Source organism: Dendropsophus ebraccatus, chromosome 7 (assembly GCF_027789765.1).
Source record: "Dendropsophus ebraccatus isolate aDenEbr1 chromosome 7, aDenEbr1.pat, whole genome shotgun sequence".
Lineage (NCBI taxonomy): Eukaryota > Metazoa > Chordata > Amphibia > Anura > Hylidae > Dendropsophus > Dendropsophus ebraccatus.
The window spans coordinates 129941790-130013878 of NC_091460.1; the positions used below are offsets into that span (position 1 = coordinate 129941790).

The window sequence follows — 72089 nt, forward strand, 5'->3', positions numbered from 1 at the left end:
AGCATTAGTCAGGGGCACAGCATGTGGCTGCATGATGTACAGGGGGCACAGAGTAATGCTGCCACATGTGCCCCCTGTATATCATGCTGCCACAGCTGTGCCTCCCATGATTCCCCCGCACTCCCGCTACTGATTCCCCTGCCGGTGATTCCCCCGCACTCCCGCTCCTTATTCCCCCCTAGCTCTACCCCGGAACCTGCACCTGTTGTGGGAGAAGATGGCGCGGAGGACAGTTTCTGGTGTGGGTGTGTCGGCACATGCGTAGCGCCGCAGCGGACGGCCGCTGCGGCGTACGCAATCAATAAGCTGGAGTGACAGGGGATGCGGCCTATCGCACGGTGGCCTTGTGCCCGCCCACCTCCACACCGCGCTCCCTGACTGCTTAGGAGCGCGGTGAAGAAGTCAGCAGGGACATTTTACTGTTAGACGGGGGGCCGGGGGCCGGGGGCCGGATCGAAGGACCTTGCGGGCCGGATCCGGCCCGCGGGCCGGACGTTCCCCACCCCTGCTCTAAATAATGGACCCAATTTTGGACTCAAAATGACGGACATCATTTTAAAAATTAAAAACGGAAAAAGAAAAATGGTCGTGGGAACATAGCCTTGCAATGATCTCCAGTTAAATTATATAAAACAAATAAAGAAGCAGAAAAAAATTATATTAAGAAAAACTGGCAGTTGTGACGAATCATAAAATAAATAAATTGTTGCAGTTTCCTTTTAGTCTATATTACTCTTTTCTATTCATTTACTATCTAATCTGTGTTCTTTTTCTAGATCCATTGTGATTTGCAGAAGAAAAAAAGTGCAAATTGCAAAAATACTTAATCAGACACTTGAACAGATGCCTTGTAATACAGTAAATCAGTGATCCATTCCTTCTCTGCTGAGAGGTAAACAAGACCTGGCCTTTGTAGATCTTCTCTGGACAGCAAGGCATTAGAGGCATTAATTCCCATTTGCCCCATCATCAAATCCAGAGTCTGTGAAAGCTCCATAACGTCACATTTTACTGGTATGACTGAGCCACACAGGATTAACTGCAAAATAACAATGAGTGAGGAGGATTATCTGAATAAGAGGACTAGAGGATGAAATAATCTCCACTATCTATAACTCTTCCTTGACTTGTGTTCTACTCAAGCCTCTGCACTAAGCCTGTAGTGTTTTTAGGAAATTTTTCCTTACCATAGTAATCGAATAAAAAAATTCAATAAGTTAGGTTAAACATGCTATTAAAGTTTGCAGCTTGTGATACTATACCTTACATTATAACATGAACTACGTTAATCGACCCTATAATCGAACATACGGATGTGGTCAACATTATTGGCACCCTTGAATATTAATTGCCCTATGCATAATATTTGTAGTGTTCCTTCATGAAGGTCTCTGTCTGTCAGGAATGTGCAGTAGCCTGGTGTGAACTGGGCCTGCTGTTTGCTTTTGTGTGCCACACCCGATTGCTTCTCAGCTTCTGGCTATGCAGGAGTTGACTTGAGAAGCTGCTGAACTTGATAATGCACCTGTGTTGTCTGTGTGATTGACGGATTTCTCTGCTTGTCTGCAACCTGGAAGATCAGATCACTGGTCCAATGGGGATCCGGACCGGGCTCTTGGTCAGCATAAAACAAAGCTGAGACAGAGTCCCAGCGCTGGCTATTAGATTAACACCCTGATCCCAGCTCCCCCTTGTCTATTCCCGCGCTCCCTGTCCTAACTCCCTCTGCTTGCTCGTCTTTCTTACCTGACCTCTGGCTTTGAGTTTTGACTATCCGATTGCTACTTGTTTTGTACTGCGCTGCCTGTTTGGTTTTGACCCTGCCTGTTTGACTATCCTATATTGTGTTTGTCCGTCTGTCTTGTTCTGTGTTTCACATACTCTGTATAGGGAACGTCTTCGTGGTTGTCCACTGCCCCCCTAGGGCCGATTGAGGTGAGTAGGTAGGGACAGTTGGTGCGTTCAGTGGCAGGGCTCACTGTCTTGTCTTGTCCCTACCTGCCCTGTCCTGACACTGTCAATGCGGTCTCCAGACCAACATCTCCAGACCACCCATCGCTGAAGAGAATAGACCTCCATTCCAGCTTCCATTGTAGTCTTGCTCTGTACTATACTCTTTTGGCTTTTCCTACTATGTATTTCTATTTCAATGTTGAGGGCGAAACGTTACACTGGTCTTACTACCGGGATTATGGTGTGGGATGGCGTGATGTCGGACTCCTCTAGTCTTCATTCAAGATACACTAACATCTCTGTTTTACATCGGTATGGTCATGGGACAAGAGGTACAGCAATTTCATCAAAGTGGCCCAGAAGCTGGTTTGCAACATTACAACCACCAGGCCACATATTGCTCAGGCTACTGGGATAAGCCTACTTCACCTAAATGAAGTAGGCTACCATGGTCTTCAGTATTCCTGGACTTTTTCCCATCTAGCACCTCCTTGGTTTGCAATTGCAAAGGCAACTGCCAGCAGCAGAGCCTGATGATTCCCACATGCATTCAGCATCGCCAATGGCCTACAAAACTGTACCAATGGTTGGTCACTATAATGACAGGCACCAAAAATGCAAATTAACGGACATCGTTTTGAGTAAAAACCTACAGAAAAAAAATTGTGTGTGAACCTAGTCTTAGCTTGCTAAGCAGAAATCAGTTGAAAATGCCATATAAAAATAATATGATGGCCATCATCCTCATGTTAACACACGGTAGCTTATCATGAAAAGTCACCATAAGATTTAGGTGTCTATCCATTGATAATGATGGCAGCATATAATGATCATGATCATTCTGTTCCCATAGTGGAATCATAGACTTAACATGTAATTTACACCATATGGTGAAAAAAATTATCCCCTCACAAAATAGCTCAATTGCATTATTTCACTCCACACATAATTGCCAATAAAAAGTAGAACTTGACCTGAGAAAAAAAGTAAGAAAAAATGCTGCAGCGAGAAGGATTTAAGAATATTGCCTTTGTCTGCAATATTTCATATTAACGATGGAGATGCATAATACTAAACCTTTGAATTTATAGTGAGATTAATGCAAAATGTATTTATATATATATATATATATATATATATATATATATATATATATTGGTACCTTGGTTTAAGAATTGGATTGAGAGTGTTTTGCAAGAAGAGCTCAGGGTTTTTTGAAATTGTAACTTGGTTTAAGAGCATTGCTTTGGTTTCAGAGCTCCCTGTACTGGGTGAGAGGGGGAGGGGCATGGTCTGCATAGGTTGTCTACAGCCCCATACTGTGACCCAGGAAGTCTCCCACACCTTCCAAATCATGTGTTTCCCATCCTCTCCATTTCTGCTGTAATCTGGCTGTACCTACACTCAGCCATTCACACTGCTGTATAGAAAAGTCTCTGTCACTGTCCTACTGCACAGCTCTGTGATTCTCACTTCCTTATTGGTCCATGCTGAACACACACCCCTTCCCTATTGCTGTCATGTGACCACACAGACCTCTGACAGCAGCCTTGCTTCTCTGTTCTAGCCTGTTGTACTACGCTACTGCATTATTGGGATCTCCAGTTCCATCCTGTATCTACAAACTGCTGCTGTTTTTCCAGGTTTATGCACTTACTATACATAATACTCCACATGCTGATGGCTATACTGTACAGTAACTCGAAATATGACATAATCAGCTGTTTCTAAATGTTTGTTTCAATTGTTTTACATGTTATTTAGAATAGAAAATCATTATTTTAGGATGTGGAACCACTTGTCTGCATTTCAATTATTTTTTATGGGAAAATTTGCTATGATTTAAGAGTGGATTTGTATTACAAGCACGATTCAGGAACGAATAATGCTCGTAATTCAAGGCACCACTATACATACAGTATATATATATATATATATATATATATATATATATATATATATATATATACTGTATATATAATATTATCCTGCTGGCATATACAGGACTTAAATGCTGCTTGTGTCTCCTTCACATTCAATATAGCATACAAACAAGTGGGTGTATTTGCATAGAAATTATAGAATCACTTGGTAAACAGAACACTGCAATTGATCGTCTAAGGAAATATTTGATGAGAGAAAATCAAATGATTTTGTTTGCGTACATTTTATCCCTTCGGAATGTATATAATGCCACTGGGACAAAAGTAATGCAGAACTCAATAAATTTCAAATGAGTTAGCTATTGGACAAAGTAAAATCTTTTCACTCTCTCTCAAGAAAGTAAATAACAACGCTGTGTTTAGAATCACTCCTGGGAGAAGACTTTATTAAACAGTGATACATGTTTCAAATAATGTAATGGAGGTGCATTATGTCATACAAATTTTAATGCTACCAATTTAATATGAGAAATCAAAGCTAACATTTGGATATTTTAGTATTAGGTAAAGATGTTAAATGCCCCCAGTAATTTTTTTCTAAATAAAATTTCAACAAATGAACCTTTACAATAGGCAATATAATTATATAAATATATATTGCAAATGCAGAATACAAAGAAATTGTGTAATTTTATTTTATTTTTTATTTTACTTTTTTTCTCTCCTATAAGACTATGTTTTAAACATACCAGTTTTGCATGCTTGGCATATATGCTCAGAAAATCTATTTTAAAGTTTAAAATTTCCCACGCACTTTAATAGCTTAACGGGCATTGTCAAAAAACATTGTGTGAACATAGCTTAAAGGAGAAGTCCGGTGAAATTTTTTATTAAAGTATTGTATTGCTCCCCAAAAGTTATACAATTCATCAATATACGCTTATAATGAGAAATGCACATAAAGCACTTTTTTCCCTGCACTTCCTACTCCATCAAGGCTTCACTTCCTGGATAACATGGTGATGTCACTTCCTGGATAACATGGTGAAGTCACTTCCTGGATCAAATGGTGATGTCACAACCCGACTCCCAGAGCTGTGTGGGCTGTGGCTGCTGGAGAGGATGATGGCAGGGGGATGCTCAGTGTCCCTCCAGTGCCCTGTGTCCCTCAGTGTCCCCCTGCCATCATCCTCTCCAGCAGCCACAGCCCGCACAGCTTTAGGAGTCGGGTCATGACATCACCATTTTATCCAGAAAGAGACATCACCATTTTATCCAGAAAGTGACGTCACCATGTTATCCAGGAAGTGAAGCCTTGATGCAGTAGTAAGTGCAGGAAAAAAAACACTTTATGTGCATTTCCCGTAATAAGTGTATATTGGTGATTTGTATAACTTTTGGGGGGCAATACAATACTTAAATAAAAATTTTCACTGGAGGCAGGTGAGAGACCTCCGGCGGTCCGTTTTAACGATCGGGGGACTCCCCCTGTCACTTACACTTAAACTTAAACTCCCCCTGTCACTTACACTTTGAGTTAATGTCACGCTGCAGCGTGTCATTAACGGTGAGGTGTCGGCTGCTGAAGCGCGCTCCGCTCCAGAGCGCGCTTCATAGCTCAGGACGTACCGGTACGTCCAGGGTTGTCTGGGCACAGTCTTCCTGGACGTACCGGTACGTCATAGGTCGTCTAGGGGTTAATTTGCAGTTTTAAGACCATGTTTACATGTCACTGAACAGCCGGTGTCAGAGAAGATCCTCCCGGCTGTTACTGCAGTATCGGGCGGATAATCTTCACTGCTGCTGAATTCGGATGCGGGCACCAGAGCCACATGCTCAGTTGTGTGCACTGACAGGTTTTCTGGGCCTCTATTCAATGAATAGCAGCCACAGAAAACTGACATGATCCCGGCTAGTGATCCCGGCCAGAGTGTATACTAAGTGTATACACTCTGACCATGATTTCATAGAGAGAAGCACAAAGTAAGTGTCATATTAATCACGGCCAGTGTTGCAAATCAGCAACAATGGCCGTGAATAATATGACACTTACGTTGTGTGAACATAACCTAAAACTTTATACTGATCTCTGAAATGCTATGGCATTGCATAGATCATTGAGATCAGTGGTCTGCTATTAAAGGGGTACTCCGGTGAATTTTTTTTTACCTGCAATAGAAGAGTTAAAGGACAACTCCCGCGGGACCCCCCCAAAAAAAAAACACAGACACACACAGACACCATACTCACCATCTCTCCGGTGACGATCGCCACACGATTCGCCCGCCGTCCGCCTCTCCGTCGCCGCCGTCCGCCATCCAGCGATGTCTCCGACTTCCGGGTCCAGGGGATGGAAAAGGCTGCCAGTGCGCTTGCGCACCGGCAGCCTTTTCATTGGCTGGAGCGCATCACATGGCTTCCAGCAAGCTCAGCCAATCAGGGCTGAGCAAGCTGGAAGCCATGTGATGCGCTCCAGCCAATGAAAAGGCTGCTGGTGCGCATGTGCACCAGCAGCCTTTTCATCCCCATTCACTTTGCATGAAGACGCCGAGGAGGAAGAAGACCCGGACCGCCCCTCGGCTCTGACGTCGTCGTCACCAGATGCCGCCCCGGAGAAGAGGACCGTGACGATCGTAATAGGTAATGTATACATTCTTTAACTTCCGGGGTGGGGGGTCGGGGGTCCGAAAGTGGGGGAAGGGGGCCAGGCTGGGTATTTAACCACATTACAAAGTTATATAACTTTGTAATGTGTGTTAAATGAGCGAAAAAAAATTTTTGTGGAGGAAGTTGTACACCTGAAGTCCTCCACTTGACTGTCGACACCCGTTTTCGGCCGCCATTTTGTGACAAAACGTCACTAACGAACTTCTCTGTCTCTTCCCATATGCCAATCATCTTCCTGGTCACCAGGTCTTCCTGGTTTCCTCTGATTGGTCAGAATCAGCCAATCAGCACCGTCCCTGTGCACAGGCTCACTGTTCTGGTGATCATAGAAGTGCAGGGAACACCCACCAGCAGGGGGCGGCATCACAGAGAGAGATAGGGAGATAAAGCATGGCTACAGCATCTCCCTCCGTCCTGCCTGGAGACTCCTCTCCTCCTGCAACAGCTGTCAGCTGTCAGCTGCCTGCACAAAGGAGCATCCTGTGAGGTTGGATGACCTCTGACCCCTTGCCCTCTCCTGCCGGGACCTTGCACAGGGACAGCGACAGCTCCTTCCTCCTTCTGTAAGTGTCACTGATAAGGTGTGTGTGGGGGAGGGGGGTTGTATGCTCCCTGCTAGCTTACAAAGAAGCATGAGTCCCACACAGTTTTATTCCTACAGGAGCTGTGACATTATAGGACTACAACTCCCAATGTGGTCTGTCTGCTGCCCCCCCCCCAAAGGCACAGACAGACCACACTGGGAGTTGTAGTCTCACACTGTCTATATAGTAAAGTACCCTGTGACTGCAGCTCCTGTAGGACTGAAAAAACTCATGTGTAATAGTCACCCTGCATACAGTATACAGTCATAGAATTACTACTAGTGTCCCATTTTACCTTGCAGTGCCAGGCTGAATATATATGTATACATATATGCACTGTCAGACTGGATATATATATATATATATATATATATATATATATATATATATATATTTATATATATATATATATATATATATATATATATATATATATATATAGTAAGTGCTGTAGCAGGCTGGATGTATATACAGTATATGTGTGTGTATGTATGGCTTCCGACCCCTTCACTCCACCGAAACTGCTCTCACCAAGGTGTCAAACGATCTGCTGAAGGCCAAGTCACAAGGAAACTACTCCTTGCTGATTCTCCTGGATCTCTCAGCAGCGTTTGACACTGTGGACCAGTGGCGTCGCTAGGCAGTTTTATCCGGGGCTCCTGCCCCGGATAAAATGCCTGCTGCCCCGAATGTTTTCTCCCCCTGCATCTCCTATAGACTGTCAGTGAGTGAGTGCACTCACACTGACTCTGACTGTCCCGTGCAGTCAGAGTCAGTGTGTGCCGGTGCAAGCTGTTATCTGACTGGGCCCTGGTTCAGGCACTTACCCAGTCAGATGCCAGCCAGTGCGGGCACGCTGCACACTGAATGTGACTGTCCTGGCCCTGCAGCAGGATGTGCAGCAGTCAGTGAGTGCAAGCTGTCATCTGATGGGGCTCTTACCTTACCCACTCAGATGACAGCCAGTGCTGGCCCCTGCTCCTGGAGAGGCCCAGTAGGCTGCCTCATGCTGCAGTCTGGGATCCTGCTCCCTCCACATAATATGTTTCCTGCTGTCCTCTGCTGTCGGGAGGACACAGGAGAGCCGGGACCATGAGGAAGAGGGTGGCTGGACAGGAGCTGAGGACAAAAGTAAGTGTCTATGTGAGTGTGTGTGTGCCTGCCTGCCTGTCCGTGTATGAGAACTGTGGATGTCTCTATGCAGTGTGCAAGTGTATGTGTGTAAAGTGTGCTTATGTATGTAAGGTGCACAGTGTGTGTAGTAAACGTGTAAAGGATGTATGAATGCATGTACAGTATATGATATATGAGCAGTAAGTGTATGCATGTACAGTATATAAGTGTATGCATGTACAGTATACGATATATGAGCAGTAAGTGTATGCATGTACAGTATATGATATATGAGCAGTAAGTGTATGCATGTACAGTATATAATATATGAGCAGTAAGTGTATGCATGTACAGTATACGATATATGAGCAGTAAGTGTATGCATGTACAGTATACGATATATGAGCAGTAAGTGTATGCATGTACAGTGTGTGCAAATGGTGTATGCATATGTTTCCAGTATGTGTATATATGTGCAGTATGTGTATATGATGTATGTATATGGTGTATGTGTCTATATGATGTATAGAGTGTATGCATGTACAGTGTTGGTGTATATGATATATGTATATGGTTTATGCATGTATTGTATGTGATGTATGTGCAGTGTGTTTAGGGTGTGTGTGTATGCATATGGGGTATATATGATGTATACACAGGGGGACTAACAGCAGGGGATATTAAACCACCTTTGATGGCGGCTGGGGGGTGTGGTGGGGTGGGGGGTGGGTTTGATGGGGGGCGGGGGTGGCCGCTAGGTGAGGTAATGTGTATGTGTGGAGGATGGCTGCCAGATGAGGTAGTGTGTGTGTGTATGGGTCAGGTAGGGTAGTGTGTGTGTATGGGTCAGGTGGGGTAGTGTGTGTGTGTGTGTATGGGTCAGGTGGGAGTAGTGTGTGTGTGTATGGGTCAGGTGGGAGTAGTGTGTGTGTATGGGTTAGGTGGGAGTAGTGTGTGTGTGTGTGGGGGGGGGGGGTTTACTGCAGGCAGAGAGGGGGAAATGTATTACTATGGTGGATACAGCAGATGCATTATTACTATATAGGGGGAAAAGCAGGGGACATACTTCTTAGAAATGCTTTTACTTGGCAATTTTTCACCACTGGGGTGTACTGCTACTGGTGACAGTGACCCTGACAGGAGCCCAGGCCAGGTGGCTGCCTCTTTCTGCTTAGCCACAGTTGTTATGAGTGGCAGCAATAGAGCAGGGCTAATAGAGCGGTCATTGAGGTTACTAACTTCTGCACTGGGCTCCTTCGCTAACCATTTATGACGACACTCAGAGGGCCCGGGCCCCGGATGTTTTAAGACCCTAGCAACGCCCCTGCTGTGGACCACCAGCTTCTCCTCTCCATGCTCAGCTCTCTTGGTCTTAAGGACTCTGTTCTCTCTTGGTTCTCTTCCTACCTCTCTGACCGCTCCTTCAGTGTGACCTTCTCTGGCTCTGCTTCTTCTCCCTTACTTCTTACTGTTGGGGTTCCCTAGGGATCAGTCCTGGGTCCCCTCCTCTTCTCCCTCTATACAGCCCCCATCGGACAGACCATCAGCAGGTTTGGCCTGCAATACCATCTCTATGCCAATGACACCCAGCTATATACCTCCTCCCGTAACATCACTCCTGCCTTCCTGCAAAATACAAGTGACTGCCTATCTGCTTTCTCAAACACTATGACCTCTCTGTTCCTCAAACTTAATCTCTCTAAAACTGAACTTCTCGTATTCCCTCCCTCTAACAAACCTAAACCCGACATCTCCCTCTCAGTCTGTAGTACTAGCATCACTCCTGTGCATCAAGCTCGATGTCTGGGGGTCATGCTAGACCCTGACCTATCCTTCACTCCCTATATCCAAGCTCTTTCACGCTCCTGTCATCTTCATCTCAAAAACATCTCCAGAATCCGCCCATTCCTCACCACTGACACTGCTCAGACTCTGACTGTCACCCTGATCCACTCCCGTCTTGACTACTGTAACTCCCTACTAATCGGTCTTCCTCTGTCTAAGCTCTCCCCTCTCCAGTCTATCCTGAACGCAGCAGCCAGGCTCATCTTCCTCTCCAGCCGCTATACCGACGTTTCCCTTCTGTGCCAGTCACTGCACTGGTTACCCATTAAATATAGAACACAGTTCAAAACTCCTCACCCTCACCCATAAAGCTCTCCACAACTCTACCCCTCCATACATCTCCTCCCTCATCTCCACCTACCATCCTTCCCGTGTTCTGCGTTCTGCTAATGATCTTACACTAACCTCTTCTTTAATCAGAACTTCTCATTCCCGCCTCCAAGACTTCTCTCGTGCTGCACCAGTTCTCTGGAACTCCCTATCCAAAGACCTCAGACTTATTTCCAACATCCCCAGTTTCAAGCGTGCCCTGAAGACCCATTTCTTCAGGCGTGCTTATAACATTTCGTAATCTCGTCTCCCTTTGCTATCCCCTCTCTATAACTTCTTTGGTGCTAGTTACACTGTCCTTGTTATCTGAGCTTAGAAAATGGCTTGTGCCTGGCTTGCCCAGTCACCTATAGGCTCTTAGAGATTCCATGTACAATGACTGGAACATTGACAAATAAGCACTTGTTGCCTCTCGTGTTACTCCCAGTCATCCTAGCCTGTAAGCTCTTGAGAGCAGGTCACTAATTTGTTATTGTAATTTATTCATTGTATAATTTAATATATAACCTGTAATGTATTTATATATTTAAATAAGCGCTGCGGAATCTGTTGGCGCTATACAAATATATATATATATATATATATATATATATATATATATATATATATATATACAGTACATATACACACAGTACTGTATGTGCAGTAGCAGGCTGGAGATATATATATATATATATATATATATATATATATACAGTAAGTGCAGGTAGCAGGCTGGATATATGTACAGTATATGGCAGTATTTGTCAGGTCTGGTATGGCAGTGTTATCCAGTCTCAGAATGGCGGTATTGGTCAGGTCTGGTATGGCAGTGTTACCAAGTCACAGTATGGCGTATTGGTCAGGTCTGGTATGGTGGTGTTATCCAGTCACAGTATGGCAGTATTGGTCAGGTCTGGTATGGCGGTGTTATCCAGTCACAGTATGGCGGTATTGGTCAGGTCTGGTATAGCAGTGTTATCCAGTCACAGTATGACAGTATTGGTCAGGTCTGGTATGGCGGTGTTATCCAGTCACAGTATGGCGGTATTGGTCAGGTCTCGTATGGAGGTGTTATCCAGTCACAGTATGGCAGTATTGGTCAGGTCTGGTATGGCGGTGTTATCCAGTTACAGTATGGCGGTATTGGTCAGGTCTGGTATGGCGGTGTTATCCAGTCACAGTATGGCGGTATTGGTCAGGTCTGGTATAGCAGTGTTATCCAGTCACAGTATGGCAGTGTTGGTCAGGTCTGGTATGGCGGTGTTATCCAGTCACAGTACGGCGGTATAGTTTAGGTCTGGTATGTCTGTGTGCTTTAAATGTGCATTGTCTGAAGCTGTTGCCTACCAATCCTGTGAGGAAAATCGCTACAGACACCTTGCAGATCATTTAATGTGCAACCTTGTTTATATTTTAAGGCTACAAACACACATGCCGTATCTGCAGCGAGTTTCTCACTGCCGATCCCGGCCCTGTGCTCTCAATGGCAGAGAGCACAGGGCTGCGAGTTTGTCCGCAGCCCGCCCCGTTAACCCCCGGCCGCTGCGGGGCAGCGCACTGATTAGCGGAGCGGGACGTACTGGGAACCGCCGAAGCAAGCAGGAGTGGGGACCCGGTAATGTATAGTCTTCAGCGGCCGGGGGGTTAACGGGGCGGGCTGCGGATGCACATCCCTGCTGCGAGTTTATCTGCCATTGAGAGCACAGGGCCGGGATCTGTAGCGAGTCTCACTGCATATTCGCAGTGAGAAACTCGCTGCAGATACGATATGTGTGTTTGTAGCCTAAGAAGTTAAAAAACATGTAGAAAAAATCCAGACAATGCATGTAGCCAAAACCATGTGTCCATTTCTTCCCCAGTAGCCGGGAGGGGGGGCCCCATTGGAAAGTTTGCTATGGGGCTCAGCCATTTCTAGTTACGCCCCTGTGTATGTTTGTGTGAATGATGCTGCAGTGTGTATACAGATAATGTGTGGGGGTGCATAGTGTGTATATATATATGTATTTGTGTGACTGAATTTTTAGTGTTTGTGTATAGATGTAGTGTGGGGACCTGTATATATATAAAACATAAAGAGACATGTCATATAGAGACACCGGCACTGCACCAATAAAAGACACCGACACTGCACCAATATAGAAAAATGAGAATGCTATTGTACTACTCCAATCAATATGTATACAACACAGCAAGGTAGTGCTGGTCTATAAAAGTATATACGTATCATGCAGCCTACAGACATAAAGATGTCAGAGTGCAAAAACAAGCCGGGGGAGAGAGCAAAGTATGTATATCACCAGTAACATGGAGCCCGGGATCCAATGAGCCCCAACCTAGACTGCATGTTACTGGTGATATACATACTGTACTTTGCCCTCTTCCCCGGCTTGTTTTTGCACTCTGACATCTTTATGTCTGTAGGCTGCATGATACATATATACTTATATAGGAGAGCACTACCTTGCTGTATATACTTATATAGGAGAGCACTACTTGCTGTGTTGTTTACACATTAATTGGAGTAGTACTATAGCATTCTCATTTTTGTATATTGGGTCCTGTTCATACTTTGGTCAGATGGACTGGTGGGAAGTTTGTTACATCATGGTCTCCTGGTATGTATCATGTTTTTAAAGGGAACCAATCACGCCAAAAACGGCCATAAAGCTAAGGAAACGTGCTGGTACATCACCCAGCATGCTTCCTAAACATACCCCTGTACCCTGCGTACCATGTACATATAAACCGCAAGTCAGTTTAATTATCTCCCGCGCTGTATGTGAATTACCTACCGAGTAGTCATGGTGGGCGGGTGGCTTTTTCAAGTAGTCATGGTGGGCGGGTGGCTTGTTCAAGTAGTCATGACTACTTGAACAAGCCACCCGCCCACCATGACTACTTGAACAAGCAACCCACCCACCATGACTACTTGAACAAGCCACCCGCCCACCATGACTACTTGGCAGGTAATTCACATACACCGCGGGAGATAATTAAACTGACTTTGCGGTTTATATGTACATGGTATGCAGGGTACAGGGGTATGTTTGGAAAGCGTGCTGGGTGATGTACCAGCACGTTTCCTTAGCTTTATGGCTGTTTTTAGCGTGATTGGTTCCCTTTAATGTTTTTGCTTGCTGTGTACTATTTTCAATAAAGATTTTTTGGGTATTGCATTTATTGGTGCCATGCTGGTGTTTCCATATACTGAGCACCCACAGAACTATGTATTCTGGTCTCCCAAAAAGCATCCAGTATTCAGTACACCTAGGATCCTCAAAATACAACAGCTGCAGGCACTACAACTCCCAGCATTTACTGACTGCACACAATCCTAAGGATATGATGTAAGATGTAGTATATTTGAATGGACAATCCTCTGATAGTTGCTGGTGCTGTATATGGATTTATTGATGGATCTTCATGGCTGATGGTTGTGACAGACTGCAGCCACCAGAAGCCTCTACACAGCCATCAATTGCTAAAGGATTGTCGTCTCTAGAACTACAACTCCCAGCATACCCTCATAGCTGAATAAGTGTAGGGCATTCTTAGAGCAGTAGTTCAACTAGTTGTGGACACAGATGAATCCAGCATAAAATCAGGTCAGCATGTTACCTCTCAGTGGTTCTTCATTGGTGGGCACCAATGGGATCATTTTCCCTGGGGGGCCCCAAGTAGCCCAGTCGAACAATGGATAGGTAGATGTTTAGATAAGAGATAGATACCATCCCAGCCTCTTGGTGGCTCTGTAGGGGTGGGGGATTTCACTACAGTCTTCCCTGTCACCCCCTCTGTGACTCTCCATCCAGTGTGGCTCCTCGGATTGCACAGCTAAAACTCCCAGTATGCCATGGTGACATTACATGATGGGAGTTGTAGTTAAAAGGGTAAGGGGTATTCCCCTCATAATAAAAAAAAAATAAATGCTAGACAACCTTGCCAATCATACTCTCCAAGTCCCTCTGAGCATTTTGAGCTATCTCACTCCTCTTTATGTGCTGCCATTCTTGTTTTTGCACTTTTTTGTAAATGTTTGTATACAGCTAACATGGCGCTCGCTGGGAAACTACATTTCCCATCAAGCATTGCAGCGCTGTCATTGGTCCATGTGTGTCCCGCCCTCTGCTCACTCATTATGCAACAAGTTGGACAGTCCTGCACATTGCCAGCATCTTCAGCGGCATCTCCCCAAACTATACCCCCCCCCCCCCCCCCCCCCCACACTCCACACTCCCGGACACAAGTGACAGGCAGCATCTGCAGCATATCCCCGAACAATTGCCCTCTCCCGGCCGCCCACACCCCCTTCCCCTTCCAGGGACAGAAGTGACAGGCGGCATGAGCAGCTCTGATGCTGCCTGTCACTTCTGTCCCAGGAAGGTGGGGGGGAGGGGGCAATGGTTTGGGGAGCTGCTGCAGATGCTGCCATGCTTCTTCATTTTATTAACTAATAAAAATTTTAGGGGAATACCCCTTTAACTCCCATCTTGTACTGTCACCACAACATGAAGATGGGCCTTGTAGTTATGCAACCAGGAGACCTCAACCAGGAGAGCTGGTTGCATAACTACAAGCCCCATCCTAATGTTGTGGTGACAGTATAAGATGGGCGATGTAGTTCTGCAACCTGGAGCTGTTGAACTTGCATAGCTACAAGCCCCATCCTAATGTTGCGGGGAAAATACCTGATGGTAGTTGCAGTTTTCATACTTAGAGCCCTCCCGACTGCATAACTACAACTACCATCATGTACCATCAGCACAAGATGAGGATGGGGCTTTTAGTTATGCAACCAGGAGAGCTCCAAGTTGGAACAATACAACTCCCATAGAGTATTTAGCCAAAACATGACCATGGGTGTTGTAGTTCTGCAACTTGGAGCTCTCCTGGTTTCATAGCTACGATCCCCATCCTTATCTTGTGTTGATGGTACATGATGATAGTTGTAGTTATGCAACCAGGAGAGCTCCAAGTTGGAACAATACAACTCCCATAGAGTATTTAGCCAAAACATGACCATGGGAGTTGTAGTTCTGCAACTTGGAGCTCTCCTGGTTGCATGACTAAAAGCCCCATCCTCATATTGTGGTGATGGTACATGATGGTAGCTGTAGTTAGGCAATCGGGAGGCCTCCAAGTTGCAGAACTACAACTCCCATTTTGTACAATGTTGTATTTACAACATTACTATGTCAGCAGGGGTTTGTTCGCTTTTCAGGACACACTTCACACACAGAGTATGTTGCCTAGCAACAGGATTGGCAGTTGGTCATGTGGTAGGGCATTGAGGAGAAACAGATGGGACCATAGAGAGGCCAGGGGACTCCTAGAGCGTCTTGACAGCCAGAGGGGAATATAGAGAGTCAGACTGGAGCTCATGCACTGGAGATGTTGATGAAACAGGAAGTAGATAAGTTTTTTACTGAATCTATGCAGGTGAATGGGGGCTGCAAAGGGGAGTTTTAAAAAAAATAAACACAACAAGACAAAGTGATGACGCATCGTACAGATGTATGAATAATTTTTTTTTTCCCATGATCACTGGAGTACTCCTTTAAAGTCTGCCTGAGCTGCAGGAACCAATACAGCAGGAACTGAGGTACGTTAGGCCTACAGCGGCAGTAGTAACTGATCAGCTATCCACAATCACGTTGCAAGGGGTTCAGATCAAAACTAGAGATGAGCGAACCAGACGGATTTCTGGTTCTATGAATCAGAAATCTCGGTGGCTGACTACCGCTGCCTGATCCCTCCGTGCAGCGGGTGGATACATCGTAAGGAACGCCTGGAAAACTAGGATACAGCCACAGAAAAACAGAGCTGCCCTCTTTCTGAAGCCAATAAACACTTGTCCTCAGTTTTTTGTTTTTTTTTCATTACCACTACATTATAGTGATAGAAGTCAAATTTTAATACCATACATTAGTACTTAAAAACTAAATCCCATTCAAACATTAAAACATCCCAAAAAATTATCCCACATGACTAACCTTACAATTAATAAATAAATAAATTAGGGAAAAAAAAGAATTATAATAAAAAGAGAAAAAAACTGTATTGTGTACACAAAATGGTAACAACTCAACCTGCAAATAACTAACGCAGCAACATCAACAAAAAAGTTTAAGTTAAGCCTCTTAGATTATGGTGTTTTTATACAAAAGAGATAAAATATATAAACATGTTTGAACAAAATCATGTTTATTTAAAAATAAATAAATGGAACATTATTTATTCTGGATAATAAATGACTGGGAGAACCACCTTAGGCAATGTTCACACAATGTCAAAAATAGAGAAAAGGCGTCCATTTTTTAAATTTTAAATAACGTTCATTTTTGCCGCAATTTAATTGACTGCAATGGCAATGCATTGAATCGAAGGAAAGACGGACGTCCAATGCACACAATGCATTGAATAAAGGACGTTATCACTGGACGTCAAAATAATGATCATGATCATTATTTTTCGTACGTCTTTTGCAAACAGCGGGCATTTTTTTTTATTAGTTGGTCACACACAGTTTTTCTTTTGTCACTGTTCTTTCTCCATTTTTACTATTAAATTCAATGGACTTTTCAATTAAGCCGCATCCAGAGTCCAATAAGTAACCCCAAACTGGAATAATGTACCAACAGCCATCTTTGCACTAAGGGAAGGCCAGACAGCTAAATGACGTCCATTATTTTACACTCAAAATGGCAGACGTCATTTTAAACGGAGCTGAAAAAAGATTGTGTGAACATAGCCTAATAGAGAAAATGATGTTTTATGCAATGTAAAAACAGAAAAGACTTTCTATTAGTCTTAAGTAGTATTTATACTACTCTATTATTTCTACAATAGTATTATAGTATTAATACTCAGTGTGGTATAGAAGTATAATCGTAAAAAAAAAAATTCATTACCATATTTGGATTCAGAGGAAAAACTATTCTAGAATGAACTTTACAATAAAACAATATGCACACCACAAAGTGCTTTGTCCACCTGCATGACTACCTGCTGTGAGAAGTGATGAGTAATAAATATAGTAATGTCAATTTGATGTCACAGCTAAACTGTCACTGTGATACATAATGGATCATATTGTGAGATTTCCATGTAGGTCACTTAGCAAAGCATTCATTCTGCAGTTACTTATCTCTGTGGGAGTCATGTAAAAGTAAAACTGGAGAATGAAGGGAAGGTAATATAACAAATGTATTAAGATTGTTTAACAGAAGATAAAAAAACAATTAAAATATGATCTCTAGCATATTATTATCAATCTATCTAGATGACACTTTATTAGAGATGAGTGAACCGGGTTCGGGTTCGAGTCAATCCGAACCTGAACGATCGGCATTTGATAAGCTGGGGCTGCTGAACTTGGATAAAGCTCTAAGGTTGTCTGGAAAACATGGATACAGCCAATGACTATATCCATGTTTTCCACATAGTCTTAGGGCTTTATCCAACTTCAGCAGCCACCGCTAATCAAATGCCGAAAGGTCGGGTTCGGATCAACTCGAGCATGCTCAAGGTTCGCTCATCTCTACACTTTATATAGCACAGTACTGTATTCAAAAGGATAAAACCAATTTGGGATAGGCTATGTTCACACAACCTTTTTTAAGCTCTGTTTAACCCTTTAAGGACCGGGGCAATTTTGATTTTTGCGATTTTGTTTTTTCCTCCTTGTGCATAAAAGGCCATAGCAGTTACATTTTTTCACCTAGAAACCCACATAAGCCCTTATTTTTTGAGCCACTAATTGTACTTTGCAATGACAGGCTGAATTTTTGCATAAAGTACACTGCAAAAGCAAGAAAAAAATTCAATGTGTGGTGAAATTGAAAAAAAAAAACACATTTTGTTTTAGTGGATATGTGTTTTTACACCGTTCGCCCTGGGGTAAAACTGACTTGTTATATATGTTCCACAAGTTGTTACGATTAAAACGATATGTAACATGTATAACTTTTTTTGTATCTGATGGCCTGTAAAAAATTAAAACCATTGTTTACAAATATACGTTCCTTAAAATCGCTCCATTCCCAGGCTTATAGCGCTTTTATCCTTTGGTCTATGGGGCTGTGTTAGAGGTCATTTTTTGCGCCATGACATGTTCTTTCTATCGGTACCTTGATTGCGCATATACGACTTTTTGATCGCTTTTTATTAACATTTTTCTGGATTTGATGCGACCAAAAATGCGCAATTTTGCACTTTGGGATTTTTTTGCGCTTATGCAGTTTACCGTACAAGATCAGGAATGTGATTAATTAATAGTTCGGGTGATTACGCATGCGGCAATACCAAACATGTTTGTTTATTTATTTACTTTTATTAATAACCTGGGAAAAGGGGGGTGATTCAGACTTTTATTAGGGGAGGGGGCTTTTTATTAATAATGACACTTTTTTGTTTACTTTTACACTTATACTAGAAGCCCCCCTGGGGGACTTCTAGTATAAGTGCTTTGATCTCTCATAGAGATCTCTGCAGCATAGACACCGGGGCGGGTTGGACTGCAGTGGTGGTGGAGGCAGAACTTGTGCTACCCGCTGCTGGCCCCCTAAAGCACCGTGGAGGTGAGAGTGGCAAGAATGGGCCGACTTCATGATGGTCTCCTGGGAGGATGTTGACCCAATGGGCAGTAACAAACATGTACTACCCTTGCCCATAATTAGAGGACCAGACATCAGCACTCAGGTGCATGGTCTTGGACACCGAGAGTCCCAATGAGTCGCCAACCTTTCTCTTCACATAACTGTGCAGTAATGGGACAGCTTTGCTAGAGAAGTAGTGGCGGCTGGGGACTCGCCATCTGGGGTGTGCACACGCCACAAAATCCCTGAAAGGCTGGGAGTCCACAACATTAAAAGGCACGGACTGAAGCACCAGCAGTTTAACCAGGTGTCCGGTCAGTTTCTGTGCCATGGGATGGCTGCTGGAGTACACCTGATGTTTGGCCATGGACTCAGTCAGGGATTGCTGCCTCATTAGGGGTGTAGATGGCAGGGAGACTGTGCTGCTGCTGGCAACTGAGGCTGATGAGGCCTGAGTTCCAGTGAGAGGATGTTGCATGATGGGATCTGCATTGTATGGTGCATCCTGACAGGAGGTGGTATTGGGGTCATGGTTTTTCCAGGCCTGTTGGTGTTGCCTTTCCATGTGCTTCCTCATGGATGTTGTCCCAAGATTATCACCCCTGCCACAACTGACCCTCTCATTGCACAGCAGGCACAGAGCGATGTGCTTATCTGTCCCCTGCCAAAAGAACTGCCAGACAACAGAGGACCGTGGTTTGCTGCCAGCCACGGGGGGTCTTGCTGGTTGTTCACTGCCACCGCTGCCTGAGGGTCCCCTCTCTGTACCAAGGCTTGGAGGTAATGGACTCTGCCTGGTAGGTTGTCTTCTACCCCTCCCTCTTGTGCCTCGCTTCCTTGCACCAGTGGGATGTTGCTGTCTCGGTAGCACCTCAATTTCCTCCCCTGATGACGCTGAGGATAATGGTGCTTGGGGGCGCCATGTTCGATCAGCGACATCATCATCACCACCACTGCTACTGTCCTCCAGTGGCTGGGACAGGATCTCAGGTGTGGCACTGGATGCCCCTCCCTGGCTTACAGTCAACACCTCCTCTGCAGTCTCAGCACGTTCCACCTGCTGACTTTGGGGGACTACTACTACCTCTTCCTCCTCCTCATCACTTAAAAGTGGTAGAGAATCCAAAGGCAGATCAAGATTTGCCAACAGTTCCCTGGCAGAATGTGCCCCAGAGGTGAGTGGCATATTAATAACAGGGGATGGGGCAGAGGACTTTCGCTGACCGTCCCATGTAAGGGTGGTGTCGGATGATCCAGCCGACCTCGTTTGGGAGCTTTGGGTGGTGGAAGTGGAGGATTGGGTAAGCCAATCTAGAAACGCTGGGTGTCTGGGGTAGCTGCACCCTGCTGCCACGCATGTTGCCCCGGCTGCCACCGGGCCTGGTGCTGCCACTTCTCCTAGCCTCACCACCTGTTGCAGTCCCTGCCTGTGAAGTGCTGGATGTAGGACGCTTGGACATGGTTCTTTTGTTGGGGGAAAATGAAAGAAAATACTGGCACAAACTTTCAGTGATAATCTTGTGGGTTGGCGGCACCCAGCAAAGTAGCAATGTACAGGTAATCACAAAACAACTTTTTTTTTTTTTTTTTACTTTTTTTCGTGTTTTTTTGTACTTTTTTAAAACTTTTTTTTTAATGAACTTTTTAAAGAACTTTTGTGGTTGCAGGCAGCTATACGGGGTTGACAGCACCCAACAAAGCAGCAATGTACAGGTTATCACAAACGAACAAACAAACAACCTTTTTTTTTTTTTTTTTTTTTTTTAGGTTTTTTTTTAACAACTTTGTGGGTTGCAGCTATATGGGGTTGACAGCACCCAACAAAGCAGCAATGTACAGGGTATCCCAAACAAACAAACAAACTTTTTTTTTTTGCTTTTTTTTTCAAGGTTTTTTTTTTTTATGAAGTTATTTGGTTGCAGCTATACAGGGGTTGACGGCACCCACCACAGCAGCAACAACTAGCGTCTGGTTCTGACTCTTCTCACTTTTCTCTGTCTTTTTTTTTTTTTATATCCCTATCTCTGCCTGGATATCACAAGTTTTTTACTTCCTATCTCTGCCTATCTCTTCCTCTCTCTACCTCACTGTAGCTATCTACTTGTTTGCCTATCTATCTATGTGCTTTCCCTCCCTAACTAGCACAGAGCACAGGGAACTTTTAAATGTAATTTACTGATTATTTATATTATCCAATTCACTGTGTTATGACAATCATCTATATTGATGACAGTAAATAGAGTTGTGCCTTCTGGCACGGCTGTACACAGGAAATATAGTGGCAGGCCCTGGGGGCCTTGGGAAGACCTCCAACTGCTATGATCCTTTCAGTGCCTGGCAATTTTGACAAGAAAACCTTCCAGTTTTCTTACATGCCATGGTCATCATGATTTGCGCATGGCATGTTATGGGTTAAACTGGCAAGATTAGCTGTTTCTCTGGTCTTGGCAGTTAATCCAGGAGCTCAGCTGTCATTCTGAAAGTTGAGATCCTACAATCCTGACATTGGAGACCCATAGCCAAAATGAAAGGAAGGCAGTCTAGCCAATGTACCGTTAGTGGCTACAATAAAAACATGTACAGCTGGCTAATTCTCTTAAAGGGGTTGGCCACTTTATAGTAAAATAGATCAGTGTACAGTATTAGTAAGTGTAGTCACTGTATATACTGACAGCAGCTCTCTGTGTACCTCATAGAGCTAATATCAGACTCCCCTCCTCCAGGCTGGGCTGTCCTGCTCTGTGTTGTTTTGGTCCATAACATTGCTGACATGGAGGAGCATGTGACCAGGCCCCGCCCCCCAGTATCCACCACTGAGCCTGTATATGTCTATGGAAACACAGTGGACAGGTCACATGCTCCTCCATGTCGGCCATTTTATGGACTGAAACAAAACAGAGCAGGGCAGCCCAGCCTGGTGAAGGGGAGTCTGATTTTAGCTCTATGAGGTACACAGGGAGCTGCTGTCAGTATATACATTGAGCAATTCAATTAACTATTGACTACATTGAATACATTGTGTGAACAGGAATTGTTTCCAGATGATATTGTTTGCAGACCTTGACTAATCCACAGAACAAACGGGAGAAGTCCACACTCCGCACATTCTCTCTAAGGCTCTGTCCCACTGTGTCACATGACTGAGAGGCCACATTATGTAAGTCTATGGAGTCATCCTGCTCACACAGAGCGGGGAGAGGAGTGTGCAGCAGTGCAATCAGGTTCTCCTGATCAGTCACAGTCTGAACACTCAGACCCCAACCGATTAAAATTTTTTATATGTCTCTGTGGCATGTCAAAAGTTTTTTCTTTCTGTCTTGGAAAAAATTAAAGTACAAAATTTTAGCACATCAAGCAAACAAATGCTGTACAGAAGCCACTTCATATCCAAGAATGAGAAAAATTATAAAAATGATAAAACGTTGTCATTTCATGTAAAGTTTACTAAAGAATGGTAGAAACTGTCTATCCACAGTATCTGTCTGTCCGTCACTCTATCTATCTATCTATCTATGTTCTATCTATCTATCTATCTATCTATCTATCTCCTATCTATCATCTATCTGTCTCCTATCTATCTATCTATCTAATATCTATCATCTATCTGTCTCCTATCTATCATCTATCTATCTCATATCTATCTATCTCCTATCTATCTATCTATCTATCTATCTATCTCCTATCTATCTATCTATCTATCTATCTATCTATCTATCTCCTATCTATCTATCTATCTATCTATCTATCTATCTATCTCCTATCTATCTATCTATCTATCTATCTATCTATCTATCTATCTATCTCCTATCTATCTATCTATCTCCTATCTATCTATCTATCTATCTATCTATCTATCTATCTATCTATCTATCTATCTATCTCCTATCTATCTATCTCCTATCTATCTATCTATCTATCTAATGATTATCAGTCGTACGGGCTGATTATTGCTCTCTGTAAAAGACCAAGAGATCAGCCAATGAATTAGCAATTGCATGTCCATCAGTTGATTTCTGGCATTATAAGTGACGGGCCAAACAAACTTTCCAAGGATCTTTCATTTATCTGTCTGTCCATTTACCCTTCATGCATTACGGTTACTCAAGCTTTTATTATAAATGCAACATAACTCTTATAAGTTCCATTTAACCAACCTCTGTTTGTTCTCTTCAAAGACCAATGGCTAGGATCAAATAAAATCTTTATAATACTCAGTTCTACCCAGCTGGTGATTTTGAAATGGTAGCTCTAAAGCTTATGTTATATTAACCTTTACCAAAGCCTTGTAAAGGAAAGGTTATATCCTGAAGGTGTGCTTTAAGTTTGTAAACCTGCTGAAATACATCTTTAGGCTATGTTCACACTGCGTATGTTTCCGGCCGTAGTGCGAACCGCGAATATACGCACGTAGTTTTGAGGTTGATGCGTTCGCTTGAAAGTATACGATATACGCCCGCACAGTGCACACTACGTATGAGTTTACGGCCGGATCGTATACGGCACCATTGTTTGAGGACGGAAATGTTGAAACTCACGGCCATGGATTTCCATGTGGTCCCGTACGGAGTACTTATTTCAGCCAAATTGAACTTGATTTTTCGATCCAAAAGGTTCAGTGAGTTTTATTGGGCTGGGTGAAGATTTCCAAGTAAATGACCTGTTTCAGATCGCTTCGAATCAAGCTAGGGAAGCATAACTGTACTACGGGCGTATGTTCACGGTTCGTACGCATCCAGCCGCATGTCTATTTTTCCCACGCCCGCACATGTACCGCGGCATATGAAATGCGTCCGGAATCATACGCAGTGTGAACATAGCCTTATTGTACAGAAAATTGTAATTGTAGAGAAATTATTTATTTTGTAAAAAAATAAAAATAAATAAACACCTGTCTATCTATCTATCTATCTATCTATCTATCTATCTATCTATCTATCTATCTATCTATCTATCTATCACACAAGGGAGCATTTCTACAGCATAACTTTGTGCCAGTTCGTCTAAGACCGTAATCAGGGTCTGTGAATAATAGTTTCAACAAAAGACTGCAGCACTTCAATTGTAGAAAATTCTTGAAGAACTGCAATCCATCAACAATGCAGATTCCCAGTGCATTAAGCCCCTATTACACAGGGTGATTCAAAGGAGCAAGCGAGCGCAATTTACATTTATTATTATCATTATGTTATCATGGAGAACACAGCACTTCCTGTTTTCTGACTTTTTTTTCTCTCAAAAAACAGGAAACAGGAAGTCCTGTGTATCCCAGGCCATCTGAGCACTGACAGAGAAAAAGCAGCCATGTGATTGATGGACACATTGAGCCGTGACTCTCTGTACTGCCCAGAATTTCTGTATTTAGTCTATTTTTTTCTACCAGCACAAGTCAGAAAATCTGCCTTCAGGAGACTGGACCTGGATTTCTGGTAAGTACAGCTTTGTTTTACAGCATGATAACAGCAAAAAAATAATGAATGTATATTGCAAACTTGCTTTTTATCGCATTTACTGTTGATTTAGATTTTGAAAGTTATAACGACAGTGACACTTTAAAGAATTAAAATAACTTTACATTTGTGCAGGGAGCTACTGTGTGGCCCTATTTAAGTCATGGCACATGTATAGCTTCTGAGCCTGGCGTAGTAGTACTATATAGTTCTAGTGCTGTATTACTGAACTGGGTGGATAATGTTTAAATCAGTGTCAGAATTCGGTGCTGTTGGCCCGTCAGAGGAATTGATTCTTTAGGCCCACCACACATTTACTGTACATTAAAATACTGTCACTTGTAGGTCTCTTGTACATTAATGCAGGCCTGGCTATGTTCACACAATGTCAAAAATAGAGAAAAGGCACCTGATTTTGATATTTAACCCATAGCCAACCAAGAATGTACCGGTACGCCCTTGAAGTCTGTCCCCAGATGACCGGTACATTCTGAGCTATGAAGCGAGCTCAGGAGCGGAGCTTGCTTCATAGCAGGTGGGGGCACGCTGCAGTGAGCAGTGCGACCATGGCATTTAAGTGTAAGTGACAGGGAAGTCCACTGTCACTTACCGATCAGGACCCCCGCAGTGTGACTGTGGGGGTTCTGATTGTTTTAACCGACCACCGGAGGTCTCTCACTTTCCTCCGTGCGGTCCAATCGGCGCTCTGTTGATTAAGTCTGCCACAGGTAGGCTAAATCAGCAGAACGCCTATCACACTGATCAATGCTATGCCTATGGCATAGCAATGATCAGTGTGCATAATGTGAAAATTGTATGTAAAAATCCCCAAGGGGACTTAAAATGTAAATGTAATGTAAATGTAAAAGTGTGTTAAAAAAAAAAAAAAAGTAAACATGTCTTTATAAATACCCTAAAGCCCCTCCCCCAGTAAAAGTTTAAATCACTCCTCTTTCCCATTATATAAATAAAACATATAAAAATAAATAAACATATAATATATTGTAGCATGGGTAATTGTCAGATCTATTAAAATATCAAGCGTCATCACTAACGGTGAACGGCGTAGACGAAAAGAAGGAACAAAGAGCCAGGATTGCCGATTTTTTATTACATTATATATATATTAAAAAAAAATTAATAAATAAATAAAATAAATTAATAAAAAGTGATCAAAATGTCCGATCTTCACAAGTATGGTATTAATAAAAACGAGAGATCATGACCAAAAAAATTACACCCCATACAGCCCCATAGGTGAAAAAATAAAACTGTTATAAGCGTCACAATAGGCCCATTTTATTAATAATTAGTTGCAAAAAAAAGAATTTCATTAAAAAATATATATATAACATTAGAAAATCTGTGTAAACCTGCATATGGTTCTGTTCGAGCTGACCTATAGAATAATGGGATCATGTGGCTTTTACCATATAGTACCATATAAATTTATTATGGGAAATGCTTATAAAGTGCTTTTGTCCCTGCACTTACTGCTGCATCTAGGCTTCACTTCCTGGATAACATGGTAATGTTACTTCCTGGATAACATGGTGATGTCACTTCCTGGATAACATGGTGATGTCACTTCCAGGATAAAATGGTAATGTCACGACCCGACTCCCAGAGCTGTGCGGGCTGTGGCTGCTGGAGAGGATGATGGCAGGGGGACACTGAGGGACACAGGGCACTGGAGGGAAACTGAGCATCCCACTGCCATCATCCTCAGCAGCAGCAGCCACATTCGGCACAGCTCTGGGAGTCGGGGAGTGACATCACCATTTTATCCAGGAAGTGACATCACCATGTTATCCAGGAAGTGAGGCCTTGATGCAGTAGCAAGTGCAGGGGAAAAAAGCACTTTATAAGCATTTCCCGTAATAAGTGTATATTGGGGATTTGTATACCTTCGCCAGGCTTCTCCTTTAAGTAGTTTTATACAAGTTATGAACAGGATACAACAATACATTTTGTGTGTAGCCAAAACGTACATTGGGTTAAACTTACAGTGATAAAGGATAAAAACACTTATGACTCTGCTTTGTAAATTCATATGATCTTTGTCTTTTTGTGCTTGTCAGTAATAAAAGGACAATTAATGCAAACTGATCTGTAAAAAGCTTGGAGTCTTTATTTACAAGAGAATGGATGTTGGTTTCTATATATATTGAGCAGATTATCAATGAATTTAGTTTTAGTTGTATATTGGTTACATTGCACAGGATGTTTATGTGCAATATGTCAAGAAATGAATTATAAATAAGGTTGATCTAATACTTTATATTAATCTTCCTTTCTGTTTTTTTTTTTACATCTGTTGGTAAGGCTTTTTATTGTAAGCTGACCTTTCTTTCTCCAATGTGTAATTTCTCTGCTCTTCAAAGCTGTCCTAACCTATTATTATTTTCTTTCTCTCATTCTTTATTAAAATCACATATTTGCAATATACTGTATATTTTCCATTCTAAAATTGTTTATTTTAAACAAAGTATATGTGTTTTATTGTGTTTGTCAATGTACCCCAAACCCTTAAGGGGGGTTAGCCAACTACTGTATATACAATGAGGCCTTTTCCGAATATGCGGGCAAACCGCGAACATACGCCCGTAATACAGTTATGCTTCCCTAGCTTGTTTCGAAGCGATCTGAAACAGGTCATTTACTTGGAAATCTTCGCCCAGCCCAATAAAACACACAGAACCTTTTAAATCTAAAAATCACGTTCAATTTGGCTGAAATAAGTCCTCGTACGGGACCGCATAGAAATCCACGGCCGTGAGTTGGAACATTTCCGTCCTCAAACAATGGTCTTGTTCATTTTTCATGGCGCCGTATACGGTCCGGCCGTAAGCTCATACGTAGTGTGCATTGTGTGGCCGTATATCGTATACTTTCAAGCGAATGCATCAACCTCAAAACTACGTGCGTATATTCGCGGTTCGCACTACGGCCAGAAAGATACGTAGTGTGAACCCAGCCTTAATTTGTTTTCTTAGGCCAAAAAGCCTCCTTTTGTACTCAAAAAGCTGTTTTCCAACCCCCCGCTCACTTCTTATCTGTGCATTATCAGGCAAAGTCATCAACATTACAGAGGAGCAAAGTGAAGATGGGTTTGCTAAGTCCATTATAACTTACGGAGGCCAAGGGAAAGATGATTAATCACAGAGAGTCGCTCCAGTATTAAAGGTTAAATATGACAAAAATATAAGAAAAATAAAATGTGTACCCCTCTAAAAATGCAGACAAATCACATATGCTCCAACTATATACGTATATACAAAAATGGTAACACATACGTAGATCTAAGGATGTAAACAGCTATCCACAAAAGCAAATATCATGATCTTACTGCCTCAGTATTCTTCAAGCAGAGGGAATGCTATACATAGTACCAAAGGTCCCGCTCTGTAAGGTACTTCCAGAGGTAAAGGGTAGGAAGAACTTACTCCGATGGTCCCTATCGCAGGTGTACCAATCTACCCCTACTTGCTCAGGGAACCATCGGATTGAACTACCCCTATGCCGGGACCCTACACTCACCCTTCCATAGACTCCCTATGCATGTCATCCTCATGGAATCGTCAGGGGAGAGAAGAAATAATGCAGTAAATACAGATAACAAGTGCGTGAACACTCGCCAAAGTATCATCTATACTAAGCGTCCACTGAGATATATAGCGTGACGGCGTATGGCCAGTCACCATTACGTGATCGGGCATAATAGCCCTCTGGAGCATCAGCATATGGCTGTCTGGGTAACTGGAGTCTTAGGATGGCAGCTAATTTCTCAGTATATATTAATGTTTATTATAGATCCCACCTCTCTTTTGTATTTTTCCCTCTCAGATTATTAAAAGCTAATTTAAATAAATTAGTAGCTGCCCTCACAATACTGTGTGGAATAGTTTGCAAATCATTATGTTTTTTTTTTTCATGTCTGTATAAATTTTCCCTTTGGTAAATCTGATAACCAGGAAAAAAAATTGCAGCTAGAAAAAAATATATAAACCCTGGAGAATCTGTTAAAGTCGTTTCTAATGTTTAGTGATCTAGTTTAATATTAATCAATAATGTTTTCACCTAAACCCAAAGTAAATTGAATTTCTATCTTTTCAATTGATATTCATTTAAAATCTATTAAATTAATGTTCATCCCCTTATGAAATCATTATCCCCCCACCAAAAAAAAAAAAAAAGTTATATTAAAATATATGGTACTAAAAGTTTTGCTGCATAGCACTGATCAGCTAAACACTGAAAAAAGCTATACTTACTGTTATAAGTTTAAATCACCAATATTAGGGTCCTCTTACACATAGGTTTTACACACTAGTCTTTAGCTAATCTGGGGTGGTATATAAGGCTTCTAATCAATAATGAAGGACACAACTCTTAACAAATAATCCAAGGACGTACCGGTACGCCTTGGAAGTCTGTGCCCAGACGACCCTGGGTGTACTGCTGGGTGTGGCTGCTGGAGAGAATGATGGCAGAGGGATGCTCAGTGACCCTCCAGTGCCCTGTGTCCCTCAGTGTCCCCCTGCCATCATCCTCTCCAGCAGCCACAGCCCACACAGCTCTGGGAGTCGGGTCGTGATATCACCATTTTATTCAAGAAGTGACATGACCATTTTATACTACGGCCTTGATGCAGTAGTAAGTGCAGGGGAGCACTTTATGTGCATTTCCCGTAACAAGTGTATATTGGTAATTTACTTTTGGGGGCAATACAATACTTTAAGAAAAATTTTCACCGGACTTTAATCCTTTAATGTATTTGTAAATGGAGGAGGTGGGGCTTAGCCTGCACGCTGAGCCAGTGTGCCTGCTGAAGATGATTCATGCTGCCCCTGAAAGGTAAATTATGGCTTCTTTTTTATCTCTCACCAACCAGCTATTCCTTGTGCTACTACTGCTGTATGTCCACACTCCTTTTGTGTTATTTCCCCATACCTCCTCCCTTTAGCTTGCCAGCAGCAGCAGTAGCAATTATTGTAATGCTTTTTTTTGCTGTGACACCCTTTTTGCACATTTGTGTGGAGCCCATAATATACGATTTGTGTGCTAGCTGCATAGCATGGACTAAACAGTAATATGTAATGGGAATGCCAATTGGTCAAAGCATTACACTACTAAACTGACAAAGCTGTGTCCGTTCAGTGGTGTAATGATTTGGCCTTCCAAGAGCTCACTGCATCACAATGAATACTGATGTGTCCCATTATAGACAAGTGTTTAGTCCATGCTATGTGACCAGCACAAAGGCCGTATATCATGGACTGCACACACAGATGTACAAAAGGATTCTTAACCTGCTGCTGCTGTTTCTTTTCTTTCTGCAGAGCAAGGCCTTCTTCATCCATATGCCATCTACTGTATTGTACAAGGTAAATCATCCCCCAGCACAGTGCCAGCCTGATCTGTCCAATGCATTTTTTTTTTTTTTTACCACCATTATATCGCTGCATAACAGAGATGAGTATGTCCTGAGCTGCGATTGGCTACAGAAGCTGTGTGTTAACTACTGGCAAACAATTTATCTTTGCTACTGTCCGCTATATAGAAAGAATAAGAGATAGCTGAGCATCATGGAGAGAACTCTCAGGGGGGCAATACTGTGGGGAAATCCCCCAAATCACCTTTGAATTGAATTTTCGATTTGTTTTTAATTTACTGTAACACTAATTCAGATATGGCTTCACACTCCCCGAGCTATAAAGGAATCAGCACTGCATAGTGCAGTTTACTGCAGTCCCTGCTTCTCTGCATGGTGTTTTGAAATTACTCTCCTGCTGCCCACTTCTGTCTGTTGCTAGGCCCAGAGCTGTTTCTGACTCTTTGGCCTCCATTCGGTGGTTTCTAGTAGAGATGAGCGATCAATACTCAGACTATTACGCTACTTGAAAGATTCATTTTTGATCGAGTATCAGGTCAAAAATTCGAATCTGAACAGCTAAACAATTGTTTAGCTGTTTTAGTAAAGTATACCATACTTACCTGTCCATGTTTCCCCAGCATCCTCTTAATTAAATTTAAGCTATTACTGGGAGCTGTATTAGCGGTATTAGCCCTTCCTGTAACAGTTAATATTTAATTAAAACATAAAATTTTTGTTTCTATATTGCTGTTTTTCGTTTACAATAGTAAAACTGAAATGAAATATAACGTAAATAAATATAATATATATCTATTAACAGTACTTGAATCAGCATTTTTTTTCGTTTTAGTTTTGCTGTTGTAAATGAAAAATAGCAATATAACAACAAAAATTTGCAGTTTTAATTAAATATTTGCTATTACAGGGAGCGGTATTTCTGCAGGGGATCGCTAATTACCGCTCCCTGTGATAGTGGTGTAATACTGCTTCCCTGCTTTCCAGAGGTGTTGGCATCATTTTCTAAGGGTATAAACCCGCACACCGTATATGCAGCGTATTTACTGCTGCGATACGCAGCAAACTCGCAGCAAACTCGCAACAGATTAGATCTAAATAACTGAACACAGCATCAAATCTGTACCAACAAATCTGCTGCGTATTTGTTGCATATCTGCTGCATATACGGTGTGTGGGTTTATACCCTAAAGGCTGGTTTCACACTATGTATATTTGAGGCTGTATTTGTGAGGCTGTATAGCAACCAAAACCAGGAGTGGATTGAAAACACAGAAAGGCTCTGTTCACATAATGTTGTAATTGAGTGGATGGCCATCATTTAATGGCAAATATTTGCTGTTATTTTAAAACAACGGCTGTGGTATTGAAATAATGGCCGTTATTTACTGTTATATGGCGGCCATCCACTCAATTTCAACATTGTGTGAACAGATCCTTTCTGTGTTTTCAATCCACTCCTGGTTTTGGTTGCTATGAGGACCTGACATGAGGACCAAATACTGCCTGAAATATACATAGTGTGAACCCAGCCTATTATAAAGGTGTCTTTGTGGACTTGGCGACCTCCAAGTGGTCGAATTTAGGTTTCCAAGAAACAAGCATTTTTTCCCCATTGACTTTAATGGGGTTCAATATTCGACTGAATATTTGAGTGTCTTGGTCTATTCTAATCAAATTTCGAACTTTCAAATATTTCACTACTTGCTCATCTCTAGTCTCTAGAGCTCTGTAGAGGAAAACTTTGCAGTGCTCTAATAATCACTAAATAGTCACATGAGATAAAAAAAAAAAAAAGAGGCTGTTCTGACATACCAGTTATGTCTTTTTTAATTTCTTATTTAATAAATGGGGACGACCAGACAAACACAGCAGTTTTAGAGCCAAAGCCATAATTGAATCCAGCAGTAAGTCTTTAATTTATATTTCCAATTCCTTTAGAATCCACTCTTAGTTTTGGCTTAAAGGATAACTACCAGGAGGTTAGACGCATCTAACCTGCCTGATAGCCGGCTAGCTATAGCGCACAAGGCACTGATGATGGAGATAAGTTTCTTACCTTCATTCTCTGTGCTGTTTCTGTAATGTTAGCAGTTTATCTCCTATACTATCTGCTGATTTTTTATTTTTTTATTTTTGTAATCATGAAGAACATGGCACCTCATGTTTTCTGACTTTTTTTTTTTTTTCTCAAAAAATAGGAAACAGCCAGAAAACAGGAAGTCCTGTGTATCCCAGGCCATCTGAGCGCTTACAGAGAGAAATCAGTCATGTGACTGATGGACATATTGAGCAGTGACTCTCTGTACTGGCCGGAATTCCTGTGATTAGTCTGTTTTTTCAACCAACACAAGTCAAGAAATCTGACTTCAGGAGATTGGACCTGGATTTCTGGTAAGTATAGATTTGTTTTAAAGCATGATAACAGTAAATAAAAAAATGTATATTGCAAACTTGCTTTATATCACATCTTCTGTTGATTTAGATTTTGGAAGTTATAATGACAAGTGACACTTTAAACTAAAACTGGCTTGTATGCCAGCAGCCTCATAGAAAATTATTGTATTTGTAAAATGTTACATCTCATGTATATAATCAATGTTCAATATTTATTAACCATTATCAATATATTATTTATTTCATTGTACTTTTTATTGTTAGTATCAGTCATACTGTTGGGGAATGATAAGGGGCTGGGTAGGAGAGTTACCCAGCAGCCATATCACCCATTTAAACTACCAGGATCAAATCAGTCACCCACTCTGTATGGATAACCACTGGGGGTCAGGAGTGATTCCATAGGTTTTCTGACTTAATTAAAAAAAAAATCAGGCAGGTAAAGTGGATGGTAAAAAAAAGAAAAGAACGTATACTCACCCTTCAGCTCACTCACAGTGCAGCATTTTGTGAAAATGGCCCTGTGACATCATTGTACACTGAAGGGGGGATGCAGGACTTTGTTGTAAAGATGTATTGTAGGCATGTTTTTTTTGATTGTTTGTTTGTTTTTTAATTTCCAGTGCCTACTCTTAGGCTATGTTCACACAACGTCAAAAATAGAGAAAAGGCGGCCAATATTTAAAATAACATCCATTTTTGCCATTAACTGACAGCAGTGGCAATGCATTAAGGTCAACGGGAAGACGGACATCCAATGCACACAATGTATTGAATAATGGACGTTTTTGCCACGAACGTCAAAATAATGAACATGATCATTATTCTTGGATGTCTTTTGCAAATAGCGGATGTTTTTTATTAGTTGTTCACACAGTTTCTCTTTTGTCACAGTCCTTTTTCGGTTTTTATTATTACATTCAATGGACTTTTTAATTAAGCCGCACCCAAAGGCCAATTAGTAATCCCAAACTAGAATAATGTACAAACACCAGTCATTGCATTAAGGGAAGGCCAGGCTGCTAATTGACGTCCGTTATTTTAGACTCAAAATGACGGACGTCATATTAAACGGAGCTGAAAAAACTTTGGGTGAACATAGCTGTTTTTTTTAACATATAACATATTTGTCAGATACCTATATGCTCTGTTTTCTCCGAGTATAAAGAAACAGTAATCTTTAGTATAACTGAATAATTGGGTAATCTAATGTCAATGCATTATCTGATATCTGAGTGTAAATTTACATGGAAAAATCTATATTCAAGAACTTTCCAACTTTTACTGTATTGTGTTGCAAATAGGTTCATTATAAATACTTGATTGCATCTTATATGGGAAAACAATATATTGTTACCTAGCTTTAAGTAGGCCAAGCTAAGTGAGAAATTCTTAAAGCTGCTGTAGCTTAAAGGGAAACTGACAGCATGGAGTTATCAATGAAGGATTGCCCATGCATTGCCAAATTATATGTTTCCTATGTCTGAGATCAGCAATAAATACAGTTGAGCGAGTACTAAAATGTTCACCAGGTTGCTGTATTATGCCACTTTTACGGACTGACAATAATGTGCATCCTCTAGTCCAGTGATTTTCAACCTTTTTGGAGCCGCGGCACACTTTTTATACTTAAAAAATCCCGGGGCACACAACCAACCAAAATGGCACAAAATAACACAAAAACAGTACATATTATACATATAGTTCACGGAGTTCACTCTTGGGGGTTTTAAATCAGCTTCTTATCACCACAAGAGCTGCTTTTTAAGCTCTCAAGAGTGAAATATGCCTGGCAGAGGTCCTTTCAATAAATTATTATTATTTTTTTTTTAAAGAAATAAAAAAGGATAACCCCCTCATTTATACATATATACAGTCCCATGTAAACTCATACATACAGTCCCACGTATATGAGCACATAATTATCAGCACCATATACTGTGGTTATGTGCTCTATATAGCGCCATAGTATATGGTGCTGATAATTATGTGGCTCATATACTGCAATATAAAGGGATACAATGAGAAGTACTATGGCCATGAGGCCAGAGTACAAGTGCCCCCTGCTTTGCCCTTATACAGTAATAATGCCACTTGCAGTATGCCCCCATATAATAATGCCCCCTGCAGTATGCCCCCATATAATAATAATGCCCCCTGCAGTATGCCCCCATATAATAATAATGCCCCCTGCAGTATGCCCTCATATAATAATGCCCCCTGCAGTATGCCCCCATATATTAATAATGCCCCCTTGCAGTATGCCCCCAAATAATAATAATGCCCCCTGCAGTATGCCCCCATATAATAATGCCCCCTGCAGTATGCCCCCATATAATAATAATGCCCCCTGCAGTATGCCCCCATATAATAATAATGCCCCCTACAGTATGCCCTCATATAATAATAATGCCCCCTGCAGTATGCCCCCATATATTAATAATGCCCCCTGCAGTATGCCCCCATATAATAATAATGCCCCCTGCAGTATGCCCCCATATAATAATGCCCCCTGCAGTATGCCCCCATATAATAATAATGCCCCCTGCAGTATGCCCCCATATATTAATAATGCCCCCTGCAGTATGCCCCCAAATAATAATAATACCTTCTGCAGTATGCCCCCATATAATAATAATGCCCCCTGCAGTATGCCCCCATATAATAATAATGCCCCCTGCAGTATGCCCCCATATAATAATAATGCCCCCTGCAGTATGCCCCCATATATTAATAATGCCTCCTGCAGTTTTCCCCCCATATATTAATAATGCCCCCTGCAGTATGCCCCATATATTAATAATGCCCCCTGCAGTATGCCCCCATATATTAATAATGCCCCCTGAAGTATGCCCCCATATATTAATGCCCCCTGCAGTATGCCCCCATATAATAATAATGCCCCCTGCAGTATGCCTCCATATATCAATAATGCCCCCCTACAGTATGCCCCCATATAATAATAATGCCCCCTGCAGTATGCCCCCATATATTAATAATGCTCCCTGCAGTATGCCCCTATATAATAATAACATCCCCTGCAGTATGTCCTCATATATTAATAATGCCCCCTGCAGTATGCCCCATATATTAATAATGCACCCTGCAGTATGCCCCCATATAATAATGCCCCCTGCAGTATGCCCCCATATAATAATAATGCCCCCTGCAGTATGCCCCCATATAATAATAATGCCCCCTACAGTATGCCCTCATATAATAATAATGCCCCCTGCAGTATGCCCCCATATATTAATAATGCCCCCTGCAGTATGCCCCCATATAATAATAATGCCCCCTGCAGTATGCCCCCATATAATAATGCCCCCTGCAGTATGCCCCCATATAATAATAATGCCCCCTGCAGTATGCCCCCATATATTAATAATGCCCCCTGCAGTATGCCCCCAAATAATAATAATACCTTCTGCAGTATGCCCCCATATAATAATAATGCCCCCTGCAGTATGCCCCCATATAATAATAATGCCCCCTGCAGTATGCCCCCATATAATAATAATGCCCCCTGCAGTATGCCCCCATATATTAATAATGCCTCCTGCAGTTTTCCCCCCATATATTAATAATGCCCCCTGCAGTATGCCCCATATATTAATAATGCCCCCTGCAGTATGCCCCCATATATTAATAATGCCCCCTGAAGTATGCCCCCATATATTAATGCCCCCTGCAGTATGCCCCCATATAATAATAATGCCCCCTGCAGTATGCCTCCATATATCAATAATGCCCCCCTACAGTATGCCCCCATATAATAATAATGCCCCCTGCAGTATGCCCCCATATATTAATAATGCTCCCTGCAGTATGCCCCTATATAATAATAACATCCCCTGCAGTATGTCCTCATATATTAATAATGCCCCCTGCAGTATGCCCCATATATTAATAATGCACCCTGCAGTATGCCCCCATATATTAATAATGCACCCTACAGTATGCTCCCATATATTAATAATGCCCCCTGCAGTATACCAATATACACCAATAGTTTAAAAAAACAAAAACATCATACTCACCTAATCCCCGCTGTGTGGCTGCAGGCAGCAGCTCTCCCTCCTCTTCAGACTCCATCTTGTGAGCCGCGGGGACTGAACCTCCGGCAGACGTGATGACGTCACATCATCACGCCTGCCAGAGAGGTCATGTCCCGGCGTCCCATAGGCTGCTGGCATGAAGTGCTGCGGCCTATGGGAGTGAATGTCAGAGCAGGACGCTGACAGGTCCTGCTCCGACATTCTGCTCGATTGAATGTTTCGCCCGCTCACTGTGTGAGCGGGCGGAACATCAAACCGTTCGGCATATCCCTAGAAGCTGCGCGGCCACAGCTTCTAAGGATATTAAAGTGACAGTGTCGCATTTCCCACCGGGTTCTCACGGCATCCCAGGTTGGGAAACGCTGCTCTAGTCTTGCCCATGTTATGTGAGCAGATTACACACAGTATACAAAGATATATCCTCACTGAGCAACACCACACTGTGCCACTATCAGGCTATGTTCACAAAACGTAAGTTCCGCAGAAATCACGGCCATTGTTACAACAGCTGTGATTTCTGTGGTACTTACGTAGTGCTGCAGGCTGAGGGATTCCCGACCGGAGTATATACACATAGTAAACACTCCGGCCGGGATCCCTTGCAGCACCATAGAAAACTGACATGTCAGTTTTCTGCAGCTGCTATTCAGTGAATAGCTGCAACATAAAACCCTGTTAGTTCACACAATAGAGCGAGCAGCTCCAGCTGCGCACTCCATTGTGTGCTATAAGAAGTTCTGATGCGGGCGCATCAGTGCGCGCCCGCATCAGAACTCCTTACAGCACACAATGGAGCGGCACAAAAGAACATCTGGCCGATACTGCAGCATCGGCCGGGATGATATTTTCTGAGACCGGTCATTCCGTGACCCGGCCAGGTCACAGAACAGCCGGTCTCATACTATGTGTGACCATAGCCTCAGACTGCTTACACTGCACAATACTGGTACTATACTGTATGACAGTTATTTTCCCCACACAGGAATAACTCTAATTCTAAAATTTACTTTTGGGTAGTTGTGGATTCCTGCCTATACTAGCTGTTTACCAGTATCAGTATTACCTATAATACTTGTATAGTGTGTGGAATATGTTATTTTACTCTAATCTGTTTCTATTTTGTAACTGTAATTTCTTTTATTTCCCTTTTTTACATTGTTATAGAGGCAGTCATCTCACCTGGGCTGTTCTTAGCAGCATTTAGAGACATGCTTTAACCCCTTAAAGACAAAGCCAATTTCGATTTTTGCGTTTTCGTTTTTTCCTCCTTGTGCTTAAAAGGCCATAGCACTTGCATTTTTCCACCTAGAGACCCACATGAGCCCTTATTTTTTGCGTCACTAATTGTACTTTGCAATGACAGGCTGAATTTTTGCATAAAGTACACTGCGAAACCAGAAAAAAATTCAAAGTGTGGTAAAATTGAAAAAAAAAAAGGAATTTGTTTATTTGGGGGAAATGTGTTTTTACGCCATTCGCCCTGGGGTAAAACTGACTTGTTATATATGTTCCTCAAGTCGTTACAATTACAACGATATGTAACATGTATAACTTATATTGTATCTGGTGGCCTGTAAAAAATTCAAACCATTGTCAACAAATATATGTCACTTAAAATCGCTCCATTCCCAGGCTTATAGCACTTTTATCCTTTGGTCTATGGGGCTGTGTGAGGTGTCATTTTTTGCGCCATGATGTGTACCTTGATTGCGCATATACGACTTTTTGATCGCTTTTTATTACAATTTTTCTGGATTTGATGCAACCAAAAATGCGCAATTTTGCACTTTGGGATTTTTTTTGCGCTGACACAGTTTACCGTGCGAGATCAGGAATATGATTAATTAATAGTTCGGGCGATTACGCACTCGGCGATACCAAACATGTTTATTTATTTATTTACTTTTATTTATAAGCTGGGAAAAGGGGGGTGATTCAGACTTTTGTTAGGGGAGGGGGCTTTTTATTAATAATGACACTTTTTTTTTTTACTTTAACACTTATACTAGAAGCGACCCTGGGGACTTCTAGTATAAGTGCTTTGATCTCTCATAGAGATCTCTGCAGCATAGATATGCTGCAGAGATCCATGAGATAGGCACTCGTTTACTTCCGGCTGCTGCAGCCGGAAGTAAACGAGTGCCAACCGGGGGCGGCGCCATCTTGGAGCGGTCCCCGGCCGGCTTCAGAAATGGAGATCGCTCCTCCGGGATAACATCCCGGAGGAGCGATCTCCTCCACTAGACACCAGGGAACGGCTGAATCCGGTAATCGGATGCAGCTGTCATGTTTGACAGCTGCATCTGATTACTGTATTAGCGGGCACGGCGATCGGACCGTGCCTGCTAATACCTGCGGTCCCGGGCTACAAGCGGCACCCGAGACCGCCGCGGTTCAGAGCGGGGTCGCCGCGCGGACCCGCTCTGAACGTCCTTAACGGCAACAGGGCGTAAATATACGCCCTTTGTCGTTAAGGGGTTAAAGTAAGACTCATGGACATAGACCACAATAAACAGTTAGTCCCTTTGAAATGAATGTGAAACATTACTGAGCATGTTCTGTGACCTTTAAAGAGGTCTTTCCTTAGGGAGCTGCTATCGTCTCTACTATCTATCTATCTACTGACATGTTGCTGTAATACTGTACAGATCACTTTACAGCAGCTTTTTCGGATCACCACAGACACAAAAGGAATTCTAAGCTTAGTTTTAGCCCCATTGGTGAGAATGAAAACTGCAAGATATCAGGATTATTTTATAATATAGATAGTAAAAAGGAAAATTAGAAATATTGTCAACAAACGTTCTTAAAAATAAAAAAATGTTAACATTAAAACATTATTTAAACAATAAGTCATTTTCTAATGACACATTCCCTTTAAAAGGCATAAAAACAAAATACATAACATTGTTTCCTCAAAGGCAATAATAACTGTATCAACAAGTATAGTATTATAATCAATTACAGTAGTAATAATAGTAATATTCAGTTACATGTGCGACTGGCATCTGCAGTTGCCATTATAAATTTGTATCCATATTGCACAGCATGTCAGTATTGCCACGCCTTATAGACAAAAGTCATTAGAATAAGGCTATGTTCACACGCTGTATGAGACCGGCCGTTCCGTGACCCGGCCGGGTCACGGAAATGGCCGGTCTCATTAAAGATCATCCCGGCCGATACTGCAGTACCTGCTTGATGATCTGTAGCCCTGCAGAGAACTCACTACTGCACACTATGGAGCGTGTGGCCCGCTCCATAGTGTGCCCTGACAGGGTTTTCTACAACATGTCAGTTTTCTACGGCGCCGCTGGGGATCCCGGTCGGAGCATATACTATGTGTATATGCTCTGGCCTCGATTCCATAGAAGGCAAGCTAACGTATATTTTCGCATTAAGCACGGCCGCTGTTGCAATCGGCAACATCGGCCGCACTTTCATGAAAATATACATTGTGTGAACATAGCCTAGCCCTACAAAGTTATACTACAATAAAGTGTCTGTTAATTCTTCATCTTTAACAACAACTTACTGTCCACAAACGTAGATGCCTAATAGAGTGTTGTGGTGATAAAATCTGTCCTTTGTTGCCAAGAATGTGATTATCAGGGAACTGTGAAGAGTTGTCCTGATAGATTGGCTAGTATAACCCAAGGCTATAGCAAGTTCTGGCTTTAAGATTGAAAAAAAAAAAAGTTCCAGCAACTACAATACTTTTCAACATCTATAGTTTTAATATATATATTTTTTAATTGCTGTCATTTTAATTTGCATATACATTAGCATTTTTGTTAACTGATAACATGATAACAATCCAGACTAAATAATATCTTCCCTTTTTGAGTACAACAATATAAACTGTGTATTACTTTGATCATTTAGTATTTTTATTCAAAATTAGTTAATTCCTTATACCTTTATTTTGTCCCGCTAAGGATTTTAACATATTATTTTCTTTATTAAGTAAAAATTTGAATTACCTCAATTTGCAGTCACTCTTAGTTACAGTTACTTCTGCAGGTGCATGGCCAGTCTTAGGGTAGATGGCACTCTGTGTGGAATTTACTCTTTGCAAGCTCATATAGTTTCAGACTCCACTCTCTGCAGTCCCTAAATAGTATAGACCCATAGTATAGACCCCATATATTATCAAGCTCTCCCTATGCATACGACATATAGTATCAGCCCCCCACGCAGCCCTCATATAGTGTCATCCCTTCCACCCTGTGCAGTCCCCCACAAATAGTATTAGCACCTCAGTGCAACCCACTTACAGTATCACTTCTCTTGTGCAGGCCCATATAATATCAGTTACTCCTGCAGCCCCATATAGTATCAGCCCCCCCCACACACACTGCAGCTCCCATATAGTATGAGGAGCCCCAGGTTAAAAAAAAAAAAAACACTCATACTCACCTAGCTTCTGCTGGCTCCTGACTCCTTTCGCATCCTGTCTTCTAACCCACTTAGTGCCTCTCTGCTTCATTGCATGATGATGTCAGTCAGAGAGCATTGAAGCATAGAGGCTGCAGGGATCACAACAATGTTTGACAGTCAATTAAGTCAATTTTAACTATAAGATGCTGCCATCCCCTTTAATTGATAGGGTGATTTGCCCTGTACACAGGTCACACACCCCTGAGGCCGGGTCTGTACAGGTGCTCTCATGCACATCGCTCTTAAAGGGAACCTGTCACCCCCCGTGCCGGGGTGACAGGCTCCCGACCCCCCGTTAGAGCCCCCTATACTCACCTAATCGCGCCGGGTCCCGCTTCTGGATCCGGTCGGGTGACGGAGATCTCAGCTGCTGCAGCCCGGCGCGCGCGCTGAGAGATGAGTCCAACGCTCATAGAGAATGACTGAGCGCTGGACTCTCCTGTCATTCTCTATGGGTGTTGGACTCATCTCTCAGCGCGCGCGCCGGGCTGCAGCGGCTGAGATCTTCATCACCCGAACACCTCCAGAAGCGGGACCCGGCGGGATTAGGTGAGTATAGGGGTCTCTAACGGGTGGTCGGGAGCCTGTCACCCCGGCACGGGGGGTGACAGGTTCCCTTTAAGTACCAGCTACAACTGTGCCAACATATAACACATTCATAAAAAAGATGTACATTTGCCTCAGCAAAATAAATTGCAAATAATAATTATATAAGTGCTTTATATTTTAAAAAGAATGTTGCCATTTATGTTTTACCGTAATAAAGTCAAGAAGTATGTTAGCTCTAATGTATGTTAAAAAAAATGTATAAATAATAAAAAAAAAATCATGTTTTTCATTGGTTTCCTTTTCATATAATTGGATACTCACCCAAAGCACTTATAAACAAAAACAGAATATGCCTCATTTGTTTTCATGAAGGATCCTCATATCAAACCGCATTAAGCTTTAAGTGCAGCTTGAAGGTCATTTGATGTATTGGTTTACACGTCTGGACATCTGGGAGCTTTATCTTACATGTGTTTGTTTAAAAATACCTCAGTGTGCAAAAAAAATTCTAAAGTTTCTATAATTTGGGCTCTTCTGACAAACTATCTATTCATGTATTCAGTGTCCTAAGAGGGACAGGACATTGCCTTATAGATACATGCATAAAATAGCATATCATGTGTACAAAAACATGTATATTACATGAGAAAATAAATAATAGATGAACATTCCTTTTATATTTGTTAAGAGGCCACCAACACAATACACTTTTAGGCTATGTTCACACTACGTAAACTTTTGGTTTTATTTACAACCGCAAAAAAAAAAAAAGGTAAGTTTGAGGTTCACTGATATGAATGTAATGCAATGGAACTACGGCCGGGAAGTGCACACTACGTACAAACTTACGGTCGGATTTTATACGGCCCCGTGAAAAATGAACAAGACCATTGTTTGCGGCCGGAAATGCTGCACCTACGGCCGTGAGTTTCAATGCGGAAGCGAACGTACATCTGATATCTGCCAAAGTAAACTTGATTTTGATATAAAATATATTCTGAGTGGTTTCTCGGGCTGGGCGCTATATTTAAAAGTAAACAACCTGTGTCATCCCACTTGAAATCATGCTAGGAAGCCACATTAAACAACGTCCGTATGTTCACGGCTAGCACTTATGGTCAGAAGTGCGATCGGACATACGACCGTGGGTTTGCGTAGTGTGAACATAGCCTTAGGCTGGGTTCACACACAGTATATTTAAGGCAGTATTTGGTCCTTATGTCAGGTCCTCATTGCAACCAAAACCAGAAAAGGCTCTGTTCGCATAATGTTGAAATTGAGTGGATGGCCGCCATATAACGGTAAATAAATGCCATTATTTCAATATAACAGCCGTTGTTTTAAAATAACAGCAAATATTTGCCATTAAATGACGGCCATCCACTCAATTATAACATTACGTGAACAGATCCTTTCCTGGTTTTGGTTGCTATGAGCACCTGACATGAGGACCAAATACTGCCTGAAATATGCTTGGTGTGAACCCAGTCTTAAAGAATAAAAATGGAAGCACATCATTAAATCACACATTATTGAATATAGTTAGCAGGTATTTGTCTATTCTTGTTATGTAACTCTATTTTCAAAATAACATATTTGGGGGCCAAACTGTGACATCAGACGAGGACTTAGGAACACAGGGACAATAATGAAGCCCTGGTGCTAGACCCCCAAGCTGTCCCTGCCTTTTATGGAACCTGACTCCTTAGGACGGCCCTAACCAAAAGATTGCAACTATACTAAATAAGTGCAGACACACAAGACAAAGACAGGACAGAGAAAACAAAATAATAGAGGGGTAAACTAGCTGGGTCTAAACACAGTCGATCGTCGCAGTACAAAATCAGAATACAAGAGAATAGTTAAGAGGGACATCCGAGGATTGACATAACCAGATAACAACACCAAGAGAAAAACAGGGGTATGCGATATCAAGGATCACTCCAGAGAGAAAATTAGTTAAATAGTGCAAAAATATTTATTAGAAATACATAGAAAATTAACATGTACTGACACAAAGGCGGGCAGAGGAATGACACATCCCTACACATTAAAAACAATTAAAATTCCCAAAGGAAAAAACACACATGGTGGGACTCACACGGTATAGGGTACCCCCAGGGTAAAGCCACAGTCCTATGTTATAACTCAACTGACCCTCATAGGTAGAACACAATACATATACACCCTAGTAATGAAAAAAGATAAGTACAAAAAGTATATATAAATGAGTGTATGTGACTGTGTATGTGTCAAATAAATGGTGATAGGAGAAAATATTCTAATGAACAATGAAAAGTGTCAAACAAAAATTGTAAACCATCCAAAGAACATCACCAAATGGAGAGGGAGAGGAGCGGTCCGTGGCTACCCATGATGCCCCTACGCGTTACGTTCCACCGGAACTTCGTCGGGGAGACCTGTTGTGTATCTGTTTAGGTATGGGAGGTAGCACCCGTGAATTTATTACTTTTGGGTAGTGCATGCCCCAATTTTGGCTATAATAACCAGATAACAAGTCAGGAGTAAGGGCCCTCTTACACGGGACGATTATCGCGTGAAAAATCGTTATATCGTTCGAATTTAAACGATAAACGTTCTGTGTAATTGTAGGCAACGATCGAAAAATCGTTTGTATGTCGTTGATCGATTATTTAGATCTGAACCTAAAATTATCATTAATCGTTCGCTGTAATTCCCCATTCGTTTGCTCAAGTTCAGCATTTTTTTCACTAATTGTTCAGTGTAGTTGCACATTGTCCATTGTTTTGCTGGCATCAAAAGAAATAAACCATCATAGTAACTATCGCAATAACGATCGTAGTAACCATCGTTCTGTGTAATATGGTGAACGATTTCAGGTTAATGATAAACAATCTCGTTTGCGATCGTTTATTGTTAGTCGTTAATCGCTAAAAATTGCTCAGTGTAATAGGACCCTATGGGAATGCAAGCAAGGTGCTAATAAATTAGGTGCTATACGAGGGGGGCGCTGATAAGTCTTTGACTATACCCAGAAAGAATCGAGGTAGGAAGATGAAACTTTATATTTATTCCACATACTCTCCACTGATGTCTACACACTTCTTACATCAGTATTCCAAGTTCTGTGAGCCTTAAGAAAAGAAGGATTTCAGTTGTGTCCCAAACCAGTCATCCATAGCAGCCATGGCATCAGAAATTCTTGTGGAATTTGTTACCCTTGAAGTGTTTCTTCAGGTTTGGATTATAGATTATACAGATTATACAGATTATAGTCAGAGGGAGCTAGATCTGGTGAATGAGGTGGGTGGTCAGCCAGCTGGGAGCCTGGCTCCACCAGTTTTGCCGTGGTCACTTGTGCAGTGTGAGCAGGAGGCGTTCTTTTGGAAAGCTTGCCTTGCCTTTTGGCCTTCAGAGCTGCATTCAATTGGTCCAAAAGTTCAATGTAATACCTTGCATTGATGGTGAAACCACTTTGAAGGTCGTCCACCAGCAGCATATCCTCCTTACCCAGAACACAAACGCCATCGCCTTAGTGGCTAATTTTTGCACCCTGAAATTCTTTGGACCAGGAGAACCACTGTGCCTCCACTTTTTTGACTGCTCCTTGGTTTCAGGGTCTTACAAATACAGGGTCTTGTAAATTCAGATCTCATCCATAGTGACCAGGCGATCAAGGAAGTTATTATCAGTCCGGAAACGCTGACAAATGGACCAGGAAGTTGTCACTCGCATGCTTTTCTGATCTGTTGTCAAACATTCCGGGACCTACTTTGCAGATAGCTTCTTCATGTCCAAATGTTCATGAATAATGACACTAACATGTTTATGAGAAATCCCCATGATGTCTGCTATCCCTTTAGATGAAATTCGTTGATTCTCCAGTATGAGGTTGTACACGGCATTGACGATCTCCGGAACAACAACCACTCTTGGTTGTCCAGGACATCCCTCATTATTGGTGCTGAAGCGGCCTGTTTTAAATTTGGCAACCCAGCACTTAACTGTAGAATTTGAAGGGCATTGATCCCCAATGTCTGTGACATGTCACCATGAATATCCTTCATGGACTTTCCTTGCAGAAACAAGAATTGTATCACTCCTCTGCTCTCATTAGCTGTGAATATCACCTTAGACCCCGCCATTTTGTTTTGCCGTGCACCTAGATCGCTGTTGCTATAAGCTACATACACAACACTTGGAAAAATATAATAGATACGTAAGGCTTATATGTGATGTAACATTCATTACCATAGAAACAAAAAAAGAACACAAAGCCAAAGACTTATCAGCAGCCCCTCGTAGCAGGCAAGGAGAGTAGGTAGTGACTGATGCTTAAGGGAGCTGAATTCCCTGCCCCGGGTCCTGATTGGGACAGGGACTCCAGCAACCCTACAATAACCAGAGCTGACTGGCAGCTGCACCTGATAGAATCTAAAGAAATCATATCCAGGTCCTGATTGGGACAGGGACTTCATCCTACAATAACCAGAGTTGACTGGCAGCTGCACCTGCCAGTCAGAATCTACAAAAATCATTTACAGCTGAAACGCCAGGCCCAGGAGCTGTACAGCCCCAACCGCAGTTTTGGTAACTGGGGACACCATTGGCGCGTCCCCTGCAACCGGATGGCTGGTCACTAAGGAAGCTGTCAGCGTGTCCCTGCAGCCACCAGCGCACTCCGCCGCTGCTGCTTCTCCATCTCGGGAGCTGAGCGCACAGGCAAGTGCCGGCTCCTGGCACAAACATTACAAATGTTCTTGAGAACAGTTACACAAATATATAAGCACTGACTTGGAAGTGCCACAATGTAGCCTCCCTCAAAGTAAAACTATTAATGATAACTAAACACTAAAACACTTTGAGCACTTAAAAATAATATTACACAGGCAGAAAAGTCACAAAAATAGGATATGCTTAAAAATAAGTAAATATCTGTGCAATGTCTTCAAGGTAAATGTCTTTGGATACTCATTGTAAGACAAAGGTGACATGCTTAGAAAAAAAGGCTACATGTAAATACATTACACAAAAGTAATAAAGAACCATGAATACGGTTGAATAAATAGCATGAGTTTGATGCTTATTCCATAAGTCCATACAGTCTTTGGGGACCTCTAACAAGACCATCCTAGTAAAAGCCTTATTGTACAGGTATTCCATATAAAAACAAAACCTGTACAGAATCCAAGTCAATAAAACTTTAAAATGGTAGATTACAATAATTTAACCTATTTACTGATTACTTTAGTTTCTTTTAAGGAAATAGGTCGAAAGCGACAGAATCCCTTTAATCCCCATATGCAATCATGACATACCCCTGTTAGGGGTTGTAACCACTGGAGTTGACTGGAGCCACTGGACCTCCGCTAGCAATGGTGTAAACCCCGCCTGGGAGCATAGGTTTGCTGCGGCAGGCAACCCTTAGGTCACTGGTCACTCCCGCTGGTTTGGCTTGCTAGCAATTGCGGATGAGGTGCAGCAGGGGGCAACATAGACAGGTAATCAGCAAGGCAGGAACACGGCAGAAGTAACTTTATTAGGTTTGGGAAAAGACTGGGACCATGAAAAGCATTCAGAGGCTCCAACAAGGGAACCATGACAGGGCTGTGCTTTTATGGGCACAGGCTGCAGCCAATTAGGGGTGCACTGGCCCTTTAAATATAAGCGAGCAAGCATGCATGTGCCCTAGGAGGCAGGGTGGGTACATCGGCTACAAGAAGATAGACCAAAAGCGGACAGAGGTGAGGCACCCGAGGGGCCAAAAATAGAGCAGCGCCGAGCCCTGGCACGCAGGCTGCAGCGTTCACTAGGGAGGCAGGGCCAGAAGAATGGGTGTTGTGACGGCCTGGGGTATGGCCACAGATGTAACTGGATTGTATGAAACGGGTTTAGGAGTCCTACCTGCTCCATGATCAACAGCTTTCTACTGCAAATCACTCTGTTTGGGCTGCTAAATTTTTGGAGAAGATCATGGTAAGCCAATCTGCTTACAAGCCAGTCTATTGCTACAGCCTGGGACAGCCGGTCTGACAAATGAATGTCAATTTGATGGATCATTGTAGTACTATAGTATTACATTATTACTTAAAAGCAAACAGTTGCTCCTAGAACTTTTCCTATTTTTCAAATAGGAAAGTGCATATAGTCAAGCTATAGACCTCATACCAAGGCATTTTTGAGCACATTCATTTTAAAACTAATCGATTAAATAACAAAACAAACAAATTGCACAAGTTTGCCTGCACAATCAATTATTATTTATTATGTATTTATTTATTCGGACTCACAATGGGGCACATTTATCATTGCTAAAATGCGCATAGAGGTGCATATTTTAGCCTTTTCCTTGGTGTATACCAGGTATACATCTCACTCACCTGATGGGCTGGTAGGTGTGGCGCTTCAAGGTGCGATACATAGCACAAAACTAGTGCTGCTCCAGAGCAGGTCTTGCGCTTCTTAGTAATTCTGACCTGATAATTGGCGGCAAGATTGGAGTATGCCCGTCTTTATAAATCTCCCTGAATATTTTTTGGAAAGGTAAAGAGTGTCATAAGAATGGCTAGGACTGTTTGGTCTCTTTTTTTCAACCAGGAAAAAAACTAAAAAGCTGCCTTCAGAACACAGGATCTGGATTTCATTACAGCTTTGTTTTAAGGCATGATAAAAAAAAAAAAAAAATTAATAATAATTATAATAATAATAATAATAATAATAACAACAACATTCTTTACTTCATATCCCCTGTTGATCAAGATTTTGAAAGTTTTAATGACAAGGGGTAAGGACTGTATCTAAAGCAGGGATAGGGAACCTTTGGCCATCCCGCTGTTGCAAAGCTACAATTCCCATAAAGCCTGGGCAAATAAAGCTGTCCAGGCACGACATTAATTGTTGTTTTGCAACAGCTTCAGGACCAAATGCTCCCCATCCCTGATCCAGTGACTTCAGATTTGTTGATATTTCACTAACCTAAAAAACACTATATTGTTTAAGGCTATGTTCTCACATGTCAGTTCAATGTGGTGCCGCGAGGGATCCCGGCTGGAACGTATACTATGTGTATACACTTCCATACAATCCTATAGGAGATAAAGCAGCGTGTCTTTTCGTAAAAAAATACGGCCGTTGTTGACGATTGCAACAACAGCCGCACATTTACGAAAACATATGCTGTGGGTACATAGCCTAATAGTATTTGGTGTGGTGCCAATCGGCGGCCATTAATGCTGCAGTATGTGAGGTGGTGTGGCCTAGGGGGTTAGGCTTAGCAGCAGTGGGACAGCTTGACCACTGGGTCGCTCCCTCCTCGGGCACTGTTTTTGCGGTGGTGGTGGCCGCCAGCCATGTAGGTTAGGGATCAACACAAATCAGGAACCATGAAGTGATGTGCCTGCTTATACACTTATACTGGATGTGCGGCCATGTCTGTTTTTTCTCTTTTTTTATTTTGTTTAATAGCATGAACTTTTGTTTTCCTTCACATATCATGCACATTGGGAACATACATAATTGATTTGACAGGCTTTTCACATCTCTAATTATTTCATCCTTAAGTGCGTATTTGCTAAAACAAAATTATTGATTTTTTTTTCTTTTCTTACACATTTAGTTACTATAATGCAACAAAGAACACATTTGGTAGTGTACTATTGTTGATATCATTACAGGGAACGTTCACCTTTACAATGCTTTTCGTATAATTTCAAATGTCATTACTAAAGTATCACGTTTTACAGCTATTAACTTATAATTAATCAAGAATCCATTACTTTGGATCTATTATTATTATTATTATTATTATTATTATTATTATTATTATTTCTGTGTTTTATGTAAACATATAACCATCTTTTACCTTAGATAGGTAGAATTATAAAAGTATTGGTATTTTGTACAAAATAGTCATCCAACAATCATTGCATTCTGTGCCCCAACACTTCTATCATATAGAAGAGGGAATAATCTAAAAGATAGACTAGTCATGTCTTATATGAGCACGACAATGGAGATGAAACAGAAATTCCTGACTATCCAAAAAATGGGCTCTTGTCCCTCTCTTATTTGCACCAATTACAAATACATGGAAAGAATACAAAATCCTGAAAGAAGGAAAGAGTACAAAATCAGCCATTATCTTACCTGTTACTCTGACTTTATTATTTATATCCTCTTGCGTCCCATAAAAAAGGATATGTGAAGGTAAAACCACATATGATCTCACAACAAGGTAAACCAAACACCATCAGAAAACAAAGACTAGGCTTACCTATGTCAATGCACTTCTATGATTTCGGCCGCACTGAGAAAGATCTGCCGTTTGTGTTGGTGGATAGGGTAATTCCCCAAAATAGGGGAGGAGATAGGCAGATACTACTACAAAAAAAAAAGAAAATTACACTGGATATAAAGTTGAAGCCCTGGGCCCTATGGGGCTCAATGTAAAATACAAAGGGTTCTAATTCTATGTTTAGATGACCATGTCTATCTTGTTAACCCATGATTTTACTCACATACACTAGTCCGGTCCATTCTGAAGCCGTGATGTGTAATACCTGCATTTTCCAGAGTGTACTTGCAGTTCGCACTCTTATGATTCTAAACTGTTAGGCCATGTTCACACAACGTATATTTTCGTAAAAACACGCGCATAGTTGCCGATTGCAACAATGGCCGTGATTAATATGAAAATATGGAATATGGAATCCCGGCTGGAGTGTATACACATAAACTGAGCTGAATAGCGGCCAGTAAATAGCGGGTGCAGAAAACCCTGTCAGTTCACATTATGGCCGCTCTGGCCGCTTGCTCCATGGTGTGCAGTGGGGAGTTCTGATGCGGGCACACACAAATGCACTCTTGGCCAGTCTCTCACAGTGTGTGAACATAGCCATAAACTTAGCGTTTTCAACTGCCTAGAGTGCCCTCTGGGATTTTTTTTTTCAAATAGTTACTGGGGTCTATGTTCAAGGCCAACCAGCTGGCTTCCACCTATACACCTCTGACCATGTCTGATCCAGCTACGATTATTAGCCTGGAAGGGCCATTATACAGTAAATGGCTTCTCCCACCCTGGTAAGGCCAGACTGCTTCTGCTTGGTTTTAACTTGTTTTAAGTAAAATAGTGAGGACCCGATGCATTTGTTTCCAAATTATTCATGAAACATATATCCCCCCCTCCAATTTTCCCTAGCAATACTAAAATAATAAAAATAAAACAAGTAGTAGTAGCCTATAGTTAGCCTATTCTTATTTTCACTGGTGTAATGACAGATTTTGTGGTGTCTTAAAGATTTGCAATTAACTATATGTTTTAAGTTATTTATCTGCCTGTTAGTGATATCAGTTGCAGCTTTGATTACTGAAAGGTTATTTTTCAGCAAGTAGAAACTGATCTATGTCTTACCTTAGCAATTCTGAATGGTTTCTTTTATTTATAGGAATATGCACTTACATCGGTTGAAGGCCATTACAAGTTACCCTTGAAGCAGCTTCTCTGTGTTTACCTTTGATAATGATCTGATCGCCACTTTGTTAAAGGCAATTGCTGCCTTCCTGTCTGCAGAACTCACATAGTATTGTAAATAAATCAATACATGCAAAATTCCATTTGTTCTTCCTATATTATGCAGTTATCCCTAAGGCCACTTTCTCATAACAATATTAGAAGCCAAACCAGAAGTATACCCCTACAGAGAGAAAAACTATCAATATCAATCCTGATATGGGCTTACCAATACTGAGCATAATACTAACCAGAATAGTGCTGTGTGATAGTGTCCTTAGAAAAATTCTTGGAATTCTATATGTGTCCCTGTAGAACAGCCACCCCTCTTTCTCACAAACTTGTGTTTGTATGTAAAGCAACTGGCTACAGCAAAATCGCTTCCCCGTAGTTTATTTTGCAATAGGAGAAAAATACAAAAAGGAAAAAAATACAGCTCACCCAAAATGGTGTGTTCACAGTAGCGGTCAATGATGAATGAAGGTGAGCGAGTTCCTGGGCGTGGGCTGGCCTCCTCGATGCAAGAAAAAGCTGAAAATAGTTGGCGGTGGAGCCAGCACCAGAGGACGTGAACTGTTAAAATATAACTTTTATTTGTGAATTAAAAACGATGCTCCATAGCAGGACCTATGCGTTTCGCGCCGATGCGCTTAATCATGGTCCAGAACCGAAGTGTAATTAAACACTACTGGGAAGGAATAGTAAATGAGATAAATTAGAGGGGGCAACTGTTTGTATCCCCTCACATATGGGCAACCTACAATCAAATAGTCACAATACAACTTATGAGGACATGTAGAGTCCTAAATTCAACCAAATACACTACCCCCGTATCATAGAGATGCTTTAAACTATGAAATCCGAAGAAATTCGAAATTCGGTCGATCCAAGTTCAGCAGCCACCGCTAATCAAATGCCGAAAGTTCGGGTTCAGGTTCGGATGGACTCCAGCATGCTCGAGGTTCGCTCATCTCTAATAGTAATTATATGCTTTATCTGATGATAATGTAAGAGCGTGATGAGTTTCTAAGATTCAGGATAGCCGAACAATCTCTAAGGGTACAAACCCACACACCGTATACACAGCAGATACGCAACAAATACGCAACAAATACGCAGCAGATTTGTTGGTACAGATTTGATACTGTGTTCAGTTATTTAGATATAATCTGCTGCGTTTTTGCTGCGTACCTGCTGCGTATTTGCTGCGTATCGCAGCAGTAAATACGCTGCTTATACGGTGTGTGGGTTTATACCCTAAATATGTAAACTTATGAAGATAATTTATAAGATCAACCGGCTTGATGTTTTCTTTTTTCTTCTGAACAATGTTTTGTTTGCAATCAAAAGTATACTGGTTTATTGTAAATATATATATATATGTATATATATATATATATATATATATATATATATTATACACACACACACACACAGTGGTGCCTTGGTTTACGAACATAATTCGTTTGGTTCGTGCTTGTAATCCAAATCACTCTTAAACCAAAGCACATTTTCCCATAAAAAAAATCATAGAAATGCAGACAATTGGTTCCACACCCCAAATATAATGATTTATTATTCTGAATAACATGTAAAACTAATAAAACAAACATTCAGAAACAGCAGAATATGTGATATTATAAGTTACTGTACAGTAATGGAGAGGATGGGAGACACAAGGGCTGACAGAGACTGCAGGGAGCATGAAGGAATGAGCAGGGAAGATGTGGGCACATACATGCAGCACTCTCTGTCCGGGGAGAGAGGGGTTACAGCTATGAAGAGATTACCCCACAGTCCTGTCCTCTGATGTAAGCCTCAGCCTTAAGTGGATCTGCTATAATTTGGAAGGTGAGGGAGACTTCCTGGTTCAGAGTACAGTGCTGTAGACCACGCTATGCAGGCCATGCCCCTCCCCCACTCCCACTCCCACCCAGTACAGGGAGCTCTTAAACCAAAGCAATGCTCTTAAACCAAGTCAAAATTTTGAAAAACTGTGAGCTCTTAAACCAAAACCAAGTTACTGTTAAACCAAGGTACCACTGTATATAATATATATATACTATATATTTATTTATATCTAAGATTTTTCTCTCCCTCTTTTTAGGCTTTAAACTAACTTGCAGGTTATCAAGGGCTTTGGTTGACAGATGATGTTAGTAAACCAGGAGATACTATAGTTATGTTAACTGTTTGTATTTGTTTGTTTATATAAATAAGAGTTGATGATAATTACCTTGAGTTCATTATATTCGTGCATGTGATCTGAATTGAAATTACCTGTCACATTATCATTTGTCTTAGCTGCTTTTTGACAGAAGTTTATGATACCAGATGGCACAATTCCCACAAGCTTAAAAATACAATATGTACGTACAGTACAATGCAAAATCATTGAAAATATTTATCTACTGGAATATGTACAAAATCTAATGTGTTTTTATATCAAGATTTAAAAAAAATAAGATACAAAGGATGATAAAGAAGAGGTAATATTTTCATATCAAGTGGTATTTTGTGTATTTTTGTTTAGTAAAAAAGGAATGAATGAGGGCACTCACCCGTATGCTTGACTCCTTTATTTCACTTAATTTAGGCAGACATGATGCTTAATCTGCTCACTTCAGTGAGGACGCCAACCCCTCCCCCGGTGACACGTGACAGCTGTTTCGCACGTAGATCACGTGCTTCAACTGACTGTCAGTCGAAGCACGTGATCTACGTGCGAAACAGCTGCCACGTGTCACCGGGGGAGGGGTTGGCGTCCTCACTGAAGTGAGCAGATTAAGCATCATGTCTGCCTAAATTAAGTGAAATAAAGGAGTCAAGCATACGGGTGAGTGCCCTCATTCATTCCTTTTTTCTAAATGGATTTGTTTCTGCCCAGACGACACTGTCCTGTATTTTGAGTGAGCACCGCCCCACCTGACAATCCGTGTATCCTTGCACTAACGTTAGTGTAACACCTCCAATAGACGCTATAGCCTACAGCAGTGCTGACCACTCTATCTTGCTTTGGAGATTTAATTGTGTATTTTTGTGTTCTCTTGTCACTGTTCACATTCATATGAATTATCATGTCTCGCCTCTTGGGGTAAATCTTTGTGGTATAGGTCCATACACAGCTATAAACACTACTGTACCTCTGATTTTTTTAGTGTTGTGTAAAGCAAAGACACTGTAAGACTATGTTCACACAACGTCAAAAAATGAGAAGTCGCACGTTTTTGAGATTTAAAAAAACTTCCGTTTGTGCCGCGGTTAAACTGACTGAAATGGCAATGCATTGAAGTCGATGGGAAGACGGACGTCCAATGCTCACAATGTATTTAATAACGGACGTTTTTACCGCAGATGTCAAAATAATGATCATTATCATTATTTTCAGACGTCTTTTGCAAACAGCGGACGTTTTTTATAGTTGTTCACGCACAAATTTTCTTTTGTCACTGTTCTTTCTCAGTTTTTACTATTAAATTTAATGGACTTTTCAATTAGGCCACAGGCCAATTAGTAACCCCAAATTAGAATAATGTACAAACACCAGTCATTGCACCAGTCAAGGGGAGGCAAGTCATGCTAAATGACATCCATTATTTTAGACTCAAAATGACGAACGTCATTTTAAACAGAGTAGAAAAAACGTTGTGTGAACATAGCCTGAGGCTATTTTAACACAACGTTTTAGCTCCATTTAAAATGAAGTCCATCATTTTGAGTCTAAAATAAGGGACGTCATTTAGCTGTCTGGCCTCCCCTTAGTGCAATGACAGCTGTTGGTACATTTTTCTAGTTTGGGGTTACTAATTGGCCTTTGGGTGTGGCCTAATTGAAAAGTTTATTGAATCTAATAGTAAAACGGAGAAAGAACAATGACAAAAAAAATAACTGCGTGTGAACAACTAATAAAAAAAGTCCACTGTTTGCAAAAGACAATTAAAAATAATGTTCATTGTTTTGAAGTCCCCTGTAAAAACGTCTGTTATTCAACAAACTGTGTGCATTGAACATCTGTCTTTCTGTTGACTTCAATGCATTGCCATTTCAGTTAAATCGCAGGAATAACAGGCATATTTATAAATTGCAAAAGTGGCCGGCTTTTCTCTATTTTTTGACGTTGTGTGAATATAGCCTATGGTGGCACACAGACCCATATACAATTGAATGTTTACAAAAGGCCTTTTCAAGTTAAGAAGCCCTTACTTTTGTAAGAACTGTTTATTGCTATGTTCACACAAAGTAATTTTTACGTAAAGAATGAACGCTGTTTGCAATGGAATCAGCGTATGTTCTTTACTGCAGGGGCAGCATTGCATTGAAGTCAATGCAATGCCACCCACTGTGTTCACACAGCGTTATGTTAATGCCGATTTTTAAAATTGGAGTTAAAATAATGTACCTGCCAATTATTTCCGGAAGCTGTTCACTGAAATAATTGGTGTTCACACAATGTAATATGCAGCAGCGGCCGCACATTACATTGAGGTGAATGGCCAATTGATTTGCAGGCCCACCCGACGGTGCCCACAAGTCAATTGTACAAGAAAAAAAGTTCCTGTAGCCAATACAGAGCTATTGGCTGCAGGAACATCCCAAATGCACCCGGCGGCCGGCTGTTTAACAGAGTCCGTTGCTATGCAACAGACACTGTTAAACGTAGTGTGAACATAGCCTATTACTGGACAATTCTTTCTCCAAGGCTAAAACTCCTGGTAATTGTTGTTGTCAGAAATAACTACAAATCTACAAATCAAATCTGCATTCAGGTTTTTTTATTAGGTGTAAAGTTTTTATTTAAATTTTTACATTTTTACAACATAAAATATAAAACTCTACAATATACAATTCGAAATCTCTGGTGTTCTGCTGCTCCAAACGAAAAGAAAATCAGCCAGCCAGCACTTCAGATAAGGCACTCACTATTTATGAAATAAAACATTTTAGTTGTCAATAGGTGATTCTGTAGATATATAAATCAAGCCACAAATGTTCAATATGTCCCCCTTGGTCTTCAACAACACTCTTCATTTGTAAAACTATGTTTTCCACCACTAAACACAGTGATTCACCTATAACTCCTTTACCATTCGTGTCACCTATCAGTGTTTTTCATATTATGGCTATGTTCACACAACGTCAAAAATATTGAAAAGGCAGGCGATTTTCATATTTAAAATAACATCCGCTTTTTCCGCAATTTAACTGACTGCAATGACAATGCATTGAAGTTGATGGGAAGACAGACGTCCAATGCACACATGTATTGAATAATGGACGTTTTTGCCGCGGACGTCAAAATAATGAACATGATCATGATTTTCAGACGTCTTTTGCAAACAGTGGACCTTTTTTTATTAGTTGTTCACACAGTTTTTCTTTTGTCACCGTTCTATCTCCGTTTTTTCTATTAAATTCAATGGACTTTTCAATTAAGCCGCACCCAAAGGCCAATCAGTAATCCCAAACTAAAATAATGTACAAACAGCCGTGATTGCACTAAGGGAAGGCTAGGCAGCTAAATGACGTCGGTTATTTTAGACTCGAAATAACGGACATCATTTTAAATGGAGCTCAAAAGACGTTGTGTGAACATAGCCTTTCTCTATTTTTGACGTTGTGTGAACATAGAAAAACACATTTAGTTTCCTTAAAAAAAGGTTACTTTTTTTAAAAGCGAATAAAACTACATTTATAAAAATTGCCTATGTAAGGCTATGTAAGTCATTGTACTAAGGGGAGGCCAGACAGCTAAATGACGTCCATTATTTAAGACTCAAAAAAGAAAAAAGAAAAGAAATTATAATTTGCTTGTCATTACAGCAATTATTATTATTATTATTATTATTATTATTACTATTATTATTATTATCATCATCATCATCACCATCAATCTTATCCACTGCTTTGTATTACTATTCAGCACACAATTTACTAACTCCTATTCCAAAGTTTATACTTGAAATCACAAGTAAAAGTGTCATTTTAAGTACCTATTTGAATTTATTCTTTATGATATGATATCACTCTTATTTATACGTCCTGGTAGATCTAGCAAGAAAATAAACCCCATGACTCATTTGAGAATTATGACTGCCTTTCAGCAGTAAGGATTAGTCAATATCCCATTTTTCAAATCCAGATTCATTATTGACCAGCAAGACATGATTTACAGTATAAAGGAAAATAAATCCCAACAAAATATTTTCCCTTTTTTCATTTCTTATCATTTACCCGACATTATTCATAAATAACAAGATTGTTAACTCAAAAGGAATATGTGTCTGTTTTTTACAATCAAAAGCAATTTAATACGTTTCTGAAGAAATCTTTCATTAATTTCCATATTAAAAGCCATGCTTTCATATATTCTCAGCATAGGCTTGTAAGAAAAGAAGTCCTGTATATAGAATACACGATAAGAAAACACAGTTCACAATAAATACAGTGTAAACAAGGCATGTTTAACTTTGATATGATATAACTATAACATACTGTGTTATAGATTGCAGATCCTTGTGGTAGTGCATACATATTACCTCTAATTGGAGATTGACATAAAGTATACCACCAGTGTCTAGATTATGTCTAGTGCTTAGGTGTTTGTGCTGCAGACTACTCTTTTTTCCTATTTCTGTAATCAAGTTGCTTGACATCACGCTAGACTCTATTCACATTGAATTTATGGTTTTTCTTGCTTTTTTTTTTCAGTTTTGACTCTCTCTCCAGGTCAATTAGTAACTCAAACTAGAATAATGTACCAACAGCCGAATAGCTAAATGACGTCCGTTATTTTAGACTCAAAAGGACAGACGTCATTTTAAATAGAGCACACAATTTGTTGAATAATGGACGTTTTTACATCTCAATAAAAAATAATGAACATACTGTAATCATTATTTTCAAATGTTTTTTTGCAAACAGCGGATGTTTTTTATTAGTAGTTCACACACAGTTTTTCATTTTCCACCATCCTATGGTAATGTTCACACAACGTCAAAAATATTGAAAAGGCGTCCGATTTTCATATTTAAAAAACGTCAGTTTTTGCCAAGATTTAACTGACTGCATTGTCAATGCATTGGAGTCAATGGGAAGACGGACGTCCAATGCACACAATGCATTGAAAAAGGGACGTTTTTGCCACGGACGTCAAAATAATGAACATGAACATTATTTTCGGACGTCTTTTGCAAACAGCGGACTTTTTTTATTTGTAGTTCACACACAGTATTCCTTTTGTCTCCATTTTTGCTATTAAATTCAATGAAGTTTTCAATTAAGCCCCATCAAACGGCCGATTAGTAACCAAACTACAATAATGTGCAAACACCCGTCAGTGCACTAAGGGGAGGTCAGGCAACTAAATAACGTCCGTTATTTTAGACTCAAAGTGACGGACGTCATTTTAAACGGAGCTGAAAAAACATTGTGTGAACATAGCCTTTCTCAGTTTATATTATTAAATTCTATGGACTTTTCAATTAAGACACAGTCAAAGGCCAATCAGTAAGCCCCATCAAACGGCCGATTAGTAACCAAACTAGAATAATGTACCAACAGCCGTGATTGCACTAAGGGAAGGCTAGGCAGCTAAATGACGTCCGTTATTTTAGACTCAAAATAACAAACGTAATTTTAAACGGAGCTCAAAAGACGTTGTGTGAACATAGCCTTTCTCTATTTTTGATGTTGTGTGAACATAGCAAAACACATTTAGTTTCCTTAAAAAAAGGTTACTTTTTTAAAAGCAAATAAAACTACATTTATAAAAGTTGTCTATGTAAGGCTATATTTACACAACGTTTTTGTCTCTCCATTTAAAATGACGTTCGTTATTTTACTGTTTGGCTGCCCGCAGGGATAGCTGTTGGTACATTATTTTAGTTTGGGTTTACTAATTGGCTTTTGGCTATGTTCACACTACGTGTGTATTGGACGTCTATCATCCCATTGACTTTGAATCATTGTATTGAAGTCGATTAATTTGTGGCAATAATGGGCGTAAAGTCACTTACTAATCAAAACCTAATTCTGCTACATTGACTAAAGGAGGTTGAAACAGTTGTGCGGACGAAAGCTATCTTGACACGCCTCCAATTTCTGCCACTCCTATTTGGGCAAAACATGTTACCTCTTTAAGTTTTTAGTTTTTTTATAAATGTTTACAGAAAATGTGTAATAATATAAAAGTAAACACAATGAAATCATTCAGTAAACTAGTTACTGCATGATTATTTATTCAAAAGTTATTTGAGGACGTTATGAATGTAAGCGCCTTAAAGTTTTAACATTGTAATAAAAATAAATACAAGGTAAAACATTCAAGCTCACTTAATGTTAATAGAAAAAATATTGTTATTACCTAGTATAATTAAGTTTACAATTGCTGACTTGTTAAGATAGAACTAATTGCTATTACTTCTTTGTTTAACGTTAATTAAACAATTTATCATTATCTTTCAGTCTACCTCCATCTCTCTTATGACTTCCATTGCTTGTTCTGGCACACAAATTAAATTTAGCAATGAATGTTTCAGCCTTCTCTTATACACAAACACGACTTTGTTCATCAACTGAGGGAATAGCAAACTAATTGATTCAACTATTGCAATTATTAAAAATAAATAACTGTAAGCTTCTTTAACACATAGCCTAGTAAATTAATTTGGGAGCAATAAATACACAAGGATATAAACAAAGCATCAAACAGGGGACCGAAGTAGTCACAGTAACTCTTTGTTGTGGCAGGTAATTTTTGTTTTTATCTATTTAATTTTTATCTATTCAATCTGTTTAAATATTAAAATAATTCTATTGATTTTGCATTGTTTTTGTATTTTTAGAGTTTCTCTTGTTACATGTAGATTTGTAAAATGCCTGTTTATTTGACAATTTTAAGAAACGGTATAAACTGACTGGGACGTAAAGTTATGTTCCCCCACAGTGTTTCTTTGTATGGCTATGTTCACACAACGTTTTTTCAGCCCCGTTTAAAATGACATCCGTTAGTTTGAGTCTAAAATAACGGACGTCATTTAGCTGCCTGGCCTCCGCCTGGCTGCTGGTACATTATTCTAGTTTGGTTACTAATTGCCCTTTGGATGCGGCTTAATTGAAAAGTCCATTGAATTTAATAGTAAAAACGAAGAAAGAACGGTGACAAAAGAAAAACTATGTGTGCACAACTAATAAAAAAACGTCCACTGTTTGCAAAAGACGTCCGAAAATAATGATCATGATCATTATTAGAGATGAGGGAATGTATCTTGAATTCCCTGGAAGATTCTGCCCGCAGATTCCCGGGAGCGCAACTATGCACCCGGGATCGCAGGCATAGTAATGGAGCGAAGATGCCGTCGGACCAAAAGTCCGACAGTTCGCTCATCTCTAATCATTATTTTGATAGCCGCGGTAAAAATTACTGTGCCACTGATAAAGGAGTGAACCTGACACTCTGAAACGCGTATGGCTAAACATTATGCTCCCACACATGTGTAAGAGCAAGTCCTGTACACCATTTTAACTATTGAGGCCCCATTTAACATATGACATTTTCTCCAAACAAACTGCTGGTTATACCTAAATATTGCTGCATCAGAAACTGACAAAAAGAGGACGGTACTCATATGCCACTATAGGTAGGGGCAGACTATATATATTTTAACCTCAGTCATTTGCACTTAGACCTGTGAGCTGCACCACTTCCCCCTTTCGCTCTATGAAATCTAGTCTACCTAAAAGTTTATCCCCCGGGGGTATCCGCAACAACTGATCTCACAGCACCAAACAGAGATTTGGGGTATTGACAGGGACAGTCTGTTACTCCCCAAGGTTTATGCACAGCCTGATAAACGTGTACCTTTTGTTTCAGTGTATAATTTTTTGAGTCCCGCAATTGCTAAAATTCTCAATAAACATTGGAGAGTGATAAAGGATAGTTTTCCACATATTCCTGAATTTCAGCAAAAACCCCTTACGTCTTACAAGCCATGAACTTACGAGATCAACTCGTCAAAACTGAGGTCTCTCATACATCTAGAGAGAGAGTGACTTTTCTTGGACCAAAAATAGAAGGGTGCTTTCCTTGTGCTAATTGTGTAAACTGTAGACACATCCTTAAGACACGCACCTTTACACACCCTGTCACTAACAGAGTGTATGACATCCGCTATTTTCTTACATGTAATTCTGATTGGGTAGTGTACTTGTTATACTGCCCATGTGGCCTCCTCTATGTTGGAGAGACCACTTATGACGTAAAAACTAGACTCACGCAACACAGATACACCATTCGTAAATGTCGTAATGACTTACCTGTTCCAAAACATTTTTCTGAGTTACAACATAGCGAGAGCGACCTCAAACCTCAACCTCCTTGACCATGTTCCCCCACCCCGTGGAGGTGGTGATAGACATTCCCTATTGAAAATAAGAGAATTAGAATGGATTTTTCGCCTCAATACTCTAAAGCCACACGGTCTTAATGTGGATCATAAGATCTCACCGAAATTTTGTACATAAGTAGGTGATGTTTCCTTTTGGTTATGTTTTCATGTTTTTCTGATGGCCTCCGTCTGCTTATACCTTGTGAACCCACATATTGATGTCTTTAAGTCTTTTTTTCATTTTAAGATTACTTACCTCAAACTATTTGTCTATTTCAGATATCCGTTTATTGAGCTTTTTTGTTGGAAGACGACTGGATGACGACCATCAGATACTTGGACCTGCTTCTATTTAGTCTATTTCAATACTATGGAGCCAAATCATACACGGGATTTTGTTTTATTTTGGAGTTATCATTTTGTATTTTTATTTATGTCTTAATATTTATTTACCTTTATTTTGATTAATATTTATTGTATTTTTTCTTTATATTTCATTTTTCTATTCTGTCTAGTGTTGAGCAAGTGATACATCTAGATCCCATATTGCTACACCTTGACCCGGAGTGGTGTGCATGATGCCTTATCCTTCCGTGCTTTTTACTATTGCGCCCCCACAGTGGAGCATGAACTCTCTCTGACCGTTGAAAATCGGCCGGATGGGTTTCCTTTGCTCACGTTCTGTATGTTAAGTGTTTATTCACCACAGCGGAGCGCTCTGTGTTAATTGGAGGCGTTATCTCTTTTCCCTTTGCACAGTGTTCACACTGTTTGTTATGTATGCGTTTATGCTGTGAGCTCTGTTGGTAAGAGATAGGGTAGCTGGGGTACCTCGCCAGGTCCCAGGGACTATATCTCTACTTTATTTAGTTACTATTTTATTTCTGTATGATTTTTTGGATTTATTTATTATTTTATAATGCTGTTATCATTCCCGTCATATCGCGATTTTGCTCCATTTCCCGCGCATGCGCACTGCCCACTGACACGCATAGTATTGCGTCCATTACGGCGTGCGTTCCACCTATACATGTCATTCTATACCACAGGGTGTTCTGTTTACCGGCGGTCCATTGGCTGGTGAGTCGCCTCCATCACGTGTTCCAAGTATGATCTCCAATCAATACCATTATGTTGTTTTAATTTATATATACACTTTGTTTTTTCCACTTACACTGATCTATTCACATTTTCACGATTGGGATGATTCCCCCTAAACAGTATTACTTTGTATCACTGTTTTTTTTATGAATATTCTGTTGTTTTTTTTACACTTTTCATGATGATTGTAATTATGCACTAATGAACTGCAACAATGAATTGTGATGATGCACGTGTATAAAAACCCTGCATGCAGGGGTGTGTTCATAGCTTGAAAACGGCGCTTATTCTGGCGCTAAAATGTTGCTATCCTTTTTGTTCCTGTGAGCTGACAATAAACCACTAATTTCACCTTTACATTGGAGTGCCAGTACCCATTTTTTGGATTTCTACATTGCACCAATCTCCTGGGGTGGCACCCACTCTCTTACCTTTCCGAGTGCTGTGGACTTTTTGTTTTGTGTGTGTATATATATATATATATATATATATATATATATATATATATATATCTTAATATTGATTTAAATCCCCTCCCCTGGGATGACCAGCACCCAGTATAAATTAAAGGACAACTCCTGCAGGACCCCCCCAAAAGAACAAAAAACACAGACACACACAGACACCATACTCACCATCCCTCCGGTGACGATCGCCACTCAGTTCGCCCACTGTCCGCCTCACCGTCACCTCCGTCAGCCATCCAGCGATGTCTCTCACTTCCGGGTCCATGAGAGAAAAAAGGCTGCCAGTGCGCTTTCGCACCGGCAGCCTTTTCATTGGCTGGAGCGCATCACATGGCTTCCAGCAAGCTCAGCCAATCAGGGTTGAGCGAGCTGGAAGCCATGTGATGCGCTTCAGCCAATGAAAAAGCTGCTGGTGCGCATGTGCACCAGCAGCCTTTTCTCTCTCACTCACTTTCCATGCGGACGCTGAGGAGGAAGAAGACCCGGACCGCCCCCCCGGCTCTGACGTCGTCGTCACCAGATGGCACCCAAGAGAAGAGGACCGTGACGACCGTAATCGGTAATGTATACATTCTTTAACTTCCAGGGGGGGGGGGGGGGTTGGGGGTCGGAAAGTGGCGGAAGGGGGCCAGACCGGGTATTTAACCACATTACAAAGTTATATAACTTTAATGTGTGTTAATTAAGACAAAAATTTTTTTCGTGGGAGTTGTCATTTGGAGACAAAGAAATGAAGAGTCATAGGTGGAGTCCTAGAAAATAGCAGCAAGCTTTGCAATGGGGTGGTGTGGATAGATCAACCGGATTGTAACCAGATCATTCCTCCTGTCAGCCATAAAGCCATAAACAGATCCTTAAGTATTGTCCCCAGTGGACTAAGTATTTATGGGTAGGCAGCTCTTCATACACTCTGGGATAACGCAGTGCTTCAGACACAAGGGGTCATTGAAAGAACCTACTGGAAAATGTTTACCTCTACAGTATTGCCTGCAGATCGTAAAGGAACTGTGTTGACTGGGTTAAAAGTATGTAAGAGGTACATTAGGGATGGGCAACAAGTGAGCTATGTATGTGAGGGGCAGATAGGCATACTGCACACAGATGGCACTTCCTATCTCTCACTATCACTTCCTGCTATTTCCTCTTTTCCTTTTACTCCTATCCCTTAGTTAGGTTTTCACTTTGTAGGTGTTTACGTTCTTTGTAAAATACAGTTGTCCTCAGTCTACTATTAGGACGGCCCTAAACCAAGCAGATTCTATACCCCCTTTTTCCCATTAAAAGAAAATAAATTTTAAAAAAGTATTCTCTAACTACTGACATATAATGTAATAGATCATACAAAGCAAACAACGTAAATAAACAGAAAAAAGAAAAAAAGAAAATACATTTTCATATCAGAAACAAAAGACAGAATGTTGTGATTGCATTCATTATTTAGTGGTGGCAATGTGTAACTGCAGCTCAGCTCCTAGTCACTTGAATGTGAGCTGAGCTGCAGTTACACATCACCACCACTACTCAATGAACAAAGGCAAAGCAGAGGTAAGGAGAAAAAAATGAAATGCCAAAAAACTGACAACTGGCTGCGTCCTTAAGGACAAATACAAAATATTTACTTTGCTATTATATTGCCTTATTATAAAATACTATACTTCTCAATGATAAATTTCAGATTTGTTTAGTTTTCCACGATTTCTTCTAAAAACATTGTTAAATTCCTGTTTAGTAAGCTATAGAAAACAGATTAAATCACTGCACAACAGCTTGTTGAACTGCATATACTTTCAATAAAGCAAGCTATTTTTATTTCCCCATATCTTAAGAATGATCTATTCTAGCCTATGGCAAGGTGAAGGTTTGCTGAACATATTTCCATTGTTAGCTGTAAAAATGGAGGTGTGTGGGAAAAAATTTACAGTTTTCTTAATAAAACAAGAAAAATGTAATTTGACTTTAGCATATCCTTTACTAATGTATGTCGGAGCATATTCCTATAAATCTTGTCAACTATTCAGCAATATACTGTAATATACTGTGCCAATTGTTAAGAATAGACACACTGTGAATATGCTGAGACCGACTTTATATTGGCATATGTTTTCATGATACAATATTTTAATATTATTATTATTATTATTACTAGTAGTAGTAGTAGTAGTAGTAGTAGTAGTAGTAGTAGTAATAATAATAATAATAATAATAATAATAATAATAATATAACGCAGCACTGTATTAACAATAACCTAGTAAAATTCCAACTCCACATACACAAAAAAAACATACAGTAGAGTAGCAGTCCAATGAATTCAATAAAAAAAAAAAAAAGTGTCCCTCAGACTGGGTACACCACTAGAGATTATTTGAGAAGCTAACCAGCAAAAATAATCAGTTTTAGATCAGTGACAGGCTATGTTCACCCAACGTCAGAAATATGTCTGTTATTGCTGCGATTTAACTGACTGTAATGCAACGCATTGAAGTCAATGGGAAGACAGACATCCAATGCACACAACGTATTGAATAACGGACCTTATCACCGCGGACGTCAAAATAATGATCATGATAAATATTTTCAGAGGTTTTTTGCAAACAGTGGTGGGGTTTGCAAATAAGCTCCATTCACTTCAATGGAACTGATTTTGAAACCCCACCCAACCTTGAGACAAGAGAGGGGGGAAAATGGCCATGTTTTTGTAGCGCTGGATAACTCCTTTAAGGGGAGGCCAGACAGCTAAATGATGTCCGTTATTTTAGACTCAAAATGACAGACGTAATTTTAAACGGAGCTTAAAAAACGTTGTTTGAACATAGCCACCAAGTGAAGTGTATGGGCTGGAAAATACTACAGTGTTAGAAAAACATGGCCACTTTTTTTGCCAGAGACATCATCACTCTTGTGTGTGGTTGTGGTTTGCAATTAGGCTCCTTTCACTTCAGTGTAAGGCTATGTTCACACAACGTTTTTTTCAGCTCCGTTTAAAATGACATCCGTTATTTTGAGTCTAAAATAACAGACGTTTTTTGAAGCCTGGCATCCCCTTAGTGCAATGACGGGTGTTTGCACATTATTTTATTTTGGGGTTACTAATTGCCCTTTGGTTGGGGCTTGATTTAAAAATCCATTGAACTTAATAGTAAAAACGGAGAAAGAACAGTGACAAGAGAAGAACTGTGTGTGATCAACTAATAAAAAACGTCTGCTATTTGCAAAAAATGTCCGAAAATAATGTTCATGTTCATTATTTTAACGTCCGTGGCAAAAACGTCCATTTTTCAATGCATTGTGTGCATAGGACGTCCTTCTTCCCATTGACTTCAATGCAATTGCATTGAAGTCAGTTAAACTGCTGCAAAAACGTTTTTTTAAATAGCGAAATCGGACGTTTTTTCTCCATTTTTGATGTTTTGCGTGAACATAGCCTAATGAGTTGCAGAACCCCATCCAAACTGTAGACAAGAGTAGTGTTGTCTCTGGAAGAAAGTGGCCATTTTTTTCTAACACTCGATAACCCATTTAATTTTGAAAGTAATAGATTACCAGTCTAATGAGTGAGAGACAGCAGAGAAGTTAGTATAATCATAAGATGGAAAGATTGGCTTAAAGTGACACTGTCAACCCCTTTTTGCATTCTGACATCTCTACACAGGTGTAAAGGATAAATTTTGCGGTTTTTATATGTTATTTTATATCATACGTTATGGTGCTTGTTCAAGTAAAAAGTCATCTTTTATCAACTGCAGATTGTGTTAAGTGGGCGGGGTATCGCAGCATTAGCCCCACCCACAACAACCCAGTTTGCCCCGCCCCCTCGCTGGCCATTGGAACAGGCTGGTCGAAAGGTCTAGACCCCACCCCCTTTACGTTGACCACCAAGGGATGAGGCCACGCCCACTTAATACAATCTGCAGTTGATAAAAGGACACTTTTTACTTGAACAAACACCATGGCATATGATATGAAATAAGGTATGAAAACTGGTGAATTTACCCTTTACACCCTTGTAGAGGTGTCAGAACGCACAAAGGGGGTGACAGTGTCACTTTAACTGCTACATTAATGGTAGCATTAAGCAGAGCAAGTCTGATAAGTAAAATGCCAGTTGGTATTTTGTTAGGCTGTTGTCACACACAAAAAACATCAGTTTTTTTTTTTTTAAACTGTCACTGCATTTTTCTGCTGACTGTTAGTTTTAGGATCAGTGAATGCGAGCCCACTGTGTCACATACCTGTCTATCCTTAAGGCTATGTTAACACTAAGAAAAGTACGGCCGTTGTTGCCGATGGCAACAACGGCCGTATTTTTGGTGCTATGGAACAATGCCTTACTTTCAATGGAATCACGGCCGGAGTGTATACACATCGTATGCGCTCCGCCCAGGATCCCGTACAGGGCCAGAAATAACTGACATGTCAGTTTTCTTCGGCCGCTTGCTTCATAGTGTGCAGGGGTGTCACGGCCGCGGCGGCGTCCCGCATTCTGGGCCGCCGCCGCGACCGCCTCCTGCCCCGTGCAGCAGCCGGTGTCCATAGTCAGGGACCCGGCGCTGCTATTACTTCGGCCCCGGGGGGCGCCTCACCTCTCCACGCTCCTGCCTCTCGCTGTGCCGGCCGGCGCGCGTCCCCGCGTCCTAGGGCGCGCGCGCGCCGGCTGTCTCAGATTTAAAGGGGCAGTGCGCTCCTAATTGGTAGTTGCACCCAATCACTCCCCTATAAATCCCAGCATGCCCTGTCCCCTGTGTTGGAGCCTCTATATGCTTCCCATAGCGTTGGCCCAGCCCCCTGTTGTTCCTGTGTCCTATTCCGCTACCTGGTCCCAAGTCCCTGTTCCTGAGTCCTATCCGTTACCTGGTCCCTAGTCCCTGTTCCTGGTTCCTGTTCCCCTGTCACTCCATCTGTTCCCGTGTTCAGCCTGTCACGTGCGCTCTCACCTGCAGACCATTGCCTGTGCCATCTCCTGCCACGCCTCGCCTGCCGACACCAGCAACCAAGCCAGGGGTAGCGACCTGGGGGTCGCCTGCCGCAGCAAGTCCATCCCGCCTTGCGGCGGGCTCTGGTGAAAACCAGCGGCCCCTTAGACTCCGCCCCCTGGTGAGGTTAGTGCCATCGCTGGTGTCGGTCCAGTGGATCCACTACTCCAGGCGTTACAAGGGGGAAGCTCTGATGCAGGCGCGCACTGATGCACCCGCATCAGAGCTCTGTGGCCGGACAGATCATCCGGCCGGTACTTAAGTACCGGCCGGATGATCTGTCCGGCCACAGAGCTCTGATGATCCGGGCAGAGACCGGCCGTTCTTTCACGCCGTGTGAACATAGCCTAAAGGTGTTGTCTAAGAGTTTTTCACAAAATACTCCAGATGGTGGAAATAGACTTTCCTGGAGTGTAAGCCAGGTCACTACCTCTTGATATAAAATGGGGACAAGAGACAGCTGGTCCAGGCAGACCAGATAGCAAGAGGTTCTAGCCACCCAGGTTGCCGACCGACAATATCAGCAACCACGAAGACAGGGGACAGTAATTTTAAATAAAATTCTTAATTATTTCGAACCTTGAACTATTTCTCAATATACTTCTCAAAACAAAGACTTTTTCTTGAAAGGACAATCGATCGAACATAAAAAATGCTTTTCTCCTCCATAGTGTATCAAAACATTTTTTTACCTGTCATCAGATTAATCCTGTTGATCTTGTCCTGGTAATATTAGAACAAATTCCAGAAAACCATATAAATAGGTACAGACAACTAATAAATTGTGAATCGTATTAGATTTTTAAGTTATCCACCCTTACATCGCAAGGTCTGAATGAAACCATAGAAAATACGAAGTAAAATGGGTTTTAAATGTTTTATCATTGTTTTAATGTTCTTGTAAGTCTTTGATACTCTATATTTTAATATATATTTTGTATATATTATTTATATTATGGAATTCTGCTTTAGATACGATTTGTCGTTTTTTACTTCAGATTGTAGTCATTAGAAGATGTCTGTGGGAAAAGTTGCCTCCTACTTAGGATGCAATTAGCTAACACCTGGGCTACACCCTTTCTGAGCATGTGCATGCTTCCTTTATAAGATGTAGAGTTTATTCTTGTACTAGACACTTGAGAAAGAAGTCAGCCCGACTTCGAAAAGTGTTGTGTTTTTATGTTATTAAAGATTTTATACCCATTCACGTGGACCTGCGCCTATCGTTTTACCCAGAGTGGAGTGGAGGTGTTACATTTTTCTTGAAAGGAACCCAGTCACTCATATTTCTTGTACTACTCACTTTTGCACATTCAATCAGTTGCATAATATACCTGTATAATTGCTATGTCAGGTCAGATTTTGTGGTATGCCATTGCAGGTTATAATTCTGATACATTGCATATTTATTCTGTTACTGTTTCCTTTTAGAATGTAGGGGCTGTGCACTTCTCATTAAATTAAGAAATGTATTGGATCGTTATAGTGTTTTATTGGTCGCTCATTTGAGAATATAGAATGCCCTATGCCCTTGAAGATTTTCACTATTTCCTGGTAATTACTGTAATCAATGCCATTGGTAATAACCTCAGCGGTGACTTGATAATAGAATATTAGGACGACATAACATGCGTTTTCCGTTCGCTACTGATTGAAAAAGAAAATCTGCAAATTATGTGGAAAATGACCCATCATTAAAAAAACAGCATTCGTGTCTTTGACTACTGTAAAACATCATCTTATTTCCTTCCCTCGATGAAAGAGTTGCATGAGACCTGCTTTTTAACAAGCTTGGTAATATGATTAAATAATAATAATGATTTTGGTTCATGACCTTTATCTCTAACTCAAAACAGGAAATATAAGAATTTATGTCATTAAGATATTTGGCATAAAATGAAAATAGACATAGATTTAATTAAATTGTACGCTATTGTTAGAAAGAAAGGTCATACTAAGAAAATGTCATTTTGGAAGTACAGTGTATTAGTAGCTACCCTCCAGTGTTATTTGCATCTAAAATGTATATTTTGTACTTGACATTTAGAGAGGAAATTGGAACTGCTTATTATGGATGATTGAACACTTTCTTTTCTTGTGCAGAGTTTGTTCATATTGTATGTACAGTAATCAGATGGATGTAACATACAGTGGTTGCTATGCTAGAACAGATACATTTTTTCTTATCCCCCCCCCCCCCCAAAAAAAAAATAAATGCATATTTATATAAAAAAATGTAAAACAAAATCATACAAATTTGTCAAGGTTACAAGTCATAGCTAATAGACATTTAATTTTATTTAATTTTTTTTTAGAGAGTGGGAGTAAACATTAACCCCTTCAAGACAGAGCTCTTTAATGCACAAAAATCAGGGTCAAATTAATGCAATGTTCCTCCTCGCCTTCTAAGAGCCATAGCACTTTTATTTTTCCACCTACCTTGCTGGTTAAGGTGGCATTTTTGCGCCATGATCTTTAGTTTTTATTAATATCATATTGGTGCAACAGAAAGATTTTTAATCGCTTTATATTAATTTTTTCTGATATATAATTCATTAAAATCATCAATCCTGGTGTTTTTTTTTTTCTTCCGTTTACGCCGTTCACCGTGCGGGAACAATAATGTTGTATTTTAATATATCGAACAATTCCGCACGCTATGATTTGTAATATGTTTATTTATATTTTTATTTTTATAATGGGCAAGGGGGTATTTTAAACTTTTATTGGGAGGGGGTTTATAAGGGTTTTTTTAATACTTTCAAAAACTTTTTTATTAAACTTTTTATCACTGTAAAATATGCAATCATTAGATTGCATGTACTGATCTAAGCTATGTCATAGCATAGATCAGTGTTATCGGCGATCTATGTATAGAGCCTGCCTGAGAGCAGTCTCTATACATGGATCACCGATCTGACAGGACAGAGGAAAGTTACTTACCCCCGCCTGTCGGAACAAGCAATCGGGACCCCCGCAGCATGGCTGGGGGGTCCCAATTACTCAGTGACAGATGCCTGTTTTGTCACTGAGTACCTGAAACGCCACGATCGCTAACGGTCGCAGCGTTTGAGGGGTTAGGTTAATGAGACGCAACTGCTGGATCATAGCTGCCTCTCATTACCTCCGGCCCCTCACTGCAGCGGTCCCGCACACATCAGAAGCCCCTGAAGTCAGGAATGTGTATATACATTCCTACAGCACGGGGTATATGCAATAGGAACATATTTAAACAGATTACTGATCGGAAGGGGTTAAACTTTTACAAGGATGGCTTAGATTAGATGGGCATTGTCACTTTCAAAAACTTAAGATACAAGCCAAAAGTTTTAATCAATAGAGGCCTAAGTTTCCAGACCTAGAGATTAGCGCAACTTTCATTTTCAAGTCCTATTGTTCGGCATTTGAATAGCGTCGGCTGAAGAAGTTGAATGCAACCCTATGGAGTCCTCTAGGGACTCTCTAGGGCTACATCCAACTTCTTTAGCCCCTACTATTCAATTGCTGAATAATCGGACTTGAAAATATTCAAATTGTGCTTATCAATATTCAGACCTCAACCAATTGCTGAAATAAACAAGGAAATATAAGCACAAATTGTGCTCTCTCCCAGCCACTTACCCATACAATTAAGACTACCTTTATAATTTTATACCATTAAATTTGGTTTTGCGGATTTGCATCTCAGTTCCATTGAAGGGAATGGTGATGATTGTATTACCACACACATCCTAGGAGTTGGTGTGCTGCTGTTTTTGCAAGAAAGTAATTATAGATTAAAAATAACAATTATGTAGACTAATACAGTATATAAATTACATATATTTTACATATATTTCTTAATTTATGTTGGGGGAAAATTATTAGTCTTCTTTCATTACAGGGTTCTTTTATGTGACATTTATCTATTGTGCCCAAAAACCTTTATGAATTTTGCACAATTTTTCTCACGGGCAAAAACTCAAACAGGACAGATACATATGGTGTGGTCTTTCTCCAATCTATAAAACAACAATATGCAGCAAAACATGTGTCAGGATTGTAAACCATCTGCTATGCTTCACTATATGCATTCTACTTCTTAAAACAATGCACCCTTCTATTCTCAAGAAAAGTAATGACTTCTCACTAATTAAGTGTAAGTGTAACTTACAGACATATTACTATGTTTGGAAATGCTTGAATTGTTTTCAGGCAGCAGCATTATTAGTGTCTAATTCTTAATGTGTACCAGTCATTTGGAAAAAGAAATAATAATAATAATAATAATAATAATAATAATAATAATAATAATAATAATTATATATATATATATATATATATTTATGTATCATTTTTAGTATTTTCAATGAATTTAGATAATTTAGATCTAAGATCCTGAGAGTGCATCCCCACATTTCACATTCTCGTGTGTAGGACCAGAGCAGGGCTATTTGCA

General features: G+C 40.8%; 1 long non-coding RNA gene across 2 annotated transcripts; it reads left to right on the forward strand.

Moving 5' to 3' along the window:
- Positions 1–15679: 15679 nt before the first annotated feature.
- LOC138797033 (uncharacterized) lies at positions 15680–50781 on the forward strand. Of its 2 annotated transcripts, none has more exons than XR_011363882.1 (4): positions 15680–15959; positions 29744–29788; positions 31995–32187; positions 50663–50781. It is a non-coding gene; the product is annotated as an uncharacterized lncRNA (long non-coding RNA). The 2 variants fall into 2 exon arrangements; XR_011363881.1 differs by having other exon boundaries at positions 15680–15796.
- The last annotated feature ends 21308 nt before the right edge of the window (positions 50782–72089 follow it).